This window comes from Mustela putorius, unplaced genomic scaffold, assembly GCF_011764305.1.
Source record: "Mustela putorius furo isolate JIRA1106 unplaced genomic scaffold, ASM1176430v1.1 tig00537227_pilon_pilon_pilon, whole genome shotgun sequence".
NCBI lineage: Eukaryota > Metazoa > Chordata > Mammalia > Carnivora > Mustelidae > Mustela > Mustela putorius.
The window spans coordinates 8,681,250-8,753,338 of NW_025422368.1; the positions used below are offsets into that span (position 1 = coordinate 8,681,250).

At 40.0% G+C, this 72,089-nt stretch overlaps 2 long non-coding RNA genes across 2 annotated transcripts; both read left to right on the plus strand.

Annotated features, from left to right (window-relative positions):
* The first annotated feature begins 29,982 nt into the window (after window positions 1–29,982).
* LOC123389981 lies at window positions 29,983–56,020 on the plus strand. The gene is made up of 3 exons (XR_006604662.1): window positions 29,983–30,364; window positions 41,735–41,953; window positions 55,409–56,020. It is a non-coding gene; the product is annotated as an uncharacterized LOC123389981 (long non-coding RNA).
* An 11,841-nt stretch (window positions 56,021–67,861) lies between these two features.
* Window positions 67,862–69,202, plus strand: LOC123390059. Its single transcript, XR_006604714.1, has 3 exons — window positions 67,862–67,990; window positions 68,172–68,354; window positions 69,021–69,202. It is a non-coding gene; the product is annotated as an uncharacterized LOC123390059 (long non-coding RNA).
* Window positions 69,203–72,089: the final 2,887 nt, after the last annotated feature.

Below are 72,089 nucleotides of genomic sequence, written 5' to 3' on the forward strand. Positions count from 1 at the left end.
CTAAGTTTCTACCACAGAAAACTAGAAAAAGTGGAACACATTAAGTCCAAAATTAGCAAAAGAAAAGAAACAATAATAGAGAAGAAATAAATGAAATTGTAAAGGAAATCAAAAGAAAGTCAATGAAATGAAAACTGATTATTGAAAAGATCCGTTAAATCCATATGCCTCTAGACAGGCTAATTAAGATTAAAAAGACACAAATCACTAATATCAGAAATGAAAAAAGAAACATAATTATCAATCCCATGATTACAAAGATAAACTCAAAATGGTTGAAAGACTTCAACATGAGACAGGAATCCATCAAAATCCTAGAGGAGAACATAGGCAGTAACCTCTTTGACCTCGGCCACAGCAACTTCTTTCAAGACATGTTTCCAAAAGCAAGGGAAACAAAAGCAAAAATAAACTGTTGGGCTTCATCAAGATAAAAAGCTTCTGTACATCAAAGGAAGCAATCAACAAAACTATCAGAGGCAACCCACAGAATGGGAGAAGATATTTGCAAATGACATTACAGATAAAAGGCCAATATCCAAAATATATAAAGAACTTCTCAAACCCAACACTCATAAAACAAATAACCCAGTCAAAAAATGGGCAGAAGACATGATCAGACACTTCTCCAAAGGAGACTTACAAATGGTTAACAGACACATGAAAAAATGTTCAAAATCACTAGCCATCAGGGAAATACAAATAAAAACTACAATGAGATACCTACTTATACCATTAGAATGGCAAAAATTAACAAAACAAGAAACAAAAAATGTTGGCGAGGATGTGGAGAAAGTGGTACTCTCTTACACTGTTGGTGGGAATGCAAGCTGCTGCCGCCACTCTAGAAAACATCCTCAAGATGTTAAAAATAGAACTACCCTATGACCCAGCAATTGCACTACTAGGTATTTATTCAGCCATCAGAAAGGATGAATACCCATTTGCATCAATATGGATGGAACTGGAGTGGATTATGTTAAGTGAAGTAAGTCAAGCAGAGAAAGACAATTATCACATGGTTTCACTCATGTGGAACATAAGTAATAGCACAGAAGACCATAGGGGAAGGGAGGGAAAACTGAAGGGGGAGAAATCAGAGAGGGAGACAACCATGAGAGACTATGGTATCTGGGAAACAAACTGAGGGTTTCAGAGGGGAGAGGATAGGGTAACAAGTGGGAGAATAGGTAACAGTAGGGTGATGGGTATTAGGAGGGCATGGGTCATGATGAGCACTGGGTGTTACAAGGAACTAATGAATCATTGAAAACTACATCAAAAACTAATGATGTACTATACAGCAGTTAACTGAACATAAATATATATATTTATATATGTGTACACACACACACATAGTGTGTGTTATTAAGTAAAAAAAGGGAAAAAATAGACAAATCAATAGAACATAACAGAAAGCCCAGAAATAGACCCAACATGAATATGGTCAAGTGATCTTTAACAATGGAACAAAGGCAATACAAAGGTACTCTTTTCAACATACCATGCTACAACAACTGGACAGCCACATGCAAACAAAACAAAACAAATTAATCTAGACCTAGATCTTAGTCCTTTAAAAAAATAAACTCAGGGGGCGCCTGGGTGGCTCAGTGGGTTAAGCCGCTGCCTTCGGCTCAGGTCATGATCTCAGGGTCCTGGGATCGAGCCCCACATCGGGCTCTCTGCTCAGCAGGGAGCCTGCTTCCTTCTCTCTCTCTCTCTGCCTGCCTCTCAGTGTACTTGTAATTTCTCTCTGTCAAATAAATAAATAAAATCTTTAATAAAAAAAAAAAAACTCAGAATGGGTTACAGATCTAAATGTAAAACACAAGACTGTAAAACTTCTAGACTATCACACAAGGAAAAATCTAGATGACCTTAAGCAAGGTGATGACTTTTTAGATAAAACACCAAATGCGCAATCCATGAAAGAAATTATTGATAATCCAGAGCTCAGTAAGATTAAAAAGTTTTGGGGCACTTGGGTGGCTTGGTCTGTTAAGCATCTGCCTTCAGCTCAGGTCATGATCCCAGAGTCCTGGGATGAGCCCCATATCAGGCTCCCTGCTCAGTGAGGAGCCTGCTTTTCCCTCTCCCTCTACCACTCTCACTGCTTGTGCTCTATCTCTCTCCCTCCTTCAAATCAGTAAATTAAATCTTTTTAAAAAATTTTTAAACTCTTGCACTTGGAAAGACACTCCCACAGACTGGGAGAAAATATTTGCAAAAGATGTAACTGATAAAGGACTGTTACCCAAAATATATAAAGAATTCTGAAAGCTCAACAACAAGACAAATAGCCCAATGAAAAAATGAGCAGAACACTTGAACAGACACCTCACCAAAGAAGATATATAGATGGCAAATAAACATGAGAACATGTTCGGCAACATATGCCATTAGGGAATTGCAAACTAAAACAACAATGAGATACCTGTACACATTTGTTGGAATGGCCTAAACTCCAAGTACTGACAACACTAAATGCTGACAAGGATATGGAACAACAAAAACCCGCATTCATTGTGGTATGAATGCAAAATGGTCCCTCCATTTTGGAAGATGGTTTAGCAATTTCTTACAAAAATAAACATACTTTTACCATGCAGTCCAGCAATGGTACTCCTTGGTATTTACCCCAAAGAGCAGAAGAATTATGTCCACACAAACACCTGCACACAGATGTTTATAGAAGCTTTATTTATAATTGCCAAAACTTTGAAACAACCCAGATGTCCTTCAGTCGATGACTACATGAATGGATAAACAAACTAGGGTATACAAAAACAATGGAATATTCAACACTAAAAAGAAATAAAATATAGAGTCATGAAAAGATGTGCAATAAACTTACATGAATATTATTAAGTAAAAGAAGCCTTAGCAAAGCCGTGGAGACAGTAAAATGATCAGCAGTTGCCAGGGGGTAGGGAGGACGAAAGGATGAATAGTGGAGCATAGAGGATTTCTTAATGCAGTGACACCACTGTCTGATACTGTAAGAGTGGGAACATGTGATCATACATTTGTTAGAACCCATCAAATGTGCAACACCCAGATGAAACCCTAATGTAAACAATGACCTTTGGTAGATAATGATGTGTCAATATAGGTTCATTGATGGTGATAAATTTGCCATTGTAATGACAGATGTTGATGGTGAGAGAGGCTGAGCAAGTGTGTTGTCAGGCAATATATGGGAACTCTGGACTTCCCCTAATTCTGCTGTAATCTGAAACAGCTCTAAAAACAGTCTATTTTAAAAAACTGTATACCTAAAAATATAATTATTCTTCTCTCAGACACATTCTGTGTCCTGTTTCCTGTCATTTTTCTTTCTGTCATTCGCACTAGTTAGATATTAGATGTCTTAGTTTATCTTTCTAATTTTGTTCCCTTTCCTTTCCATGGCTCTTGTTTTTTGTCTTTTTTTCTGCTTTCTGGGAAATTTCTTCATTATACTCCAGACTCCTTACTGATTTTTTTCTGCTGTTGTATTTTTAAATTTCCATGATCTCTTTCTTGTTTTTATTCCTCCTATCTTCTACCTCCCAGCCCCAGATTCTGCTTATCTCATAGACGTAGAACCTTTTCTTATGTCTACGTCATGCATACAGTTTGGAATTTGTGTTTTATCCTCTTTCCTAAAATGTCTTGGATCCATTAAATGTCTATGTGTTTTTCATATTGGCAGTCTTCCTCCTATGTCTGAAGATTATATCTCTCCATTCATATTCAAGAGTGAGGTAGTACAAAATTGATTGTGAACTAGGTACATGGCATTACTGTAGCATGATAGGGCTGAGAGTTAGCTGTTCTGTTAGGTGACCCACAAATATGGTACCTGTGGCTTTTTAAGCATCTGGGTTCATGTTTAGTTTTGTTTCTCTGTAATATTTCCCAATTTGTTGTCTTGCTTGTATCAGCCTAGCTGCCAAGGTTCTAGAGGGATCTCATCTTTTCACTTGTAGACTTTCACTCAAATCCCCATTTTTAGTCTCTTGTGTCACCTCTAGCTTCTCTCCTGACCTCAGACTGGTCACAAGCCTAGAAGGTTCTCTGGCTCATTTTCTCCAGAGAATGATTCTCTTTGTCTTTGGGTAGGAAGGGACAGTCTTGTGGCTATACTATGTTTTTGGTCAAATCCTCCCATGTGATCATTGCTACGATCACTGTTATTATCATCACTTAATTTTAAATGTCCAAAATTTGACTTATTTCAAATCATAATCGTGTTTTTTAGGCAGAGAGGTTATTGGGCCACACTTATTTTTGTGGCCTAGTGGAGTCAAATCATTCAATTTATTTGATCACAGAGTAAAGTAAAATGAACTAAGTTGTATATACCTTGCATCACTTTGGTGGTGTTGGGGATATTTTACCATTTTGTTGAGGGGTGGAATAATTTTCATGTTTTGTTTGTTTTGATATCAAGCTCAGGAGGTCACAGTTCCCAGCTGTTTTCCAGCAGCTACGTATTTTGTATAGCTTAGACCATCTTGTGGGAGTAAATATACTAAAATATGTCTGTAGGTGCTGGTTATTATTAAATTATACATCTGGAGTCTTGAGATATAAAGGTATATTATCTAATTTTCAAGGAAATACAATTTTAATGAAAGTAATCATTCAGGGATTTTCTTCACCACATTCGCTTTTTATGTCTGGGTTGCTTTTATGAAAGGAAATGGGAAAAACAATTTGAGAATCCAAAATAAAGCAAACATTACCCACTGATATTCTTAAACTGGACTACCTGAACTTATAAATGATGGAATTTACAATAAATTGCATAGAAATAATCAGTTCTTCTTAAACAATTTTTTAAGGCCTTCCATATTGAGAGTGGAGATGTGTTCTATTCCCAGTCCCGCCACTAAAAAGCTCCAAGATGTTGGTATTAGTACTATTAATGGCAACTTTTACTGAAGGCTTAAGACATGCTAGTTATTGTGCCACAAGCTCTGAATGCACAAGCTCTTTTAATCTTCACTACACCCCATCAAAGCATTGGCCTAAGTACTTCTTCATCCCTTTTCCAAACTTAAATGATTCCAGGAGCTATCTCTGAAGTCAGACTGTAGTTCCACTAGGGGAGATAGGGAGGAGAATCAGGAAGTGAAAAAATCTTATCCTCACTAAAAAAGATAGGTAGACAAGCTTTTTGGAGCCTGAGATGAAAAAAATCAGATCCATTTTCTATTCTAAACCAATATATAATCTAGTATAACATATATTACAATCAGATGCTTTAAATGGGTTTTTGTGGTGGCCCAAGCACCTGATTCCCAAAAATAGCATTGCTTTCTTAGGTCCCTTGGGCAGGGGAAAGGCGGCTTGTAACGAGTTGCTCATCAACATGGGGTCTTGTGTTAGACAACTTAGCTATCAACTCTATCAGTCAAGTGGCATAATGTTTCCCATCACAGTAATTCTACCACCACCTGATATTCATAAAGCATCTTGTAGGGGTTTTGTTTGTTTGTTTGTTTGTTTTTAAAGATTTTATTTATTTGATAGACAGAGATCACAGGTAGGCAGAGAGAGGAAGGGAAGCAGGCTCCCTGCTGAACAGAGAGCCTGATGCGGGGCTCGATCCCAGGACCCTGGGATCATGACCTGAGCCAAAGGCAGAGGCTTTAACCCACTGAGCCACCCAGGGACCCCACATCTTGTAGTTTTAAATGCATCTCCTCACCCATGATCTCATTTGATATCTACTCCTCAACACTGTATCATTATATCACAGGTCTGAAAGACAAGAACTTCTAGAATAACACTGTTACTGTCTGAGTGCAAGATTGTGTCACTCTTCAGTGGATTTAGGGAGGGAAGGTAAAATCTGAAGACATTCTCAGTTCTGATTCAACAGATGAAAGCTTTCACTGCCTATTGATTGATTGACTGTTCTTAGTTTTACTTTTTTTTTCTTTCTTGTTTTCTTTTTTTAGATTCTTACTTAAACAAAAACAAAAGCAGCTCTTCTGCTTCTCCTACCTTCCAGCTTCCACACCCTGCCTCTTGCAGCTATCTGTTCCCTGCATCTATGAGCTTGGTTTTTTGTTTGTTTTTTAGATTCTACATATAAGAGAGATCATATATTTGCTTTTCCCTGACTTATTTCACTTATTTCACTTAGCAAAATGCCCTCAAGATCCACCAAGCTTGTCCCAAATGGCAAGACTTCATTCTTTTTATGGCTGAGTAGTATTTCATTGTAAATGCATACTGCCTCTTTTTTATCTACTCATCTATGGTTATTTCCAAGTCTTGACTGTTGTAAATAATGCTGCAATGAACATGAGGGTGCATATACCTTTTTGAAACAGTGCTTTCATTTTCTTTGCCTAAATATCCAGAAGTAGAATTGCTGGATCATATGGTAGTTCTATTTTTAATTTTTTGAGGAACCTCTATAGTTTCCCATAATGGTTGTACTAATTTACATTCCTACCAACACTGTACAAGGCTTCCCTTTTCTCCACATTTTTACTAATGCTTATTATTTCTTGTCTTTTTTGTCATCTTTTTGATAATAACCATTCCAATGGATGCATAGTGATATATCATTGTGCTTTTGATTTGCATTTCCCTGATGATTAATGATGTTAAGCATCTTTTCAAATACCTGCTGTCCACATGTATGCCTTCTTTGGGAAAATCTCTGTACAGATCTTCTGCCCCATGTTCATTTTTTGCTCTTGAGTTGTATGAGTTCTTTAGGTATTTTGGATATTAGCCCCTTATTGGATACATGATTTGCAATTTCCTTCTGCCATTGTCTTTTAATTTTGTTGATCATTTCCTTTGCTGTGTAGAAGCTTTTTAGTTTGATGTAGATCTCACCTATTTAATATTTTGCTTTTGTTTTCTATTTTAAAAAATCATCACTAAGACCAATGTCAAGGAGCTTACTGCCCATGTTCTCTTCTAGTCTTATGGTTTCAGGTCTTATATCTATCTTTAATCTATTTTGAGTTAATTTTTGTATATGGGGTAAAACAGTTTCATTCTTTTGCATGTAGCTGTCCAATTTTCCCAACACCATTTATTGAAGATACAGTTCTTTCTCTCATTGCATGCTCTTGACTTCTTTGTCATAAATTAATTGACCATATATGCATGGGTTTATTTCTAAGCTCTCTATTCTGTTCCATTGATCTATGGTTTAGCTTTTATGCAAATACTATATTGTTTTAATTACTACAGCTTTGTAATATAGTTTGAAATCATCATGGTGAAACCACCATGAGGCATGGTGCCTTTATCTTTCTTCTTTCTCAAGATTACTTTGGCTATTTGGAGTCTTTTGTGGCTTCAAACAAATTTTAGGATTGTTCAACTTCCATGAAAAATACATTAGAATTTTGATAGGGATCTCACTGAATCTGTATATTTCTTTGAGTAGTATGGACATTCTAACAATATTAATTCTTTCAATCCAAGAGCATGGAATGTATTTCCATTTATTTGTTTCTTCTTTAACTTCTTTCATTAATGTCTTATAGTTTTCATTATAAATGAAATTTATAATGGGATTATTTTCTTTATTTCTCTTTCTGATAATTTCCTATTAGTATAAACACAACAGATTTTTGTGTATGATTTTGTATCCTACAACTTTACTGAATTCATTTCTTAGTTCTGACCAGTCTTCTGGTGGAATTGTTAGAGTTTTCTATATACAATATCATGCCATCTGCAAAGAGTGACAGTTTTACTTCTTCCTTTCCAATTTAGATTCCTCTTTTTTTCTTGCTTAATTGCACTGGCTACGACATCCAATACCATGTTGGGTAAAAGTGGCAAGGGTAAACCTCCTTGTCTTGTTCCTGATCTTGGAGGAAAAGTTTTTGCTTTATACTACTGAGTATGATGTGATCCATGGGCTTGTCATCTGTGGCCTTTATTTGTTGGGGTAAATTCCCTCTATGTATGCTCTGGTGAAAGTTCTTATCATAAGTAGAAGTTGAATTTTGTCAAACACTTTTTCTTCATCTTTTGAAATGATCATATGTTTTAAAAAATTTTTTATTGAAGTATAATTAATATAGAGTAATACATCAGTCTCAGGTATACACATAATGATTCAACAATTTGATATGTTACTTGGTTCTCAATATAAGTTTAGTTACCATCTATTATGAAACAATGTTACTAAGTTTTATTGACTATATTCCCTAGACTGCACTTTTCATCTCCATAACTTACTTATTTTGTAACTGGAAGTTTGTACCTATTAATTCTCTTTATCTATTTCAACCATCCCCCCATCCACCCCCCCTTCTGGCAACTATTAGTTTGTTCTCTGTATTTAAGAGTCTGATTTTTCTGTCTCTTTTTCTTTGTTTGTTCATTTGTTTCTCTCTTAAATCCCTGTATGAGTGAAATCATATGGTATTTGCCTTTTTCTGTGTGACTTATTTCATTTAGCCTTATACTTTCTAGGTCCATCCATATTACAAATGGTAAGATCTCATTCTTTATTATGGCTGAGTAATATTCTGATATTCTGGAGTGTGTGTGTGTGTGTGTGTGTGTGTGTGTGTGTGATTTGGATTGCAGTTTATCCTTCATTTTCTTAAGGTGGTATATCCCACTGATTTGTCCTTGCATCTCTGAAGTAAAGTCCATTTGATCATGGTGAACGATCTTTTTAATGTATTGCTGAATTTGGTTTGCTAATGTTTTGTCAAGGATTTTCACATCTATGCTGATCACTGATATTGGCCTGTAATTTTCTTCATGTGTGTGTGACAGCTTTGTCTGGTTTTGGTGCCAGGATAGTGTTGGCCTTGTAAAATGTGCTTGGAATATTTCTCCCTCTTTTCTATTTTTTTTTTTTTTGGAAGAATTCCAGAAGGATTGGTCTTAATTCTTCTTTGAATATTTGGTAGAATTCATCAGTTATGCCATCTGGTCCTGGGCTTTTGTTTATTGGAGGTTTTTGATAACTGATTCATTCTCCTTGCTAGTAATTGATTTTGTTTAATAACGTTGAGATTTTCTATTTAATAATGAATCAGACTTAGTAGACTGCACGTTTCTAGGAACGTATCTATTTCTTCTAGGTTGTCCAATTTGTTTGCATATAATTAATTATTCATAATAGTCTCATGATCTTTTGTGCTTCTGTGGTATCGGTTGTTACATCTCCTTTTTCATTTATCATTTTATTTATTTGAGTCCTATCTTTTTTCTTGGTGATTCTAGCTGAAAATTCATCAATTTTTTTATCTTTCCAAAGAACAATCTCTTCCTTTCATTGATCTTTTCAGTCATCTTTTTAGTCTGTTTCATGTATTTCTGCTCTAATCTTTATCATTTCCTTCCTTCTACTAACTTTGGGCTTCATTTGTTCTTTTTCTAATTCCTTGAGGTGTAAAGTTAGGTGTTTATTTAAGACTGTTCTTGTTTCTTGAGGTAAACATTTATCATTATGAACTCCCCTCTTAGAACTGCTTTTGCTGCATCCCATAAATTTTGGTATGTTACATTTCCACTTTGGTTTGTCTCAATATATCTTTTTAATTCTCCAGTTTTCCTTAAGTAATTATTTCTAGTTTCATATCGCTGTGGTTAGAAAAGATGCTTGATATGATTTCAACCCTCTTTAAATATATCAAGACTTTTTTTGTGCTTTAACATATGATTTATCTTGGAAAATGTTCCAGGTATAGTTGAGAAGTCTGTGTATTGTGTTTCTTTTGCATGGAATGTTCTATACATATCCAGTCCATTTGGTCTAATATGCCATTTAAAGTTAGTATTCTCTCACGAATTTTTCTGTCTAGATAATCTATCCATTGATGTAAGTGAGGGATTAAAGTCCCCTATTATTACTATATTGCTATTTATTTCTCTCTTTAAGTCTTTTAATATCTGCTTTATATATTCAGATGCTCCTATGTTGAGGGCATAAATATTTACAAATGTTTTATCCTCTTGTTGGATGGATCCCTTTATTACTCTATAATCTATTCTTTGTATCTTACTATAGTTTTTGTTTTAAAGTCTATTTGGTCTGGTATACATTTAGCTACTCCAGCTTTCTTTTGGTTTCTATTTGCATGAAATATCTTTTCCCATATCTTTACTTTTAGTCTGTGTGTCCTTACATCTGAAGTGTGTCTGTTATAGGCAGCATTTAGATGGATATTATGCTTATATCTATTCAGCCACTCTATATCTTTTGATTAGAGAATTCAGCCTTTTAAAACAGACTCTTTGGAGAACAGAGTGGATATTCCTTAAGAAATTAAAAATAGAGCTACCCTATGAACCTGCAATTGCATTCCTCGGTATTTACTCCAAAGATACAGATGTAGTGAAAAGAAGGGCCATTTGTACCCCAATGTTTATAGCAGCAATGGCCACGGTCACCAAACTGTGGAAAGAACCAAGATGCCCTTCAACAGACGAATGAATAAGGAAGATGTGGTCCATATACACTATGGAGTATTATGCCTCCATCAGAGAGGAATACCCAGCTTTTGTAGCAACATGGATGGGACTGGAAGAGATTATGCTGAGTGAAATCAGTCAAGCAGAGAGAGTCAATTATCATATGGTTTCACTTATTTGTGGAGCATAACAAATAGCATGGAGGACATGGAGAGTTAGAGAGGAGAAGGGAGTTGGGGGAAATTGGAAGGGGAGATGAACCATGAGAGAATATGGACTCTAAAAAACAATCTGAGGGGTTTGAATTGGCGGGTGGGTGGGAGATTGGGGTACCAGGTGGTGGGTATTATAGAGGGCACAGATTGCATGGAGCACTGGGTGTGGTGAAAAAATAATGAATACTGTTATGCCAAAAATAAATATAATAAAAAATAAATTTTAAAAAAATTAGCATTAATAGGTATGTGCTTATTGTCATTTAGTTAATTGTTTTCTATATGTTTTTGTAGTTCTCTGTTTCTTTCTTCTTTTCTTTTCTTTTTTTTTTTTTTTAAGACTTTATTTATTTATTTGAGAGAGAGAGCGAGAGCATGAGAGGAGAGAGGTCAGTCCCAATGTGGGACTTGATCCTGGGACTCCAGGATCATGACCTGAGCCAAAGGCAGTCGCTTAACCAACTGAGCCACCCAGGTGCCCCTCTTTCTTCTTTTCTTGCTCTCTTCCTTTATGGTTGGGTGATTTTCATTAGTGGTATCCCTGTATTCCATTCTCTTTATCTTTTGTATATTTGCTATAGGTTTTTTCTTTGTAATTACCACAAGGATTCCACATAACAATTTATATCTCTAACAGTCTGTCTTAACTTGAAAATAACTTATGTTTGAGCCCATTCTAAAGCTCAACATTTTTACTCTCTCTCCATGCTTTATGTTTTTGATGACACATTTTACCTATTTTTAGCCATGTATCCCTTAATATTTGAAGTCAATTATTTTTACTATTTTTGTCTTTTAACCTTCATACTGGCTTTATAATTAACCCACTACCTTTGCTACTACCTTTACTGTTCCAGTGAGATTTATCCTTTCATATATACTCTTGTTACTAATTAGTGCTCCTTCTTTTCAGCTTAAAGATGTCCCTTTAATATTTCTTGTACATATGGCTAAGTGGTGATCCACACCTTTAACTTTTGCTTGTCTGGAATAATTTTTATCCCTCCTTCAGTTCTGAATGATTACTTGACTAGGTAGAATATTCTTGGTTGGCTTTTTTTTCTTTCAGTACTTGAATATATTGTGCCACCATCTTCTTGACTCCAAAGTGTGCACTGAAAAATCTGCTAGTTGTCTTACAGGTGTTCCTCTTGTATGTAAAAAACAAGTTGTTTTTCTCTTGCTGCCTTTAATATTTTTGTATTTAACTTTTGACACTTCAGTGTGTCTTGGCATGGTTATCTTTAAATTCATCCTATTTGGTTTTCAGACTTCCAAATGACTACTTCCTTCCCCAAGTTTGGGATATTTTCAGCCATTATTTCTTCAAATAAGAATTCTGCCCCTTTCTCTCTCTCTCTCTCTCTCTCTCCTCCATCTGGGAGCCCCAAGTTGCAAATATTAATCCATTTGATGTTGACCCATAATTCCTTTATACTATCTCCACTTTTTAAAAGTCCTTTGTTGTTGTTGTTGTTGCTCTAAATGGGTGAGTTCCACTGCCTTGTCTTCAAATTGATTATCTTTTCTTCTGCTTCATCAAGTCTGCTATTGAATCCCATAGTGTATTTTTCAGACTCTTATTATATTCTTCAGCTCTGAAACTTATAACTGGTACTTTCTTATATTTTCCACCTCTTTGTTGAAGTTCTCACTCTGTTCATCCATTCTTCTCCCCAGTTCAGTATCTTTATGACCATTACTTGAACTCTTTATAAGGTATTTTACTTATCTCCATTCATTAAGGCTTTTTTTTCTAAGACTTTATCTTGTTTTTTCATTTGGAACATATTTCTGTTCTTCATTTTTTTTTTAAAGATTTTATTTATTTATTCGACAGAGAGAGATCACAAGTAGGCAGAGAGGCAGGCAGAGAGAGAGAGGAGGAAGCAGGCTCCCCACTGAGCAGAGAGCCCGATGCGGGACTCAATCCCAGGACCCTGAGATCATGACCTGAGCCGAAGGCAGCGGCTTAACCCACTGAGCCACCCAGGCGCCCTCTGTTCTTCATTTTGCTTGACTCTCTGTGTGTCAAGACACAAGAGCACAAACCATAAAATAGAAGACAGATAACATGAATGCATTCAAACAGAAAAGATCGAAGCAAAAAAGATAGTATGAACAGTAAATATGCTAGTATTATATTTATATAATATAGTATTATATTTATGCTAGTAAATAAATAAATAAACCCCAACTGGGAGAAAATATTTACAAAGCATAAAGCTGGCACTTGATTTGTATCCTGAATAAAGCATTTTTATATATCAAAGAAAAAGAAAAAATTTTTAAAAATAACTAGATTTAAAAATGAACAAAGAGGGGTGCCTGGCGGGCTCAGTGGGTTAAAACCCCTGCCTTCCGCTCAGGTCATGGTGCCAGGGTCCTGGGATTGAGCTCCAAATCGGACTCTGCTCAGCAGGGAGCCTGCTTCCCCCCCCCCCCCTGCCTGCCTCTCTCCCTACCTGTGATATCTCTCTGTCAAATAAATAAATAAAATCTTTTTTTAAAAAAATGAACAAAGAGTATGAGCAGACAGTTTTATAAGATCTGTGAACTAGCCATCAAGGAAATCCAAATTAAAACCTGACACCTTACAGATTAGAAGAAGTTTAAAAGTCTGACAATTCCAATTTCCATTGGCAATGATGTAGAAAGCTGAGTCTTATACTGTGTTGAAAAGGAGCATAAATTGGTATAACCACTTTGGAAAGTATACCATAGATAACAAAATTACACTTCTAAATATAATCTCTCTAAAGCAGTGATTTTGAAATGGTAGGTCTGAATCCATGTGAAGTCAAGTTAGTAAACCACAACCAACTTTTTTTTTTTTGTAATGAGGTAAGGCAAAATAAAAAGAATAATATATGTCACAGTGTGTTGGAAATAGTAAAAGTTTAGTTTTGTGAAACTTTTGTTTCAGTTACAAATATTCAGGTGGATGTATACTTATATATGTATGGATATTCTGGGCATGGTGTACAAAATTTATTTCTTATTAGAAGTCACAGTCAAAAATGTTTGAAAGCCATTGGCTCAGAACAGTGGTTTTCAAAATGTAGTCCAGAAATTCCTGAGGGTCCCTAAGATTCTTTCAGTAGAGCCACAAAGTCAAAACTATTTTTATAACAATACTACAATGTTATTTGCCCTTTTGACTTTCACAAGTATACGATGGAATTTTCTAGAGGCTGCATGACCAATGATATCAGACTTGAGTAAAGCAGGAGTAGATATGAACATCCAGCTGCCTTCTATTATGAAGATTTATAAAAATATAAAGTAATGTTACTCTTCACATTAATTTTTTCTTACTTTTGTAAAATGTAGTTATTCCATAATATACTTTATACTATTTTATTTTTATTAAAATAATTGTTATTTATGCTAACATATAATGTGTTTATCACATTATTTTAAGTGGACTAATAAAGGGTATTTAAATTTATCAGGTTTAATTTACAACATAATAAATACTAATAGACATAACTCACATAAAGAAAGATCTTTGGGGTCCTTAATAACTTTTAGGAGTGTAACGGACCCTGAAACCAAAAAGTTTAGGAAATGCTAGCTTCGAGAAATTCTCCCACATGATCCCCAGATGACAATTATGGGAATGTTCATTGGCACACTGTAATAGAAAATAAAAATAAAAAAGAGAAAGGAATCGGGAGGGAGACAAACCATAAGTGACTCACAAAACAAACTGAGGGTTGCTGGGGGGAGGGGGTTTGGGAGAAGGGGGTGGGATTATGGACATTGGGGAGGGTATGTGCTTTGGTGAGTGCTGTGAAGTGTGTAAACCTGGCGATTCACAGACCTGTACCCCTGGGGATAAAAATATATGTTTATAAAAAATAAAAAATTAATTTAAAAAAAAGAGAAAGGAAAGGTGGAAAAAAAGAGGAGGGAGGGATAAATGGATGAAAAGGGAAAAAGACAAATGAAACGGAAAAAAGAGAGAAGAAACAATTTAGATACCATTTATAGGGAAGTGGGTAATTTTATTAATTTTGATACAGTCATAGAGTGGAAGATGATACAAAATTAAAAGTGAACTAGAGCTCCATAATTACCCAAATATAATGTTGAAAAGAAGAAAGCAAATTTTAGAAGGACATACACAAGGATACCACCATTTACATAAAGTTTGAAGATACTCAAAATAGTACTATATGTTTTTCATATGTATATAAAAATGGAAATTATAAGTAAGTATAAAGTCATGCAGGAGAAGATAAACATTTTATTCAAGATGGTGATTCCTGGAGTGGTGGTGATCTCAGGGGAGTAGTTGAAAGTGATAAGAGATTGGTGAGCCTTCACCATATTTATAAAGTTTTGTTTCTTAAGCTGAACGGTATGTCCTGGATGCTTATTATTTCATTCTCTATACATTATAGATTTCTTAAGCATTTCAAAAAGGACTGAATTTGTATTAGCTTTGTGCTATATGACTACACTCCCCCCAGTTTCTTGGGTTCTAGTAACTATTTAGCTTTATACTATGCCACCTATGAAAACTGAAGAACTGTAGAGCCAGTGGCAAAAAGAAAAGGAAATTGTCTGTCTACCTATGTACCATCACTGCACTGGGTAGTTTTTTCCTTATTTAATTTTCACCAGAATCATAAGGTACTGTACTGATTTTAATAATGGTAGAAAGAGGAATACCTGGAGTGGGGGGTTCTCAATCAGTTAAGTGTCTGAGTATTGGTTTCAGTTCATGTCATGATCTCAGGGTGGTGGAATCAAGGCCAGCACTGCACTTCAGCTCCTGCGCTCAGCAGGAGCCCTGTTGGTGCTTCTCTCTGCCTCCCTCTGCCCCTCTCTCCATCTCTCTTGCTCTCTAAAAATAAATAAATAAATCTTTTTTTCAAAAGAATCTTAAGAAAAAAAAAAAAAAAGAATGGGTAGAAAGACTTTCAAGTTGAATCAACCCCTCAAAGTTGTATGCAATCATAACGCAACTGAAATGTTCAGGTCATACAAGGTGTTAATGGTAGGTCTTCATGAAATTGATTTTTTAAAGTTGCCCCAGCATACACAGACCTGTGGCTTATTTTTCCACAATCTATGGGACTGATTTCAGGTATTTTGACACTTCAGAAAATGCGTTTATTTTCTTTCTGCTAAGTTGGGACAACTTGCTCCTCTCCATCTCTATGATATAATTATAAAAGAAATGTTGAGGCATGTATTACACCACTATAAACAAAAGGGCCACATCCAGAATGGGGGATAAAGAATTTAATCCCCCAAACTGGTAATTGTCAAAATTGGAGATGTGACATTTTTCCCAAGGCAAAATCTCTTAAAAATAAGAAGGAGCAGACAAACCATGAGAGACTATGGACTCTGAGAAACAGAGGGCTTTGTGCGGGTGGGGGGTAGGTGAACCTTATGGTGGGTATTAAGGAGGGCACGTATTGCATGGAACACTGGGTGTGGTGCATAAACAATGAATCTTAGAACACTGAAAAAATACAATTTAAAAAAAAAGTAAGAAGGAGCACCAAAAAAAAAAAAAAAAAAAGCAAGTGATAGTCATATGTATTCATATTTCCTATGCTAAACAAAAAAAACGCACACCAAAATCATGAGATATTTTGTTTTGTCTATCAAATTAGCAAAGACTGTTTTACAGGAAATATTCCATGCAATAATAATGAAACAATACCTACAGTGTAAATTAATACATTCTTTAAAAGGAACAGAAATACATATTACATACCATTGCATACAATATATATATACAAGATATACATGTATACATCCATGTATACAATTATACATCTATATGAATTATGTTATATAATATATGCAATATTTCCCAGCGGTTCTTTACAAAGCCAAGGGTAGGCACACGGTCCACTGCCAGGTAGAACACTAGCACTGCAGAGCGTGATAAGCATTTGGTGACAGATATTTTCCTAGTCTAATGTGATTGGAAAATGCTGGGTTAAACAAACTTAAACAGATTTTCTTTAATAAGCTAATGTACATAATGAACCTCTAAAAGATGACCTTTTACATGCAGCAGTACCCAAACTTCTTTAGTTATAATAGCCTCCTTTCAAGGAAATTCCCTTGTGAATAATTTCTCCAGAACACTGTCTGGGAAATGATCCATTTCACCTTCCTACTGTGTTCCACATCTCAATAATCTCATCTCTGGAATCATACAGGGAATTGGCACATTGTGTAGCATACAATTGACAGGGTTCTGGTCATATACTGATGCTCTCTTATTACAAATAATTAAAAGAATTTAGGATTTTGTTGATATTCTCTGAAATAAGACATCACTCTTTACAATGAAAACTTCTGTCCTCAAGCTCTCCTCACTTACTGTGTCTCTTAATAGGGAGACTTCTCTGCTGTGGAAACCATCGCAGAGAAGATACACAAGTAGGAAAGTTAGAGCTTTTCCCACTTTATCAGCAAAACACAGAAATGTCTCTAGAAATTTTTTTGAGGGGTGCCCGGGTGGCTCAGTGGGTTAAGCCTCTGCCTTCAGCTAAGGTCCTGATCTCAGGGTCCTGGGATCGAGCCCCGCATCGAGCTCTCTGCTCAGCAGGGAGCCTGCTTTCCCTCTCTCTCTGCCTGCCTCTCTGCCTACTTGTGATCTCTGTCTGTCAAATAAATAAAATCTTTAAAAAAAGAAACTTTTTTGACACAATTCCTATAATTCTTCATTGAAAATATTAAGTGCCCAAAAGAGAAGAATTGACTTTTCGAAAATCCACTCATGGATTAGCTCCTGGCCTACGCCATTAGAGTTGCCTGTCTCAGTAGATTAGCTGTTAGCATTGTTGCTCAAGGGAGTAGAGCAGGGGAGCTGGGAGGGTTGTGAATGGTGGCTGTGTCAGCTGTTGTATATGGCACTGAGCTTGTGCACCTACCCAGAGCTTTTTGAAGAAACATAGTCCCATCCAGAATATTTCTAGTCACTTGAATATTGGTGAAGACCTATACATTGCTCTTTAGCTTTGGCAAAAATGCCCAAGCGATACTAGGTCATCTTTCTTTTGCACTGTTACAGAATGCTCATTTCCACTCTTCTGGAATTGAAGCAATCTTGGAAAGAGTAGAAAGAATTTTTTATTCCTCTTCTTCTCTGTACCCTCCAGCCAAGCTTTCTATCTCCCCCGCTCCACCCCCAGCAGAGGAGTCCCCAACCTCCTCTATCCTTGATGCTTTCTACCCTGCCAGCCCAGATGACTTGAACTTTCCATTTGGAAAACTATTATGTCCAAGCCCTTCACTGTGGCGACCCATTCTTTGCCTTCTTCTTCTTTTCTAGCCAACTTAATTACTTGTCTTCCTTCCCTCTCTCCATCTAGATCTCAAAGTAAAATCCCATTCTTGGCTTATGATTTGTGCCCTTTATCATGGTCAGGGTGAAATTCCCACCAGTCCTCCTTGACCTCCTGGTCTCAATTTCTGAGCCCAGACAGACCTGGGCTCAGACTCCAATTCAGCTGCTGTATGGACTTGGCCTCTGAATCCCTCATCTGTACAACAGACATTTCTCTAGATACTTTCCAGGGCCTGGGGAGAAATAAATGTAGGCAGAGTGCCTGATACTTAATTGGAGCTAACGAAATGGAATCTATTATTATTGTTGATACTTTAATGATCATCACTTCCATCTGCCAGTGACTCCTTCTCCTGGACTTCCCCTCATTGTGCTCTGATCACCACCCTCTCCCTTCTCTGTGAGGGGTATCGGGGCACTGATCCGTACCCGAACTGCTGTTGCTTTTGGCCAAAGGCAATCAGTTACTAAAGAGACCTTCTCTTCTTCCCATCCGCTTGACCTGTGGGTCACATTATTTTGCCGAAAAGCAACTACAACTAAATGAGAGTGGGAGACCTATGCATAATCCAACCAACCACTACCTCTCCGGACCAAAGTGAAAATGTGGAGACTTTGGCCACAACCAGGAGTGAGGACTACTAGCTGTGTCAGTTAGTTCAAGAGCGAAGCCCCAAACCAGCTCTCTCCACAGCAAGAGACTTCCCGTGTATTTTGCCGTAGCCGCTGGCTCCAGACCACCCCTCCAGAGAATGTGGAGAACTAGCTGTTTGGCCCAGAATTTGCTAAGCGGAGGAACCTCACCCCCACTAACATGAGGCCCTGGTCCAGTTCTCTAGAGAGAGCTCAGCGGCAGCCTGCAGTCCACGGCTCCTCCAATAAACAGCCACCTCGCTTGCCAGCACTGAGAGAAAAACCAGGCCCCTGGGGCTCTGGGCCAGAGGAATTTAGAAAAAGCCTTCTCTCTGTTGGGTCAGCCATTTCCCTGAGCCCTGAGGACCTCCCCCACCCGCTTTCTCTGCCCTCCCCAGGGGTCACAGCTCTGAACAAGCCCACCCTCTCTGACTCAGCCCCCCTGCCCACCCCAACCTGACTCCCATCGGTACTCCTGGGCTTTTACTTGCTCTTCCTTGCTCATGGAAAAAGCCAGAACAGCCCCCACCCCCACTCCCATTCTGACCTACTACCTTGGAAGGCACAGATGCAGAGAGTTTTTTTTCACTGAGCAACTCTCTTGACCCCAGCCACATTTAGGGAGAGAGGAGGAGGGACCCCCAGGTTTCAGGTCTTTCCAATTTCTCCGTGGTCGAGCTCAATGAGCAAAACTGCTAGTAGTAGGGTCTGCACCTCTCAGACAAGCTGTTCCAACTCTTTTCTAGAAAACCTATTCTGCTTGCTGCCTGACAGAGACAGCTCTCACCTTCCCCGTGATCTTAACCACAGAGGCCACCACTGATTGGATCATGGGTGAATAGCTGAGCCAAAAAGGAGCCAACAGATTGGGTGGGCAATGGCCCAGGACTCAGGTGGTCCTCCTCAAACGAATGAAGTGGGCCGGTCCGATTTCTCTCCTAGATGGCGCATTCGAATACACAAGCCAGTCACAATCCATGGTGACGGGGAAGCCACAGGAGCCACAGAAAAGATGAGTAAGCAAAGGAATCTGGCCAAGACAGAAGAAGAGGGAGCCGAAGTGTGGGCAAAAGCCCTGACCAGAAGGCCACGTCTACACCCTGTCGTGTGCCCCAGCCCCAGCAACACCTGTGAGCTGGCCTTCACCTTTCATATGTGTCCTGTGAGATTCTTCTATAAACTCTCGTTCACGCCCTTTCTGACTGGAACCAGCTCGAACAGGCTTTGTTTCTTTGCAACCAAAAGAATCTTGACAGAAACAGTCTCCTCCAAATAGACGCCGCGGTCTAAAACGATCTCTCCAGACATGCTGCATTACCATGGGAGTCTCCTGTTAGCTTGTCTGTAACAGTAGAGAACATAGCCATTATGTCCTGAACACTCTCTTTCATGCCAGGCCGTGTGCTAAGAGCTTCACGCCCATTGTCTCGCTTCTTCTCATTTCAGCCCTATGATGTAATATTATTATCCCTGTTTCACATGTAGGAAAACCGACACCTTGAGAGGTGAAGTAAATTACCCAAGGTCATGCACTTTTCCAGGGGCCCACCCAGCATCTAAGTCTAGTGGAGGTGATTCCAAGTCTGTACTACGCATCCCCAGGATTTGTCTCTGGTATGATCTGACAAGGCAGGATGAAGCCATGTCACTGCTACCTGCCGGCGTGCGTTCTCAGGCCTCCAGAGGCTCTCCTGAGAGTGATCGGTATCCCAGCACCATGAACCGACAGGGATGTCCAAAGTGCCATTGAGAATTGTGGAAGCAACCACAGATACTGCTCTCCACTCCCAGTACCCCATGGGTGGGTCCCCAAGGACATCAGACAGGTCCAGGCCCCATCCCCTGCTCGCTGCGGGCTTTTGAAAGGGAATGTGGGGGTGCCTGGGTGGCTTGTTCTGGTTAAGTTTGGGGGGACTCTTGATTTTGGCTCAGGTCACAAATCTCACGATTCTGTCCCCTTGCCCCTCCCTCCCTTGATACTATCCGCCCCACCCCCCGCCGCCACTCCTACTGGCGCTCTCAAATAAATAAATAAAATTTTTAAAAGAAAAAAAAAGGAAGGAAGGAACTGTGGAATTAAAAGCGTGTTAGGAAAGGCAGCTACACCTGCAAAATCACCTACAGCAGGGATGACCCTCTGAAGAACAATTTCAAATACACTGAACAATAGATCCATCTGATTTCTTTTTAATCCTCCCTCAACATATCCCCTTGTTGACCCTAAACATTGTTTAAAATTAACATTTTCTCAGATAATTTCCCAGGGATGGTTTTTATTGTTAGGCTCCTTTCATCAGTATACAACCCAGGAAGCTTGTCCATTTGGGCAGGAAAAGACAAAAATGAAGACAGGTTGATGCTTTCATGAAGTATGGACGGCAGCTTAATATTCACTAAGGGGCTCAAGCCCCAGTTCTGACCAACCACTCTTGATTATCCTCCAGACTACCTTCAAGAGTCATAGAAATCATACTAGATGAAAAAGTTTTATTCAAAAACACATTTACCTTCTCAGGGCAGAGAAGTGAACGCTCCTATGGGAAGGAAGGAGATGATAAAGGCAGATAGTCATTAAATGTGCCCTCGAACTTGCTGGGGGGGTTTTAAACTAGATCTGTAATTACAAGGCTACTAAAGATGTGAGGAATATAGTTAAGGTTTCGTCAGCACTTTTATTGTAATACTTAGTGAGATTAGTCATTTTAGTGTTGCCTCTCTATGCCAAAAATGGAAGTCAGCTGTGTGTGCTCCAAAAACTGTTTTTTAAAGGATAGTTGTGTGTATCGAGTGTATTTTGCCACTGAGGAAACATATCTGAAAGCTTTTGCATTTCAGCCGGTCATGTCAAAATGAAGTAAGGAGGAATGATGGCTTTAGCTATTGCTCCTAGATAACGACAAGAAGCCTCTAGGATGCAGACAAGCCACGAAGGGATAATAGGGAGTATCAGGTCCACAGATACCCCAATCCCCATCTCCTGCAAAGAGGTCCTCCTGATGGCACCAATCGGTCTCGAAGTTCATTCCCTGAGCTAGAGAGCCCTTCAGAAGTGTTGAGAGGCAGCTGTGTGAGGGCTTCATGACCTAGATCAAGACCAGCCTGTCACCCAAGGACAGAAAGCCAGATTCTTTTGTAAGACTGCGCCTCTTAGTGAATCAGATCTAAATCCAGGAGTTGTGACTGGCCTGGACGTATTCATCTTCCCAAGTATAAACCTCGAGAATTTGTTTCCACTAGTACATTAAATATTTATAATCTCACACACCAACAAGTTTGAAAACTTACATTTTAAACAAAGCTCATGTTTATTATTTATTCTTCGTTCCATCTTGTCAAGTTTCTCCAAGAGAGGTAATATTTCTTTATCTCTCTTCTGTGAATGCTTTGAAGATGGTCATATTCTTTATTCCAGAGGCCCCCAGGTATTTTGTTACTCAATTCAGTTGGTGACCTAATGGGAAATCCAATGTGTGGCTTTATAGAAGGGGTTTAAAAAATCCATAAAACACCCAGACTCTTTTTTTTTTTTCCTTCTTAGCATATATTACTTTGTTTGGGATTTTGTTGTTGTCGTAAGGCCTTGACTTTTTTTTTTTTTTTTTTAGGCCCTGACTTTTAATAATGTTACACTCTAGTTAGTGAGGTAAGAACTAAAGACATAAAACTATTAAATTATGAACATAAATCAGCATGCTAAAGCAGCTGTTGGCACAGACAGGGATGTGCAGCTCAGATCCCCCCTTCCAGATCCTTCTCTTCCAGAGAGTCCAGAAAGGACTCTCCGCCCAGCTGCAAGGACTGGGTGAGCTGGCAGCCTCCAAGGTAGCTCACTCCATTTTCAAGCCAAGGTCATACTCCTCTTAGGAGGCACCCCAGACAACTGAGCAGCCCAGTAGTACAGGGCCTGGCCATTTCCATCCAATGTGTAGCCTACCAGCTGGTCTTCTTTGTTCCCAGAGGCACCTTTAGGCTGGCCGGCTCTTTGTCAGGTGAGCGCGCTGGGTGATGGCTCCCTGTGCCTGATCCCACCTCCCCTTCTTTTCCTTTCACAGAGACCCCTCCTCAATAAACTTTTGCCATGCTAACTATGTCTCAGAGACATAACCTAGCCTGCAACAATGTCGAAGTGTTAACAGAAATCAAGAAAGGATTGGGACTAGGACCCTGTGTGTGTGTGTGTGTGTGAGAGTGTGTGTGGAAGCGTTAGAAGGGATATTAAAGTTCTCTTAGGGGACTGTGATGAGTCATGAACTTTGAGCTTCACTGCCTTGAAAGGTACCTGCACTTGGAAAGCCTGGGAAGATTGGGAACCAGTGATGAGAGACCTGGGCAGACCAATCCAGTGTAGGCCAAGGCAGAAGGGCACCCAGAAGTCAGCCCTCCCCCACTCCACTATTGAGGAGACCCGTTGCAGAGATGCAGTGGGGGAACATGCCTGTCTTGCTTTTAGAAAAGCTCAACTGCAGTCCTAGCGCAATGTTTGATGGACCGTGTGACACTGGGTGGAACACTTCACTTCCCTAGATCTCCCTTGTCCCCTGGGGATGATACTGATTCTCCTGGCCAATCCTACAGAGCAGTTATGCAGGATCAAGAGAGATAGTGAAAGCATTTTGTTGACTGAATGGCCCTAGGAAAACACAAGGTATTATTACTGTGTCACTTCTGAAAGGTTAGAAGCAAGCCTGTGTAATGGAGGCATGACGATCTGTACCACCCTGGAGGGGTGGTCAGCTCCCCCACTTCCTAGCACTACTCCAAGTCTCAATGTATATTTCGCTTATCTGAACTTAACTTACACTGAACTTATTTAGCACATCCCTACTTTGTCAAATGTATATCCATTGATCATTTTATTATTTTCTTCCTGGTATGTTTATAATTTAATCTGGTGATCCTGGCACAAAATATATACTCCATAAATATTTGTTGAGTTGAATTGAACTGACCCTTTCATTTTTTTCTCTTGGTCTCTAAATGCTCTGTGACAGCTTTCACAAACTGATTTTTTATGATACTATACCATCCTGTTCTTTATATCAGAGTGAATGATTTAGACCCTAGCTGTTAAATAACATGTTATCTACTCCCTTCACTAGGAGATAATGATGAATTCAGTGTCAATTTATCAGGGCTGCGTGAAAATAAATGTTCCCGGGCTTTAGCTTATCTTCCATGAATTTTATCCTGAAAAAGTGCCTCTGCTGTCCAGAATCTTCAAGTTCAGTGGGGAAGAAAGCCACAGAGACAAGTGGTATGGTAGTAAAATTGCAAGGTACTGTAATGGCATCGGGGAAGGAAAATTAGCTGCCTTGGGGGGGGGGTGCATATTGGCTGTAATTAAGAGTAGAGACTCTGGAGCCAAGCAAGTACTGGGGTTTGAATCCTAATTCCTCCTTTGAGAGTTTGTGTTCCTTAATTTTTCCACATCTCTTGTTCCTCATCAGCAAAATGGGAATAACTGTAGCACCTATAATGTAGGTCTGATGTGAGGTTTTAAGTAGGACAGTGTTAGGAATATAGGCAGTGTTTAAACTGGTGAGTAACTTTATTTCAGGAAACAAACTGAGAGTTGCTGGGAAGGAGGGGGATGGGACGGATAGGGTGGTTGGGTTATGGGCATTGGGGACGGTATGTGCTATGGTGAGTGCTGTGAACTGTGTAAGACTGATGATTCACTGTACTCCTGGGGCAAATAATACATTATATGTTAATTTAAAAAAATAAACAAACTGAAAAAAAAGTTGCTTAGAATTTAAAGGAATTTCTTTTGATATATAGCCTTAAAAATAAGTGTCTGCTAGACACGGTAGATATTGCCATTTACTCTGGTTTGCTTTAGTTTTGCTTTTTCTTACTCAGAATCCCTTCCCTCAATTTCTTCTGATAATAACTCCCACATCGTTGGGGGAAGCACTCTCCTCACCTCCACTTAGCCTTGGTGGAACTGCCAAACCCAGTGACTATGGCCCCAGCCGCAGAGTAAGGCGACAGTCCAGATGGGTTACATCATGGTATTCATCCTCTTGGCCTGGGAGACTGACCCTGGAATATGGACACACCCCAAGCGGGGTAAACTGAGATAACTTATAGATGGATACTGCAGGAGTGGAGATGCCTTCTTCCTCAGTAGGGTCAGGGCCTGAGTTGGTGTAAACATAGAGCTACCTGCTGTCAAATTCCTCCTTTTCCTCACCACAGGGGGGTAATGAGATTGAATTACAAAAGAAGCAAAGCTGAGGGAGGGAGAAAGGAGAAGAGATAGAAGGAGAGGGAGAGACAGGGGAGGGCAGGAAGGAGAGAGAAGAAGAGAAAGAAGGAGGAAGAGGAGGAGGAACAGAGAAGAAAGTAGGATTAAAGAGGGAAAGAGAAGAGGTTTTATATATATATATATAGAGAGAGAGAGAGAAAGAGAGAGACAGACAGACAGAGGGAGAGTTGAGAGAAGGAAGAAGAGAAAGAAGATAACACAGAGGAGAAGGGGGAGAAAAGAGGATGGGGCTTGGAGAGAGATGGGCAGAAGAGGAAAGAGAGGGAAAGAGAAGTAGAGATTCATAAGGACAACGGTACAAATACACTATAGACAAAGTGAAATGCCTTCACATTACCATATTGGCTTACTTGTTAAGCTACCAAAGAATTTTTGAGAAAGTACATTTTGTGACTGAGAAAATAACATACTTTTCTAGACTAGAGAGTACAAATAATCATAGAGTAACTTTAGGATCATAACCTTGAAAACTTTTGAAACACTATGTCAGACAATGCAACATTACTATTTTTCCATCTTATACAACTAGGTTATTAAGATTCCTTAGTCAGAAATTACATCCGTATTCCCTTCAGTGCCTTGAACGTAGCACTCAATAAATGTCTGTTAAATTAATGTGGGATGGACAGAATGAACACACTGAAATTTAGAGACTCTCAGATTGCATCCTCAAGGCTACAGCTAAGACCCCATAATAAAGTGAGAAGTAACATTTGTCTGTGGCTTACTCAGCCTCCTCTTTATGGATACTTTTATCCCTTTTTGGCACCTGCCCCACCCCCCAATGCTCTTCCCACTTCCCATATCATAAAACCTGCCTTCAAAGGACAATCCAACATTCGCGCTATAAGAGTTGTAAATAGCCAGTAGAACTTAATGGTCTCTTCTTCACGGGCCCTCCTAAGGGCACTTGAAGAAGACACAAAGAAAGAAAAGCTTTAAAATTCACAAAAATTAAATGTTTCGTTCTGGAAGTTCTAGCCTGAGTGAGCCAGTGCTAGAAGCATTTGGGATGATGGCACAGGAAGACATGGACCTCCTGGGACTCCATGGTCATACGAGTTGCCTGGATAACAGTGGCACGGAATCAGGGTTCAGACTCAGAATTCCTGAAATCCTGACCACTGGGCCCCAGAGGGAAACCCATCTGTTTGAGTCTGATTTCATTTGTTTATGCTTTGCATTTTTCCTTGTAGGAAAATACATAATTATTTTGGCCACGCTGTGCCCACTGAAATCACAGAATGTTTTCCAATGCTTTTAATGTCCACCCTGAAAACAACACACTCATTACTATTCCACAACTCCGGAGTGTTTCTCAGAATCTATAAACAAAAACTTTCCTATTAATAAATGAACACATACAGAGAGAAACAAAAAGGAGGGGGCAACTAAAAATGCTCAATATTGATCAATTTACACCTCACTATAGAATGCTTTTACTCTGCTTCTTCCCCAATTTACTGATGAAGAAAAGCACAGCTTTCTCAAGGAATTATCAGGCATTTTCTGCATTAAATCCAATGTTCATCTGATGAGGTTGCCAAAACCATGCCCAGTACAGTTGGAAAAAAGTACCATGATTGATTATCATCTGCCATGGATGCAAAAAGAGAAAATGGTAGATCACATGCCCTCAACTGTATTTGTCCCTGGACATTCATTCACTCTTCTCCAAGGAACTGAACCCAGATTTCTCCTGGATAAACAACTCCTCCTTCCAAGCTAGCCCATATACTTCATATAAGATCAGGTCTAAGATAATCAGCATTTCCTATTCTCTGCATCATAATTATAGGTTTAGGGTGGTTTAATGATTCAGTTAGAGCCAATGAGACTTTCAGCAGAGGTTATCACAACAGTGACTTTTTTCCTGCAGCATTTCAGCTCGGAAAGCTTTTATATTTCATAGTAACTTACAATCATGAAAGAAGGATGGAATCAACCCGGAGGAAGTAGGACCCAAATCCACTGCCTGAGAAAGGAATCAACTGAGATGAAGTGGTACCAAAATTGACAGGAGCAACTCTCTTTGGCCTCATCTTGGCCCCTATAAAAATCCAGGCCTGAAGCTATAGTTTTGCTTTGCTTAAGCTAGTTTGAGTTAAATGTGCCATTATTTGCAACAGAAGAATCTTAATTGACATAGCTGTCAAGGCTACTACCTCCCTCAGCTATAACCTTTGACTCACAATTAGTTAGTTTAAAATTAATTTACCATAAAGAAGATATCGAATAAAAATTGAGGGTTAAGATTTGGGAGTACAGTTTCAGAGGGCTTTTTCATAATTCTGGGGTCTCACATGCCAGAGAACTTCCAAACACTCCATACCAAAGAAATACAAGCTTCAAGAAGAAATCAGACTTTATCTCCAATCTATCCTACTGGTCGTCCTCACTCCACTCTGAGAATTAAGAAGTGACTAGACAGCATGAGAAGGAATTCCTAGAATTTGAGCACATTCTTCTGCCAAAGACCATGATATAATCAATGAATACTTACTGAGCACCTGCCACTTGTAGGCCCTAGTCAAGGAACTGAATCTAAGAGATGAAGATAAAATATAATCTCGGACATCAGGAAGTCTGTGAGGTAGCACAGGACACTAACCCTACCTGATCAGCATTCCAGCCATACCTGATCCAGCTCTGTGAGATCTCATGTGTCTAGATAATTAATGAACTTTCCACACACAAAGAGATGGAGAGCATGCACAAGAGGTTTTTTGTTTGTTTGTTTGTTTTTCTCATAATACCTCATTTGAGCACGCAGGGCACTCTGTAAAGAAAGAGAAGTCTCCTTGATTAGCAGCACCAGGAATTTGCCTTGCAAAAGAACCATTTCCCTGGCTGGTTTAGGTTTTCTTCAGTCTCCCAATGCAGGACCTGAACTCATGACCCCGAGATCAAGATCGGAGCTGAGATCAAGAGTCTGTTGCTTAACCGACTGAGCCACTTGGGTACCCCAATAAATATGCTTCTAAGTGCAGTTCTCCAAGTGGAAAATGCCCTCTGTTGCCTCTGGGATTTTGCACCCTCTGGCTGAAATGATCTTTCATTGCCTTCTGTCTATCTTTTCTACCAACTCCACATTCCTTCAGCTTCCTACTTTTTTCCTGCATTTTAGCTTGCGTGTTTATTCACTACATATATGTTATTTACTATTTCCTGATCATCACATCACTATGTCAATGACCTTGTGGTAAGCATATGACAAGAGTGTTGAGATGCGAAGATAACGTTCCTTGAACTTAATTACCTGGCATTGCAACAATTTCTCCTACAACTATGTTAACTGCAGCTCTGGAGCATGCAAGAAACCACCTGAATTTTGATTACCTCTGTGTGTGTGTGTGTGTGTGTGTGTGTGTGTGTCACATAAAACTTAGAGGCTGTAATTTCTAAATTCAGCACCTCTCATGGTGTGGTAAGTCCCACGCACACTTGCTCTCAGGAACCTGCCCACTGTGGTCCATGGGCCAGGTCTGTGCCATGATCCTGCCTCTCACACCCCAGCTCTTACATCTGAGGTGGACTGATCCACACTGACCCAACAAGCCTCCTTCTCTCAAGAATTAGGAATCCAGTGCTACTCTAGTGTCCCAAGAAATGAGTCCATTTGAGATGATCTGTAAGTTCCACAGCACCTCACTGGGAGCTCGCCAAGGCCACCTGTTCAATTCCTCCTCAGGGCCTATGGGAATCCTCAGAATCAATTACACGAATTCTCTCTTCTTAAAATCACTGTCTGTGACTTTTCATGAGAAGTACCTTTCTAATTCATGCAGCAACAATGTTACTAAAAACTATCAGTATATTTTCCTTATTGGTTTGGGCTTCTCAATGGCTACATTCACTCTTATTGAAGGCACTTCATTCCATGAGCTATAGAATGCCTTATTAGATAAAAGGGAAATCTTTGATTGAGTTTTGTTAGAAGTCTAAACTTCAAGAAGATACATCTTCTAAGAAAATCTTTCTTAACCATTATTAAAATCTTATATCCTGAACCCTCACTTTAGTGGTCTCCTCAGAGCCCACGCAATGGGATCCAATGTAAGCCTAAAAGAAGACAGTGCCCTGAAAGTTCTAGAGAATCTCCCATGTCAGTGACTCAATCCTTCCTATATGCTCCTTATCCTGTCCTAAGTGAAAAGACTATGGTGTAGTTCATCAGTTTCTTTCAGCAATGACCAGGCATATTTTGAATACTGACCCTTTTCTCAGAGTCCTTTCTATATTGAAACCATTAAAGAAAACTCAATTTTATAATTTGAAGCTGGCATTGAAATGCACAATTATCAGCTAGTAAGTAATATCTGTAAGTTCTGAAGGAGTAATGGGTCTCTATTAAGTCATAATTCTACTGTATGTGTTGCTATTTGTATAATTTTATGCATTTTATGTTAAATGATCTTTTAAGTGTCCTTGAAGCTGACCTTTTTGCCTCATACACAAAAGCTATAATTAGTTGAAGAAGAGAAATTCAAATTCCAGATGTCTGAGTATTTTATTTTTAAAACAGACACCCTCCCCCCCAACACACAATCTCCTATTTCTTTTTAGTGAATATGCACATAAGAAGGTGTTAAGTTTATTAGATGGTTTCTTTGATAATTTAGGTTTGGGTTCAAAAATGCCTCCGACTCTTAGAAAATTATCAAATTATAGGGCAGCGAAAAGCAGAAAAGTAACTTTAACTCAAAGGTTTTGCCTGTTAGCAGTGGTGCCCAACGTATTGGAGACACTGTTCTGCACATGGTGAAGGACGTGAGGAACGTCTTACCACTAGTGCCCAGTACTTGTCCAGCCCCTACTGAGCCCACCTGGCAGCAGTCTCCATGACTTCTAGAGCAAATGAACTCTGCACACTACCCCCACAGGATTAGCAGTAGAATCTACAAGTGGCCAAATTTCATCAAAATCTTGGTAGATAAAAATGGATCTCTTTCCGGGTTCTCTGTCGGAAGACCATGGAGAAGAAATTTGCCATAAACTTCCCCAAAATGAGGCTGCTCTTTCCACTAGGAGAGATCTTTAATGCCCCGAACTTTTGAAACATTAACTATTCGCTCAAGTTTTGGGAAACCGATGTCACCAAAAAGTCCCAGCAAATCTGGGTCTCCTTCAGAGAATTGTGATCCTGGCTGAACACCATGATTTACATTCCATCTTCAAAGTGAGATAATGCAAGAATGCCAAAAATTCAACAGAGCCTTCTCAAGTAACAATCTCGTCCTTGAGGGAGCATTGGGATTTTGAGTTGTGGAATTTTCCACTCATTTATCCGTTCATTTTCCAAGTTCTTTGCCTTCAAGTGTCCACTGGCTCCTCTCAGTCACAGCTGTACAAATCACAGGACTCTCACCAGCATGAGACATATATATTATTCATCTATCTAGTTTCATCTAAAGGAAATCCAATAAAGACAAAATTTTACTTTCCAGTGAAATATCCAAAGCTGCTTTTTCCCCACAAGAAACTGGGCCGAAAACTCCATCCATGATCTATGTGAGTACAAAACTTTTTGCCTATCAGAGCATGTATGAATTTGATTTTATTAAAATATATGCCTGCTTTCCTCTTGTTGTGCTTCATAGTACTTTCTGTATAAATATGTAACAAATTCAATGTTTTTACTAATTTTTGAAGCCTTCTGTAACATAATAATACCAAGAACACACTGTGCTTTTCCTTGCAAATATTGACTTAAAAGGACACCTTGTTTACATTTGTGTTACATCCTTGATAGAATGTGGGTACATATTGCCGGATTTGTTTTCCTCAAACTGTAAATACAGGGGACAGAAAATTCAAATAGAGATTATACATCAAGTAATACCCTTTGCCTCTGGGTTGTTGGTCGAACTAGAACCCAGGTTAAGGTCATCATGATCCTCATTTAATAGGCCTTTCAGTTGCTAAAGGAAGTTGTCTGTGCCAGACTCAACACACACACACATACACACACATACCTTCCTCCTTGACAGAAGCCAGTTCTGAGTCACAAAGATTCCATATGAAAGGAAGGAATAAAATGAGGTAAATACCAGCATGGAGGTATCATGGGCTAATTATATGCTGTGAAGAGAGACCTTTCTCTCCTTCAGGAGACAGTTCACCACCCCATTCTGTGAAAGGGTTGCGTAGGACACTTACAGAGTAGGAGGGAGAAATGTTCACCTTTCCCCCGAGCCCCACGTCCTCACGTTCAACCCAGTTCTCCATGACTGAAAAATTACACCCTTGAATAATAACCAAAAGCCCCTGAGCAAAACAACAACAAACAAACAAACAAACAAAAACCACTGAGCGAAAACACAGAGCAAAAAAAAGATGCGAGATCCATGCTCTTTGTCAGAAGATAAAATTCACATTATAAAAGAGACAGTCATGTCTTTATAAGCAAAGCAGAACTTTCTCAACATCTCACAGCCATCTCATTAGCCAAGGCTCTCTCATCATGAGTGATCATGGTTATTTAGAGTCAGAAGCAAAATATGGAGAGATCGGTCTGCAGGCAAGTGGAGACAAGGCATAAGAAAGGAAGAGCTAGGTGTGTGAGGAAAATGATGAAGTGGACATACTTCAGGGCTTAATTCATAAGGGAGAAAATGTATCAACTCAAGCAGGGATTTAACCCCTTCTGGTTGGAAAGTCAAATACACATGTAAACAATTATTCCTATTTCTTTCAGCATTCATCTACTCTGTATGGTTTGAACTTGACTTGGGTTTATTGCCAGCCTTGGTAAAGACATCTCATAAAACCTGAACATGTGAAATGGTATAAATTTCAACATCTATAATTGTTTTTCAAAACTCATTGATTCTGAGTCAAGAAAGTTATAATTTGTGATGATTCACTTCCGAGCTGCACCAGGATGTACCATTGAACTCACAGCTGGGCGCCTCAAATGACAGATAGAGGGAATTTCTGGGACCTCATACTTCAGGGATAGCAAGGAAGATGGCCATACAGTAGCTGATGCTGAAAAAGACCTTAATGTCAAATAAGACCGTGCCCTAGAACACACTCCAACAGCATCACCTCAGCGGTGAGCTTTATCTATTCTACAAAGGCTTGTACACAAGCCTTGATCTTTATTGGTGACGTCACCTTGCTATTTCCCCATTTCAGGTTGTCCTTCTACTCATTTGCACCTAATTTTGCTTGTATAAACATGTTGTGGCAAGGGAAGGAACTGTGAGATTTTAGACTTTCTATTCCTTGGTAAAGCATTTTGTATTACCTCTGAATAAAGGGTTCAAAAATGAGTATTTTAAGAAATTAGTGGGAGGGAGGAGAGAAGCAATGGTTATTTCCTTTCCTTGCTTTCCCTAAGTTAAAATGTTTTGAAAGGTTAGCCACCTGATGTTTATATATAAATAAAAATGATAACGATATGTGGCTTGTGTCTATCCCTGGAATGTGGTGAAGGCGGAGCCGGAAAGGGTAGAATAAAGTATGACAGGACAGCCTGGGTCCATGGAGTTGAAGGTAGGACATAAAAGGGGGTGATGGGTTGCTGACAGAACTAGCGTAAAGCCCTCAAGATCAATTGGTTCAAAGAAACCAGCAAAGAAACTGGTTCAAAAAGAGGGCCACATCTTTACCTAAAGACAAAGAATTGAATAGCGAGGGTTATTCTATAAAAATTATGAGCAAGAGCATGTAACTCTTGAACTCAGGGTCATGAGCTTAAGTACCATATGGGGTGTAGAGCTTACTTTTAAAAAAAAGTTTTAAAACAATTGTGAACATTTTTAATAAGGAAAATAAAAATGTGAATTTTATATATTAGCCATTTGTTAGCTGTGTCACCTGGAGCAAGTTACTTGACCTCTCTGTGCCTCAGTCTCATCATCTATAAAACTGAGATAATAACAGTGCCTGCTTCTTAGGCTTACTGGGAAAAATCAAATCAGCTACTATTGATAAACTACCTAGAACAGGAAACAATAAATATCTGGAAACAATAAATATTTGATCAATGTCAAGTCATTTAATTTTTCCTCTTCTTATTATTATTATCACCACTATTTTTGATAAATCAGGCAGGTCCTTCTCAAGTAAATGAAGTTTGTTGATGAACTGGAAAACTCAATCCACTGTGGGTTGGCACATCACAGTGACAGAGATGTCAACATTTTGGGATACATTTGGGTGGAACCTCGCTTTGGCTTAGATCCAAACACAGATGGGGAGGCAGAAGAAATCTCATCTCCATGACGAATAGCCACTCATACTTAAAAACACGTAGATAGCAACTTCCACGTAGCATTAAACAAACAAACAAAAAAAAAAACCCTCCAGGAATAGAATTGAAAACCCCAGCTTTCGGGGTAACTGGGTGGTTCAGTGGGTTAAAGCCTCTGCCTTCAGCTCAGGTCATGATCCCAGGACCCTGGGATCAAACCCGCATAGCATCAGGCTCTCTGCTCAGCAGGGGCCTGCTTCCTCCTCTCTCTCTGCCCACTTGTTATCTCTGTCTATCCAATAAATAAATAAAATCTTTTTTTAAAAATCTTAAAAAAAAAAAAAAAACAGCTTTCTTGAATCCCAGTTTTGATTTTTTAGAAACCTTGACCAACCCACTTCCTCCTGCTTGGTGGTTTCCATATCTGAGGTTAATAACAATCTTTACCTGAACTGTTGTAAAGACTAAATGTTTTGAAAAAGCACTTTATAAGCTATAAATTTTACAGAGAACTGTACATCCTTAAAAGCATAATTTATCATAAAATGTTTTTCTTATTTTGAATCCATAGGAAAAAATCTTTCTTACTTTCTTTCAAGGATTTAGCATTGACTATGAAAATAGAATATATCATGAAAATATGCATGGAAAATGTATTCAAAAGAGAAAACACTAAGCTGGCAAGCTTGAAGTCTTGGGTTTTAACCCCAGCTTTCCCATGGAGACATCCTATAGCTCCAGGCAAGTCATTTAGACTTGCTGGCACCCCACTTCCTTTCCTGAGGATAAATTAGATGATCTCTCCCCCTCTAATTCCATAATTCTGAATGTCATATATATGTTAGCATGAACCCATGAGTCACTAAAGCCTGGTCAATTTAAAAAAAAAATTACTTAATAAACAAAATGTTTCATAAGCAATTCGAGAAATCTTGAAACGAACTCTCAAAACATTGCATAATCATGTTTAGGCAAAGACTTCAAACCCAGGAAGAGAGTCTTGGAATTGGTCCTCTCTTCACCACCATTGCAATTTACAGAAGACAGGCTGTCAATTCACGTGTCCACACGCGCTCTGGCCTGAGGGTTCAGAGCGTTTGAAGGTCTCAATAATTTTGGGGGGCGCTTAATAAATAGAAAACGGTATTGCCTCTTTCAAAATGAAAGGGGAGCCTAAGAGCATGTTTTGTTTCTAGAACATTCTCAGATCTCAAAATGCTTCGATAACAGCTTTAGCTTCCTTCCCACCCCACCCCCCGCCCCCATTTCTGTCTGGATCAATGTAACAACTTCCTGAAGTAGGCCGGCCCAGGAATGATTGTGGCCATTTTATAAATGAATATCCTGAGACCAAAGAAATAAAATGATTTGCTTTTCACTGAGAGTTGGTGGTCCTCATTCTTGGATCTCCTGACTCACAAGTCAACCCCAACTCAGTCTAGGAGTGACCCACTCGCCGCTACACACCTGCCGGGAGTCCAGCGGCCCTGCCCCATGCCTGATTCCGCCCCCTCCAAGAACAAAATGCTTTCCTCTCATTTACTGCCCCAACTTCTCTCTGGGACCCCCTGTGGAACCGAAGTGGTTCTCTGAATGTTTTAGCCTTTTCAGGATTTCCATGGAAAAATAAAATTCCCAGATAGAAACAATGGACTTACTGATGAGTGAATTAGACCCTGCTTCCCCTGCCTTGTGGTTTCTCCCCATAAATGTTTTTCCAGTAATTCAGTGGCTGCTTTGGGAGAGATGTCCAGAACACTTTCATCGGGGCTATTTTTTCATCCTACAATTTTGGCCATCTCTCAGTTTATTTTTCAAAAGGGGGAGGGGGTGGATCATGTCCTGGAGAAAGGTCCTACGGGGTCCTAAACATTGTAAGTCCCTGGGATAATTAAGAGGATTTGAGAATTATACCCCTCTCTGTTAACTGACTGAGGAAGTGGATCAATGTCAAATCACAAATACAGGATTCTGAAAACAGAGTATAATTTTATGAAACTCCCTTCCCAGCCCCTGTGGTAGAAATAAGGCTGTGATATGTTTGATGTGCTTGCCCCTGGCTTGGTTGGCAACTGGAATCCAGCAGAGCCAGCGGGTTGGGAACGAAAGATCACATAGAGATTAGCTCCATAAGAAACATGCCTCTGTTTGCATAATATTCAGGTTTCCACCTTTATAATGCCTTAATTTTATTTATTCCCAAGCTGAGTGGCAGAGACAGCTACCCGTTGTGGTCCATCTGGTTACATTGCTTCTTTGGATGGTTCTATGGGAGAAGCATGATTGCTTTCCCTCTGGCTATGGAAGCAAAATCAACACAGCTCTCAATCTTTGACTCGTTTTTCACTTATGATGGAAGACATTGGCAATCATACACACCACTTCACCTAAGTCGAGTCCACAGATATTAAAAACCAGCTCTGGGAAAGACATCATTTTAGATGCTTCTGGAGACATTTTAAATCAGAGCAAGACAGAGCCCCATTTTCCAAAAAGGTATTTTGAAGTTGCCGCAAGTGGATGGTTCTTAAATCAAAGGGCTAAGAAATGGTTTCATGAAGGAAGTGGCATTGAAAATGAGTCCTGAAGGTTGGGGAGAGTTTTACTACATGGATCAAATAATAACAAATATATATATATTGTTATTATCTTTATATATTATATTATATTATCTTTAAATGGCATTATTACATATATCATGCCACTGCTTAAGACAAAAAGAAGGAGTCCTGCCAGGGAGAAAGCACACCACTGTGCCAAGACAAGGATGGGGAAGGAGCAGACATTTGTAGGAATTAGCAAATCTGTTTTCAAGCACCCAACAAAACTTTAGTGAGCACCTACTACATCCCAGGTGTGAAGTGACGGTGATACAGAGATTCTGAGGCAGGGATGTCTGTCTTCAACAGTCACACAGCCTGGAGGAGAGGCTGACATACTTGGGTCAGAAGTTGGGTGTCAGGAGGTAGTAGAAGATGACAATGATAGGCTATACCAGGACCATGTTGAAAGGGTCCTTAAAATAAAGTTAAGTGTCAGTACATAATTCTACGACAACAAGATTATTAAAGATTTGGGGCTGAGGCATGATAATGGTGGGTTAAATACGTGATTCACTTAACGCCAATGCAGTGGATTCATTCAGACCAAGAAGTAAGGAAGAAGGCAATAGCAAAGGCCCATCAGGCTGCAGGTGACAAGGCTCTGAAAAGAGGAGCACAGCAAAGTGTTAAAGAGAATGAAAAGAAAAGGGACTCAACCAAAATAGATGGTGCAGACACTGACTTGTCTGAAAAGAGAACATTTTGTCTGGGCCATGCAGAGTTAGGGACACTGGCAGGATATGGAGGGGAGGTGTTCAGGCAGCAGCTGGACGTTCAGGTGTAGCTGGCAATCAAGATATATTTTGGTTAAACAAAAAAAAGATACATTTTGGTGCTATCCACAAGGGAGGGGCTGTTAAGTCCACAGAATTGAATGAGATATCTGAGGTAGCAAGGGTAGGTGTAGAAGGAGGAAGATGAACACACTCCTGGAGGATATTTACATTTATAGGGTAGATGCATAAAGAGAAGCCCATGAAGAAGACAAGAGAAGTGAGAAAGAAGTGGAGGGTCAAGAGCTCAGCACCAGGAAACCCAGAGAAGGGGAATGTTTAAAGGAGGAAGTGTCAATAGTCAGATGCTAAGGAAAAGATGAGATGAGATGGGCCATTGGATCTAGTGCTTAGGAGGTCACCAGCTACATTTGAAAGAAAAACTTCAGTGGGGCCAAGGACAGAAAATCAGCATTCAAGACAGGCAAGGGTGAGCGGTGGACAGCAAGGAAGTAGACTTTAGGAGGTTTCATGGAGGGATATAAAATGAAGATGCAAATGAAGGAAGCAGGACTGATGGGGGAGGGACAAAGGACTGAAGTTTGCAGAGAGAGTTAGCATGGCAAGGAGGTGGGCACATACACCTCCAGAGCAAGTTCAAGAGAAGAAAGCTTAGGAGGGGGTGAGGATACAAGGGCTCTCCCCCTAGACCATCCAGCCCACAACTATGGACACTATCACCAGCTCTCCTTGGGACGACTCACAGATTTCTACCACCTAGCCTAACCTCTTCCTGAGCTCTTGATCGCTACATAAAATGATCTACTAGACAAGTCCACTTGAGTGTCTGAAAGGCACCTCAAACTCAACCTTCCCACAACAAATTCATGAACTCTTCCTTCAAAAAAGGTCATCACCCACTGTTCCTTCTCAACAAACAGTATCATTTTCTACCAAATTGCCCAAGTCAGAAAGTTAGGACTTACCTCAGTACTTCCCTTGCTCCCAGACCCCAACATTCCAAAGTTTTCATTCATCTCCTGAAATCTGTCTTTGCCATCCTACATCTAAACTGATCTTTTCAAAACTCAAGTCTGATCGTGTCCACCTAAGGTGGTTTCCTCCTGCGCAGGGCTGGAGTCTGACATGACTGTCCACACCCTGCCCCACTCCCAGCCTCACCTCCCAAACTCCCTGCACCCACATATCCAGCTCCCCTGTTCTCCACTCACTTCTTCTTCCTTCCTGTTCTCTTCCAGGTCTGTGCTTTGTACATGGTCTTACCTCTGCCCAGTACTCCCTTCCCACCATTCTTTTTGCCTGGTTAACTTCTATTTCAGGCAGGATGGGAGATAGTCTAACAGAGTGGTTAGAACCAGTTTTGCCATCACACTGAGTTCCAAGCACACTCCTCTGCTCACCAGCTCCCCAGCAGGGGTTATCCTCGATCAGGTGCTTAGTGTCTCTACACTGAACTTTCTCACCTGGGTGTGAGGGAGTCCATATCTCACGCAAAATTCATATAAAGCACTGATATCTGGGCCTGGCACATGATAACCACTTAGCAAATGTCAGCTATTTTGTATTCTTCTTCTTTCCCACCTTGGGTCAATCACCACTTCCCAGAGAAACCTTCCCTGACCAGGTCACCGCCCTCTGTCTGCACTCTGGACCTCCTTCTATCCATCACAGATTTTTGCATTCATTGGGGAGCCTGGGTAGCTCGGTCAGTTAAGCGACTGACTCTTGATTTGGGTTCAGGCCTTGATCTCAGGGTCTTGAGATCAAGTCCCTCATCAGACTCTGAACTCAGCAGGGAGTCTGCTTGGGATCCTCTCTCTCCCTCTCCCTATGCCCCTCCCTGCTCATGCTCTCTCTTTCTAAAATAAATAAATAAATCTGTTAATAATTTTGCATTTATTACAAGATTTTTAAATTACATCTCTCTCCTCCACCAGGCTGAAGGCCCCTTGAGAAAAGGACTTTATTTCCTTTGCCCATACATATAGCCCAGTCCCCCTGCTATAGTGCCTGCACGGAGTAGACACTCAACCAGTATTTGTCCAATGAATGAATGAATGAACGAGCAAACAGGGGCAGCCCAGCTGTGGTTAGAGTATGCAAGGGTTGGTATATCCAGTTTTCCTTCTATGGAACAACCCAGTATTTTGCCATTTAGCCATTTCATACCTGTTTTAGCCAGGTCCAGATTAGCAGTGTGCCATCCTTCTATGAATACCAGCAAATTGCCATTAGCGATATGTACTTTTTAAAATAAATCAGATGGGTCTGGGATAAAATTCATACTTGTGCAGCCCTCACAGACCCAGGACATTTGGTCATCCATGCTTGAGGCTGATGAAGATGATGACGACGATGATAATAATCTCATAATAGTTAACAAGGTTTATGAATATTATTAGCATATTAAGTCCTAGAACACATTGGGCCTGTCAGGGGCAAGTACAGAACAGAAGCTCTTGAAGGTTATCTCATGTGCCAAATGAGAAACACTGAGAGAGAGCCAACCCCCTTGCTTCCTCCCACCATGTCACCTTTCCTCCAGGTTTTTTCCAAGGAGGACCACTAGCTTGGCTCACGTTTTATTCTAGGGAATAGTTTTTGAATAATTCTCTTGGTGTCTGCTAATGGGAGAACACTAAATCCCTGGGAAGCCCCTACACAACCCTGGACAAATATGAGAAAAACAAATGAAAGACCCCTGTAACTCTCAATAGATTGCCTTTACTATAGCATGCAAACCCTTTAATGTCTCCCTTTGCTTCTACTATCAAATCGTTCTCTCCCTTGACAGAATAGCTTGGGAACTTTGGAATGACAGAGTGAACAACAGATTCTATATTGTCACTAGAATGTTTACTATTATCAGTGGCCTTTCTTTTATTGAGTCCCTGGAAAGGTGGCAAGCCACAAAGACCTAGGTGCCACAAAGACCTAGGTGCATTCCCTTCCACGAAACTGAGCAGTAGTTTCAATGCCTTGAGGGTAAACTCTAAGAGCAGAGCCTTGTGCTCTTTCTAGAACAAGAGAGAAAAATCAAAGTCTTAGCATTCACAGATTGTGATATGTCCCTTGGTCTCCTAGAGTTGTTTATCCAAGGAGCTCAGTTTGGCTCTTAGCAGACTGTTGTCTTCGTTGTAACCGTAAAAGTACAATTAACCACAATATGGTGATGTGGAAAATAGCAGTGAAAACCCTTCAATTCCAGAACTCAGTGAACCTTTTTGGAGAAATCCATTATTGCCCTGCAATTCTATTATAAAAGCACATTAGAGTTTCAAAATGCAAAGTGGCTGGGAAAAAAGGCTTATGTAACATTAGAAGCAAAAAACTGATTGTAAAGTTGTGTCTAGCTAAGATTGTAACTATATGAAAATGAGATAACATATTGACAGTAACTGGAAGGAAACACATTAAAACAGCTGGTTTTTAGAATGGCAAGATTACAGATTTTTTTTTCTCTCTTTTTTGCTTGCTTGATTTCTGTTATTGTCATAATAGCATTGTTTGTACAGTACAAGGTTGTCAGCTAAACATATATTTTGCTTAAAATACTGTAGAAAATCATAACTCACTCGTAGCAGAGACATTAAAAATTATACTCTACCTTAAAATGGAAAACATGGAACTATTGTACCTTATCTATAAAAAGTACTCCTTATTTTGCAAAATGAGACAGAGAACAATTTCTAGCATTGTCCTCAAAATAGGCAGAAATGAATTTCATTTACCTCCTTTGGCATCACTGACAACAGCTTCAAAATTTTTATTTTCTCCAATAAGACACAATAGAACAAAATAATTTTTTGTTAAATTTTCTTTCTATTCTCTAACAGGCCAGGAAATCTCTCTGGAGGGATACCTGGCGGGCTCAGTTGGGAGAGCATATGACTCTTGATCTCTGGGTCCTAGGTTTAAGCTCCAAAGTGGGTGTAGAGTTCACTTAAAAAAAAAAAAAATTAAGAAAGCCAGTCTAGAAAAACTGTTATATATTTGGGGAATCTTTAGCAGAACTGGGTCAGAAAATACTTCAGCATGTATTTGCCTCATGACAACAAATGCTTAAAGACAGAATGTTGGCTGGGTGCTGACCACTAAATTTGAATCACTGAATTACAGGTGTATAGGTTCCACGCCAAAACTAACCATCAAATTCCACCATTTCTTAGCCTTCTGGTTATTCAGTGTTTCACCCCACAGGGAGCTATTGCCTGTAAACAACACTGAATGAATACAAGGTTAAAATAAACCTCACACTGAATGGGTGTTTCCTTCTGTCCAGAAATTTCCATTTACTTTTTAATTAAGTGATGCCTATCCATAAGTATGGACTGCCATTTCCCCTTCACATGCCATGAAGAGGTTAAGGTAGTCTGTGGCTAGTTTGGATGTTACATATCTTAGAGCTCAGACCTCTCCTTCTGTCCCTTCCATGCAAATGAATCCAACAAAAATGTATCCAGCCAAGCAACTTCCCAGAGTTTTGGGTCAACAAGCTCTACCAGGAGGCTATGGAAACACCTTATTGGCCCTTGAATGCTGCATCCCACACCCATTAGTAGTTAGCATGGCTCATGCTGGACTTCTAAACAGTTCCATCAGGAATCAGCCAGCCTGCATGCTCTTAGCCTTCTTCACATGACTGGTTATAGGTGCTAAGAGTTATCAGCTGCAAAAACAAATAAGACCAGTGCTACAATAACACGCGATCTGCTAAGCAAGAAATGAGCTCTCCAACACAGGTAAACTACCACAGTGAAGAGAATGAACTTGAGCCTGGGGGTAACGGGGGTCACAGAATGATTTTTGAGGAGAACCAGGATGATGTAACCTAGGTTTAGGATAAGAACTAAACTGAGAAGCTGGATGGATGTAAACTGGAAAAGGTAGAGACTGGCCAGAATCAGAGAATTAGAAGGAAGCTATGGGAATGGCTGAACTGGCTGGAACACATACAGTGACCCAGGCATGGAAATCAAGGAGATAAGAGTTTACATGGGGGGCAACTGGGTGGCTCAGTGGGTTAAGCCTCTGCCTTCTGCTCAGGGCATGGTCTCAGGGTCCTGGGATCGAGCCCCACATTGCGTTCTCTGCTCAGCAGGGAGCCTGTTTCCCCCCCTGCCCTCTCTCTGCCTACTTGTGATCTATCTGTCAAATAAATAAATAAAATCTTTAAAAAAAATAAAAGTTTATATGGCTAAAGTAAAGCAACAGATCTGAAGCCTAGTAATGAAGGAAAGCACAGTGTAAAGACAGAGTTAAAGAGTTAACATTTCTAGAAACTTTTAAATGAAAATTTCATGCATATGTTTACATTTTTTATCTGTTCTCCCTCTTCAACTAGAATACCACTTTCTTGGCAACATGTCTCATTCCCCACTATATCTTCATGCACAGCACTTAGTAAAATCTCCGTAAATAACTGTGGAATGAATGAATGAATCTACGTGGAAATCTATGGATCCTTAAGTATGAAGCATGCTGTTCTAGTAAGATGGAACACTCTGACTTGGAAACATAATTCCATGCAGTTGAGTTGTCCTAACCTGGATGTTTCACTGAGGTAAGCCAATTAACCTCTCTGGCCCCCATTGTCCTTCTCACTAGAACAGAGCCAACATTTGCCACTCTGTTGCTGAAGACGGAAGCAGCAAAGAATAAGCAAGATGAGATCTGATGAGTGCCTGAAGTTTTATAAGAGGAAGACACTCTACTTAACTGTTCAACCCACTGTAAAGATGACGGACATAGGCCAAACGGCTTAATGAGAATCTCCAAAGTCTCATCAAATCACTGGGCTACAAATCCCCAAATAGTTCTGAAACAATAGTCTATCTAAATTTCCATTAAGCTACGGTATTAATGTAAACCCCAGGATGACAGCACGATGTGGCAGTTCCTGAAATGTTGAAAAACAAGGCCACTCCCCAGATGGATTAATGATCACAAAAAGAAATCAGATGCCCTTGGCCAGAGTTGGTCAACATTTCAGATCCTGGCTCCTGGCTTCTGTCTCTCATGGAGACAACCAATCAATGCCCCTCTGAGACATGGGAGCCCACTGCTGAAGCATTCCCCTAGAAGGTTACTTCCAGATCTTTTTGTGTTATAGCCAACCAAATTGAAGAAAATAACTAGTCATAAGCCTTTCTTTAGGTCCCAGAAATGGAGGCCAGGTTTCTAAGCCTAGGATAATGGCTCAATTCAGGACAACCCTGACTTAAGCAAAGTCACTGTGAACCACCCTCCACTCCATAGTATCTTCACTGCCCTTATCAATAGGAGAAATTACCTTATTCTTTTATTCATTATTTTTCTTGTTGCTCGCACTCTAGAACTCTGTTGTCCAGTACCATAGCCACTAGCCATATGTGACTTTGTAAATTTAAAACTTTTTAATCATATAAGATTGTAAAATTCAGTTCCTCACTTACACTAGCCACATTTTACTGGCCTAAAAACCACACATGGCTAGTTGCTAACATATTAGACAGCAAAGATCTAGAACATTATTGCATTATTGAAAATCCTAATGGACAGCCCAATTCTAGAAGAAAAGTTAAACCCTAGGCCATGTTTCAATCATGAATTGAGAGGTTCAGTAGATTATAACCAGTGTAAGTGTCAGTGAAATGGAAAATAGCAAAACATATCATATTAAACAAAGAATAAGAATTCCTTAGGAAAATTTGTTTATATGTATGTATGTCCCAGGTTGTATTATAAATTATATTTATTATTTATCACAGTTTTAAAAAATTAAAAAGCTTATGCAGAGTACCTATAATATAGTATGGGCTCAAAATGCTTGTTGAATCTATCAATAAATGAAATGTTTTAAAGAGTTTATCTGTTTTAATTTACTCCCACTACACCCCTGTGAGGTAGGAATCACTATACCTATTTTAAAGAAGAGAAAACTAAGTTTACGGGAGTTAAGTGACCCATCCAGATGATACAACTTAAAAGGGTTGGAATTAAGAGTGAAATCTGAGTCTTGTGGACTGGAGATAGTAGGATCTAAAGCACGGATGCCTTGCTCTCAAAGCGCTGGACATGGCTGGTTCTCCTAAGGTGGGATGCAATGAAGAACTTAGAGAGAACCGAGGGAAAATCTGGCACTGGGAAATGGGTGAAGGAGAAAGACTCTCGAAGACAGCAGGGCAGCCAGGGAGAACCTCAAGAAGGAAGAGGAGATGTCAGGAAGGAGGAGTGGTGAATGACACAGTGGTCCAAACGTCAGCAGGGGAGAAGACTGGAAATTCCAGTAAATTCAGCATTTAGGAGGTCATCGAAGATTTTAGCAAGAATCATTTCAATGAAGCAATAGGTTCAGAACCTACCATTGAAGGCTGAAGAGCAAATGGCAGGTAACTGTAGGCAACCTGCAGAAACTTCAGCTGCACATGGGAAGGGATAAGGTGCAGTCAACGCAGAGATTCTATTTCTTCATTTACTTTCATAATAGGACCTGCTGAGCACAGTTCCCTACGGATGTGAACAGAGAGGCTGATACAAAGAGAGGGGGTGATGAAAGGAACAGATTTCCTGAGTAGGTGGACGGTGATGGATTCCAAGTGAGAGATGGACCAAAAGCCACTCCCGTTTGACAAGGAGGGAAGGAGGAAAGGGAACGCAGGCAGAGACTAACCCAAAGCAGGAGAGTCATTTAACCCGAAGGAAGACAGTCATTGCAGGAGCTCCTCTCCCATGGTCTCTTCTTTCTCGGGGAAGCAGAAGGAGAGGCCTCGTGCTAGGAATGGACAGCAAAAACAGGTGTGTGTGGAAACAGTATTTTTTTTTTAAAGCCTTTATCTACATTCAGATGTGCACAAACCCTCAAAAACCTATTCCTAGTTGCCCTAAATCAGAGATCCAAAACTTTCCCCCATCACAGCACCCTCAAGAGTGGAAAAACAAAATGCTGAGAGAAGCACACTCCAACCCGCTGAAAACAAAAGACAGAGCTGCCAGGCGAAAGCCGGACTGGAGGGCAGCACGGAGAAACCCCAGGGGAAGCTGGAGCCTGTGAACATTTAGTGACACCGGTCAGCGAACTTCCTGGAAAGGCCTGGACAATCTCTTAATCTAATCGAACCATTTAAGACATCAGACCTTCAACAGTTAGAACCTGACCTCATCCCTCCCATGAACACGAAAAGCTGAAAGAAATGAACCTCTAGCCAAGAGCAGCAGAAAAAGAGAATAAATGTAGTCATTTTTGAGGGCTGTATCATCTCCTTGGGTACATCAAAGTCGAAACTAAAGTTGTACCTTTTGTGTACCCAACTAAGAGTACCTGTGCACAGACAGTTAACAATCGTGCACTTACAGGTGCATATAGAGGAATAGAGGACAATGCTACTATTACAAATTTTATTTGAAATTAGGTAAATGGGAGCCCTTCATATTCCAAAAGTTCAATGCAGTCTACCTCCTGAGTAGGAAACAACCCAGTTCTTCCACACCAGCTGTTTCTTTCCCATCTACCTCCTCGACGACCCACACAACACACTTTACTTCTGGGAACCCAGTGTGTGGGAGGTTTTATCCACATAAGGTTGTTCTCCAGCCCCAGCTGGGTGCCCTCCAATTTCACTCCATTCTGATAGTCTCTACCTGGAGGTAGCATCAGATCCCACAGGGTCAGGACCCAGTCCCACCAAACTGTCCCCTCTTCAGATGCCAGTCATGAGTCCAGGCCATCACCCATGCTTGTGACCTATTGGCCCTACAGCTGAGGTTCCCAGAACCCCTGCCTTGGGTTCAATTCATTCACTAGAGCAGCTCACGGAACTCAGGAGAACATTTTACTTACATTTACAGGTTTATCATAAAAGGGTATGATAAAGGATGTAGATGAACATTCAGATGGAAGAGATGCCTAAGACAAGCTATGTGGGGAAGGCTCTGAGCTCCCATGTCCTCTCTGGGCACACTGTTCTCCCGGCACCTCCACCTGTTCACCAACCCAAAAGCTATCTGAACCCCATACAACTAGGTTTTATGGAGGCCTCCTCAAGTAGGCATGACCAAATGTTCATTCTACTTCCAGCTCCTCCCCTCTCCTAAAATTCCACGCTCTAATCACGGTCTGGTCTTTCTGATGACAGCTCCCATCTGAAAAGCCATGTAGGACCCATCCAGTATCCCCTCATTGGAACAAAAGATGCTCACAGTACTCTTACCACTTAGGAATTTACACGGGTTTTAGGAGTCCTATGGCAGGAACAGGTCAAAGACTAAATATTAGAACAAAAGAGGCTCCTCATACTCTTACTACTTAGGAAATAACAAAGGTTTTAAGAGCTCTGTGCCAGGAATGGGGGCAGAGATATATATATATATACACATATGTATATACATATATATGAACTCCTGGCACAGAGCTCTTAAAACCTTTGTTATTTCTATATATTTCCTATATATAATATTATATGATAAATAAATTATATATAATAAATAAATTATATATAATAAATAAATTATATATATATAATTTATTTATTTAACAGAGAGAGAGATCACAAGTAGGCAGAGAGAGGGGATAGCAGGCTCCCTGCTGAGCAGAGAGCCCAACACAGGGCTCGATCCAAGGACCCTGAGATCATGACCTGAGCCGAAGGCAGAGGCTTTTACACACTGAGCCACCTAGGTGCCCCCAATACATTTATTTTCTCTATTATTTTATACCTTCACAAACCTGTTCAGTTGTCCTAAATAAAACTTCTAAAACTTCCTCCATTGCAGGTAGGCATATAATAGAAATACAAAATATTGAAAAGAAAACCATACCTAATGGCAAAAACAGCCCTTGTTGTTTCTCTTTATCTAAAATGTTTGTCTTCTCCACTAATACCACCATGCTCATAGTCTCTCACTCCAGCTCTCTCTCTCCCAGTAAGTCAATATTCTCCTCTTCCCATGAGACTCTTAACATTCCCTCCAGAGCCCTCCTGTGTCTTGATTGCAAACACAATGGCAATGGGGGGACACACTACCTTGTGCAGCCACACCCTGCATAGGTCAGGGATGCCCAGAACATAAAACTCAGGAAGTATGCAAAAGGGCCCCACATCTCTCTTGGAGAGAAAGTTGGATCCCTCTCTCACACTCCCACAAAAATTCCAGATAGATCAAGATTTAAACGAAAAGGGAAACCCTGAAAGAATGAGGAGGGTATAGGATGGAGAATATTTTAATAACCTCAAGATGAAGAAGGCTTTTTAAAATTTTGCCATAAAACCAAGAAGCCATAAAAACAATGATCGATGGATTCAACTACATAAAAAATGTTTAAATTTCTGTATATCTCAGAATACCATGAGCAAGGAGGTAGGAGCAAGGTGGCAGAGAAGTAGGAGACCTAAATATCATCAGGGACCAGAAGTTCAGCTACATAGTTATCAAACTATTCTGAACAGCTACAAACTCAACAGGAGAGAGAAGAGAAAAAGAACAACAATTCTAGGAACAGAAAATCAACCACTTTCCGGAAGGCAGCACTGTGGAGAAGTGAACCTGAGGCAACATTTGGGAAGAGAGACCATGGAGGGAGGGGCCAGCTCCCAGCAAGTGGTAGAGCAGCAGAGCACAAAATTAGAACGTTTAGAAGTCTGCTTCACTGAGGGACGTCACTCCAGAGGCTAAGCAGGGGTTGGGGAGATGGAGCCCTCATGGGGACAGTGTGGTCTCAGGACCTGTGGGGCCACAAAGAGACCAGGGGTGTCTGAATGTGGCAGAGCTCCCAGGTATTGGAGGGGGAAAGCTGGCTGCAGAGACAGAGCCGAGGAGTGGGCTCTCAGCTCAGGATTACCTTAAACCATGATCCTAGGCACAGTTGGGCCACTGCTCTTTGGGCAGGGACCCCCACAAAGGGCAGATCCAGGGAGACTTACCTTCCTCATCCCAGAGGAGTGGCACAGGAGCACACTGCAGGAATTGACTAGGTTTGGAGACTCCAAATGGGGCCATGCGCTTGTGATAGAAACATTCAGTCACAGGCTGGGTGCGCACGGAGTGCGGCTGGAGACCAGAAAGATGGGAGGCATTGACTGCTTTTCTCCAAGGGTGCATTGAGGAGTGAGGCCCTGAGCTCTCGGCTCCTCCAGGCTGGAGACTGGGAGGCCACCATTTTCATTCCCATCCTCCAGAACTCTACAGGAAGCATTCAGGGAACAAAAGCCTTTGAGAGCGAACCCGAGCAGATTACTTAGCCTGGCCCCTGGCAAGGGCAGCTCAATTCCACCTCCGGCAAAGACATTTGAGAATCACTACAATGGGTTGCTCCCCGAGAAGATCATCAAGAACATTCAGCCAAGACCAAGTTCACTGATCAATGAGAACAGTGGAACTCCAGAACTTAGAGGAAAGCAACACATAGAACTCATGGTTTTTTTCTCATGATCCTTTGGTCTTTCAAAGTTAATTTTTTTTTTATTATTCTATTTTTTAAAAAATTTCCTTTTTCTTATTTTAACATTTTTCAACTATGTTATCCTATCAATACCTTTTTTGGAATCTTCTTTAATTTTCATTGTTATAGTCATATTTTATACCTTCAGTGTATTAAACCTTATTTTTTGTATATATATAGCTTTTTTCTTTAAAAAAGAAAATATACCCTAAATATAGCACATGGCTTTGTTTCAGTCTCCAACCTGATCATATTCTTTCCTCTTTTTTTTTCTTTTTTCAACCAACGTCTTATCTTATTAATTTCTTTCATCTCTACAGTAATATTCCATCCCTTCATCATGTTTGCCCCTCTGTGTGTGTATGTGTTTTATTCCTTAAAATTTTGGAAGATAGTTTCTACTAACAGACCAAAATATATCCAAAATCAAATATTTGGCTCTGTTCTATTAACCAGTCATATGTGTGTGTGTGTGTGTGTGTGTGTGTGTCTATATATATATATATAATTTTTCCCCCTTTCTTCTCCCCACCCTGGTTTTGGGTCTCTTCTGATTTGGTTAGTCTATATTTTTCTGAGGGCATTGTTATCCTTTTAGTATTTTGTTCTCTCATTCACCTATTTTTATCTGCATAAAATTATAAGGCAGAAAAGCACACCAAAAAAAAAAAAAAAAAAAGAACAAGAGTCAGTACCAATGGCTAGGGACCTAATCAATAATGGACATTAGTAATATGTCAGAACTAGAGTTCAGAATGAGAATTAACAAGGTGCTAGCTGGGCTTGAAAAAGCATGGAAGACATAAGAGAATCCCTTTCTGGAGAAATAAAAGAATTAAAATCTAACCAAGTTGAAATTTTAAAATGCTACTAATGAGGTACAATCAAAAATGGAGGCTCTTACTGCTAGGATAAATGAGACAGAAGAGAGAATTCGTGATATGGAAGACCAAATGATAGAGAATAAAGAAACTGAGAGCAATAGAGAGACAAACAACTCCTGGACCACAAGGGGAGAACTTGAGATATAAGTGCTACCATAAGACTAAACAATATCAGAATAATTGGGATTCCTGAAGAAGAAAGAGAGAGGGGGGCAGAAGGTATATTGGAGCAAATTATAGGAGAGAATTTCTCTAATTTGGCTAAGGGAACAAGCATCAAAATCCAGGAGGCACAGAGAACACCCCTCAAAATCAATAAAAATAGGCCCACATCTCGTCATCTAATAGTAAAACTTACAAGTCTTATTGATAAAGAGAAAATCCTGAAAGCAGCTCAGGACAAGAGGTCTGTAACATTCAACAGAAGAAACATTAGGTTGACAGAAGATCTATCCACAGTCTCTGGCAGGCCAGAAAGGAACTGGCATGACATTCAGAGCATTAAATGAGAAAAATATGCAACAAAGAATACTATATCCAGCTAGGCTGTCATTGAAAATAGAAGGAGAGATTAAAAAGCTTCCAGGGCAAACAAAAACTAAAAGAATTTTCAAACACCAAACCAGCCCTATAGGAAATATTGAAAGAGGTCCTCTACGCAAAGAGAGAGCCTAAAAGTAACAGACCAGAAAGGAACAGAGACAATACATAGTAGTAGTCATCTTATAGGTAATACAATGGCACTAAATTCATATCTTTTAACAGTTATCCTGAATGTAAATGGGCTAAATGCCCCAATCAAAAGACACACAGTATCAGAATGGATAAAAAACACAAGACACATTGATATGCCATCTGCAAGAAACTCATTTTCGACCCAAAGACACCTCCAGATTTAAAGTGAGGGGGTGGAAAACAATTTACCATGCTAATGACCATTAAAAGAAAGCTGGGGTGTGGATCCTTATACCAGATAAATTAGATTTTAAGCCAAAGACCATAATAAGAGATGAGGAAGGAGACTATATCATATTTAAAGGGTCTGTCCAACAAGAAGATCTAACAATTTTAAATATCTACACCTCTAACATAGAGCAACCTATTATATAAACCAATTAATAACAAAATCAAAGAAACACATCAACAATAATATAATAATTGTAGGGGACTTTAACACTCCCACACTGAAAATGGACAGATCATCTAAGCAAAAGATCAACAAGGAAATAAAGGCTTTACATGACACACTGGACCAGAAGGACATCACAGATATATTCAGAGCATTCCATCCAAAACAACAGAATACACATTCTTCTCAAGTGCACGTGGAACAGTCTCCAGAATAGATCACATCCTGGGTCACAAATCAGGTCTCAACCAGTACCAAAAGATTGGGATCATTCCCTGCATATTTTCAGATGCAGTGCCCTGAAACTAGAACTCAATCACAAGAGGAAAGTTGGAAAGAATTCAAATACATAGAGACTAAAGAGCATCCTACAAATGAATGAATGGGTCAACCAAGAAGTTAAAGAAGGATTAAAAAAAAATTCATGGATGGGGCGCCTGGGTGGCTCAGTGGGTTAAATCCTCTGCCTTCGGCTCAGGTTATGATCTCAGCATCCTGGGATTCAGCCTGCTTCCTCCTCTCTCTCTCTGCCTGCCTCTCTGCCTACTTGTGATCTCTGTCTGTCACATAAATAAATAAAATCTTAAAAAAATTTATGGAAACAAATGAAAATGAAAATACAACTGTTCAAAATCTTTGTGATACAACAAAGTTGGTCCTGAGTGGAAAGTATATCGCAATACAATCCTTTCTCAAGAAACAAGAAAGGTCTCAAGTACACATCCTAACCCTACACATAAAGAAGCTGGAGAAAGAACGCAAAGAAAGCCTAAACCCAGCAGGAGAAGAGAAATAATAAAAATCAGAACAGAAATCAATGAAAATAGAAACCAAAAGAACAGTAGAACAAATCAATGAAACTAGGAGCTGGTTCTTTAAAAGAATTAATGAGGTTGATAACACTCCTGGACAGACTTATCAAAAAGAAAAGAGAAAGGACCCAAATTAATAAAATCATGAATGAAAGAGGAGAGATCACAACCAACACCAAGGAAACACAATTATAAGGACATACTATGAGCAAATATACACCAGCGAATTTGACAATCTGGAAGAAATGGATGCATTCCTAGAGACATATAAACTACCAAAACTGAATCAGGAAGAAATAGAAAACCTGGACAGACCCATAACCAGTAAGGAGATTGAAGCAGTCATCAAAAATCTCCCAACAGGGGCGCCTGGGTAGCTCAGTGGGTTAAGCCTCTGTCTTCAGTTCAGGTCATGATCTCAGGGTTCTGGGATCAAGCCCCACAAATGGCTCTCTGCTCAGCAGGGAGCCTGCTCCCCCCCTTTCTTGACCTGCCTCTCTGCCTGCCTGCGATCTCTATCAAATAAATAAATAAAAATCTTTAAAAGAAAAAAAAACTCCCAACAAACAAGAGCCCAAGGCCAGATGGCTTCCCAGGGGAGTCTACCAAATATTTAAAGAATTAATACCTATTCTCCTGAAACTGTACCAAAAAATAGAAATAGAAGGAAAACTTCCAAACTCTTTTATGGCCAGAATGACCTTGATCCCAAATCTAGGCAAAGACCATATTTAGAAGGAGAATTACAGAACAATATCCTTAATGAACACAGATGCAAAAATTCTCACCAAAATACTAGGCCAGAAGGATCCAACAGTACATTAAAAAGGATTATTCACCACAACGAAGTGGGATTTATTCCTGAGCTGTAAGGTTGGTTCAACATCTTCAAATAAATCAATATGATATAATACATTAATTAAAAAAAAGAACAAGAACCATATGATATTCTCAATAGATGCTACAAAAGCATTTGGCAATGTACAGCATCCTTTCTTGATCAAAACTCTTCACAGTGTAAGTATTGAGGATACATACCTCAGTATCATCAAAGCCATCTATGAAAAACCCACAGCAAATATCATTCTCAATGGGGAAAGACCTGGAGCTTTTCCCCTAAGGTCAGGAACAAGCAGGGATGTCCACTATCACCACTGCTATTCAACATAGTACTAGAAGTACCAGCCTCAGCAATCAGACAACAAAAAGAAATAAAAGGCATCCAAATTGGCAAAGTAGAAGTCAAACTCTCACTCTTTGCAGATGATAATGATACTTTATGTGGAAAACCCAAAGACTCCACTCCAAAACTGCTAAAACTCATACAGGAATTCGGTAAAGTGTCAGGATATAAAATCAATGCACAGAAATCAGTTGCACTTCTATACACCAACAGCAAAACAGAAGAAAGAGAAACTGAGGAGTTGATCCCATTTACAATTGCACCCCAAACCATAAGATACCTCGGAATAAACCTAACCAAAGAGGCAAAGAATCTGTACTCAGAAAACTATAAAATACTCATGAAAAAAATTGAAGACGATACAAAGAAATGGAAAAATGTTCCATGCCCATGAATTGGAAGAACAAATATGAAAATATCTATGCTACCGAAAGCAATCTACACATTTAATGCAATCTTTATCAAAATATCAAATTTTTTCAAAGAAATGGAACAAATAATACTAAAATTTATATGGAACCAGAAGAAAACTTGAATAGCCAGAGGAATGTTGAAAAAGAAAACCAAAGTTGGTGGCATCCCAATTCTAGACTTCAAGCTCTATTACAAAGTTGTCATCATCAAAACAGTATGATACTGCCACAAAAAACAGACGCATAGATCAATGGAACAGAATAGAGAGCCCAGAAATGGACCCTCAAGTCTATGGTCAACTAATCTTTGACAAAGCAGGAAAGAATGTCCAATGGAAAAAAGATAGTCTCTTCAACAAACGATGTTGGGAAAATTGGACAGCACATGCAGAAGAATGAAACTGGACCATTTCCTCAAACCACACACAAAAATAGACTCAAAGTGGATGAAGACCTCAGTGTGAGACAGGAATCCATCAAAATCCTTTGCAGAGAACACAGGCAGCAACCTCTTCGACCTACACTAACTCTTTCCTAGAAACATCACCAAAGGCAAGGGAAGCAAGGGCAAAAATGAACTCTTGGGACTTCATCAAAATCAAAAGCTTTTGCACACCAAAGGAAACAGTCAACAAAACCAAAAGACAATGAACAGAATGGGAGAAGATATTCACAAATGACATATGTCCAAAATCTATAGAGAACATATCAAACTCAACACCCAAAGAACAAAAACCCAAACAGGAAATGGGCAGAAGACATGAACAGACATTTCTGTAAAGAAGACATCCAAATGGCCAACAGACACATGAAAACGTGCTCCACATCACTCGGCATCAGGGAAATACAAATCAAAACCACAGTGAGATACCACCTCACATTAGTCAGAATGGCTAAAATTAACAAGTCAAAAAATGACAGATGCTGGCAAGGATATGGAGAAAGGGGAACCCTCCTACACTGTTGTTGGGAGTGTAAGCTGGTGCAGTCACTCTGTAAAACAGCATGGAGGTTCCTCAAAAAGTTGAAAATAGAGCTACCCTATGACTCAGCAACCTCACTATTGGTATTTACCCTAAAGATACAAATGTAGTGATCCGAAGGGGCACATGTACCCAAATATTTATAGCAGCAATGTCCACAATAGCCAAACTATGGAAAGAAACTAGATGTCCATCAGCAGAATAATGGATAAAGAAGACATGATGTTGTGTGTGTGTGTGTGTGTGTGTGTGTGTGTGTGTGTGTGTGATATAATACCATGTGGCCATCAAAAAAATGAAATCTTGCCATTTGCAATGACGTGGATGGAACTAGAGGGTATTATGCTAAGTGAAATAAGTCAATCAGAGAAAGACAATTATCATATGACCTCTCTGATATAAGAAATTTGAGGGGCATGGCAGGGGTTCATGGGGGATAGGGAGGGAAAAAATGAAACAGCATGAGATCAGGAGAGACAGATCATAAGAGACTCTTAATCTCATGAAACAAACAGGGCTGCTGGGGGATCAGAGGGGATAGGGTGGCTGGGTGATGGACACTGGGGAGGGTATGTGCTATGGTGAATGCTGTGAAATGTGTAAGCCTGATGGTTCACAGACCTGTACCCCTGGGGCAAATAATACATTATATGTTAGTTAAAAAGAATAAAATAAAATAAAATACCATAAACAAAATCTAAAGAAATTTTAGTTTGTATCATAAACTAAGAACAAGTTTTATCCATAAATAAAGACCTCTTACAAATCAATTGGAAGAAAAAATTTTAAAATCCACTACATCACTCAAAATGAAAGAGATACAAACTTAAGCTACAGTGAGAGACCAGTATTCAACTATCAGATTGGCAAAGATCAAAATATTTTAGAAGACTATTTTGGCAATAATTTATAGAAACAGGTACATTGCTGCATTGCTGGTGGAAATACAAATTATCGTAAACTCTTAGAAGGCAATTTGACGATCAACACTAAAATTGAAAGTACATGCGTCATTCGAACCAGCCCGTGACTCATGGATATTTATCCATAAATATGTTCCCATGGGTTAATTTTCACTTTTTTATGTAATAACAAAAAATTAGAAACCTAAATGCCCTTCCACAGAAGACTAAAATAATCAGTCTTAACAGATTGAATTGTCATGGAGATGGGTTGATCTCTAAGATAGAGTTAAGAGGAAAATGATATGGTTCAGAAGACTGTATACAATATGCTACTATCTGTAGGAAAAGAAATAATATATATACTTATACCTATCATTTGTATGAAAATATACATATTACAAATGTATGTATAAATATCTAACAGACCTCTAGAAATATATGAGAAACTTGGGAATGATTATTGGGAATTGGATGGCTGGAAAATAGAGGAGGAAGGAGATTTTTCTATTCCACATACTTTATGTGGCTATTTTGAATCTTTAAGACACGGTAATCAACATCCAGCAAACTAGCAAAGATACCACTAACTTATATAAACATAAAGCTCACTTAACACTCCATAAAACTTAAGAAGTCTGATCAGGGGTCAGCTGATATCATCTCTGAAAGAATAGAGCCCAAAATAGGGAACCCTGCAGTTCTCTACATAGGAATTCTGCCCAAACATTACAGCTTAACATTCTTGTGGGCACAGAAAATACACATGTGTGGCAGTCAGTAGCCTCACTGGCGAGCAGAAGAGAACAATTCAAGTAGTTGCTGTATGAGTCAAGGAAGCTTCCTTGCTAGCCACCATTATGTGACTCTGGCTTAGTTCCAATCTTAACTGAAGGTTAATTTTTAAATAATTTAGATTGATATAATCACAAAAATGAAAAACAATCAGAGAAAAAAAAATCACCAAATTGTCCTGACTTCATCTGAAGGAGCATTTCTTCTGGCTCCCCTCCAGGAAAAGCCAAGATGGCCTCTAGGTTAAGTTTGAGTCTGATTAAAACCTCCTCCCCAAGACTGCACTTAAGCCCCTTTGTGGACTGCTTGTCATCAAAGAAATCTGGCACGTTATGTAGAAAAGAAAGATTAATGTGATTCCCAAGTAAACCTAACAGTGCAATTCAACCACAGTTAACTCGAGTTGATAAATGATTCAGAGTACTGGTACACTATTGTAAAACACAATTGACTTTTTATAAAACAGGGAAGCAATTTCTTTTCTTCCATTTTCTCCTCCAGCATTTCTGAGCAGTTACATGAGGAAGTGGCTGTTTCCCCCGGCAGCTGGGCTCTGAATCTCCATCACTGGAGAAGCAATTTCCAGTGCTACAAACATCTGGAGAGCTGGCTGATTACAACACACACACACACACAACCTTGAACTTCCATTTGGTAAGAGAGTTTAAAGAACATACCTCAGACTGTGCATTAAACACTAGTGTTAATCATTGCCAGAAAGCCAAGGGTGGAATGCACGTAAATTGAACTTAAACCCAAACTTACTTTGCAGTACCTTGGACTCTAGGTCTTGCAAACAATAAGCCCACGAACCCGGCACCCAGCACACATGTGAGTGTCAGGAATTTTCCAGTTCCATTATAATTCTAATAATTTACCTTACTGTGCTACCGAGGTATGACACTTCTGTTTCCTTATCTACAATAAATGAATTTGTCCACCTATGTTTGGGTCGTGGTGAAATCCAGTGTACTATGCCTAGTGCCGTATCATCTCTGGGAGGAAGAGCTCACCAACTCAATATCTTTTTAAATTGTACGCAAAAATGAGAAAGTAAAAACAAGTTCTGCCTACCACAAGACTTTTATAGCATTAAAGATACCTATTTGACTATACTCACAAATACATGTGTGGTCATTTTTTCTTAATTTGCTTACACATTTCTATTCTTTTCTAACATAAACAGAAGAAAAAATTATCTCTGGATACTTCCCAAAGTGGATGAATTTTTTTTCCTTTCCTGGGCGTGCAGCCAATAAAGATTAAACTGGGGAGGGAATTGATATGACCTTGGGGAAGCATGTCAACCCCTCAGGATGTCAGCCTCCTCTGTAAAATAAGAAAACTGGACAAATCAGTACTTCTCAAGCCATGGTGTATTTTTGAATCGCCTGGGAAGCACCTTGGCCATTGGGGTAGGGTCTCTGAATCTGTTTTGTTTGTTTGTTTGTTTTTTAATGAACTCCCCAAGAGATTCTTCTGATACACACCGAAGTTAGAGAATCCCTCTATCCAATAATCTCTGAAGTCATTTCCTGCTCTAACAATCATTAATCTTTCTTTAAACATACCTTCCCTATGTATATAGATAATCTCATAGAAATGCACAAACACAATCATAGACTGCTTGAGGAACATTTTCTTCTCTATTCCTTTTTTGTGTGGCTTCCCCTCCTGCTGTTCATCCCTTTCTGCCCACAGCAGTCACCTTCCTTCCGTAGGACACTAAATGAACACTCCATGAGTGATCTTAAAATGGGCAGAGTCCTGCTGGCCCCTTTTTATGGACCCAGATGCCGAATCCCAAACCTCAAATGTATCTTTCTTAATCTAACTGAAAGTATCAATTATGTGCAAATTCTCTGTCTCCTCTCATTCTGTGTCCCCTACTACCATCCAAATGACCTCATCTAAACAATAATCACTCTTGTGCAATCACAACTGTTTCTGCCTCTGTCTCCAGGGCCAACCTCAGTGCTTGGCAGGAACTTGGTGTTGTTTGTTGACTGACTAACCGGCTTTGAAAAGGGGAAAATTTCAGTCTTTGCCCTGATTGTTTTGTGACTCTTCATGAGCCATTGCCTTTACTCAATAGACAAGTGGAAGAATGCTGAAGATGAATGAAGGTTGCAATGCAGCCCAAAAGCCAGAAGCTCCCTACCAGTCTCCCATGAGCCCCATCTCTCTCTACTCACAAGCAAAAGAGACTCTGAAAACGAACACTGTGTGTATAAAAATAAGAAAAAATAACGGCTTTCTTCAAAGTAGAGTCCTTCAAATGATCGTACCCAAATCTAAATACATACAGGTGAAATGTCATAAAAGTTTTTAACATTCAGTTTTGTTCTATTCTACTTTGTCAAGTGTTTACATTCGGCAAGAAATTAATAAATATTTTACCGATGGATGGAAGCCTTCATGAGACTGAAATTCAATTAGTTTACCTGGGACCAGAACACTTCCTTTGGCAAATCTCTGTGCATAAGAAGTTGAGATGGGATTTGCCCCCCATGTTCCACACAGCGCACTGGTGGTCCCTTTCCATGTTTTACCCAAACCGCCTTGATTTATGACCAGGAAAGAGAGTGGACATGACATTGCACTGCCCATCTCTGAGATGTCAGGAAGGACTGCATCAAAACCATGGGTTGCCTACCTTGGCAACCCAAACCCGTGGATAATAGCCCTCCTTCTCAGGTCACTCTTCTGGGGCTGTTAATGCTTACAACAAGTTTAATTAAGAATTCAGCGAAAGAGACAACGGTCAAAAGAATATGGTTCATGACACTCCCTCAAATCCCTAAAAAAATCAATATGGAGCCCAAACATTGACTTGTTTTTGAGGACACTTTGCATTGCAGTCATGCGTGCAGGAGAGCTCTCACAGAAAACACTTTGGTCTTCAGGGCTTTCAAGCAGACCTTCCAGTCCAGCATTGCAATAAACGTCAATCACCATGGCACTATGGAGGCAAGACTGGGACATAATCCAGAGCCCACCAGAACCACACTTTCAGAATACAACCCTTCCATATCTCTGAGCCACAGTGATCATGCACAAGCATGGGATGAGAAAAACCAGAGGAAGTGCCTCAGGAAGAGGACTCTTCCTCAACCCTTTCTGAGGCTCCTCTGGTAGCTTACGTCCATCTCTGGTCCTGTTCTTGAGATTCCTCATATAAATTAGCAAACAGAGTTCATTCTCTTTTCCAGGTGTACGTGAACCACGTAATTCTCAGAACCTGATGTAAATGGGTGTTTGTATTCACTCACTTCCTTAAGAGGGACAGATTGTAGCGAGAAGTGCAAATCTTGGAATGTAAATATGTCTGAAATGTTTAATGTGGCTAATCCACACTGTTTAGACAAATTTTCCATGGAGTAGTTCAGTTAATGTAGAAGTATGAACCTGGTCTGAGGTGAAGCAAGGAAATCAGGCAGTTACTCTCTGTGAGATGTAAACATAAAGAACTAGCCAGATTCTATTTTCACTGGCCTCTGTATCTGGAGAAATGTATCTAACGTAAACTAATGTCCACTAGTTTTTTTAAGTTCCATAAGTGACGCCAATATCTGGACCTACAACAAATATGAAATTCTTATTTTATTAACATAAATGTTATCTATAATATACTATATAACATACATTTTTATGCACAATCTCTAACCCTTCCATAGATCACCCTTCATCCTGTTGCTCAAACCCAAAATTTAGTCTCTGTGGTTCTTTGCTTTCCCTCAATCTCACACCCAGCCATTAGCTCTAACACAAAATATATCTTATATTTTTCTACCTCTCCCCGGTTCTCCGAGCACCACTCTAGTCTGAGCCAAAACTCATCTCTCTCCCGGACCACTGCAATAGCTACCAAAATGAGTTTCTCTGCTTTCTTTCCTAACTTCCTCAAAGCTATTCTCCAATAGCAGTCAGAGAGACATCCAGTACCTCAAAGTCTCCACAGCTTTCCTTCACACTTAGGATAAATCCCAACTTCCTTCACAATCGAGCCCACGTCTGTACCTCCAACTCCATCCCCTATCACTTTCCCCACCCTCAGTACCTTCCAGCCAGCTGCTCTGGTTTTCAATCTGACTCTTCTACCCACCAAGCTCATATTCTCACCTTACTCTTTTTCACCCACCTCTTGGAGGGGTTGGATCTGGTCTATCACTCAGTTTTCCAGGTCTCAAGTCAATGTCAGCATCCTTAAAAGAGCATCTCGTAACCATTCATTCTTAAGGGGCCTCCCAATCCCAACTATCACATCACTCTGATTATTTCCTCCATAATAATCATTCCTTTGACTGTCCTTCGTTGGAAGAAAGCTGCCTCACCCAGGATTATACCCCCTTCCTGTGATTAGTCTGTATCCACTGATTGGTCTACACAAAGTAGAAATGAGAGCCATTCTCCACAATGAGGGTATCTCTGAAAGTCAACCCAGTCTCCGACCTCCCTGCGTAATTGATTGAAACCTTCCTGGAGTTTTAGCACAACTTGTCCCTTTCCAGTCCTGGTCACAGCTCCGCCCATTCATAGATGGGCAACCCCAAGAGCACTCCCTAATAACTTCCTACATGCTAGTGGTTTTCTGTAGCAGCTTCCCAGGATCCCAGTGTACAAGAGAACTGGTCATATTCTGGACATGTCTTGAAGGTAAAACTGATAAAATTTGCTGATGAATGTGATGTAGGATATGCAAGAAAGAAAAGAGGCAATGATAACACCAAGACTGATATCTTAAGCAACTGGAAGAACCAAGTTGCCATTTACTGTCATGGGTAACTCTGCAGAAAGAATATGTTGGGGATGATGCTGGGACTCACAGTTTGGTACTGTTCCTACTATGATGTCCATGAAACCCCCAAGAGGAGTTTCAATAAGTACTTGGACTTCAAGCCTGGATCTCAAGGTAGAGGTCAGGGCAGAAATAGAAATGTGGGAATTGTTAGCATGTGGATGGTGAAGGCTTACAACTGGTAGAAAATACCTTTAAATAAAAAAAATATATACATTATAATTTTGGCTAGCCTTGCCAAAGTAGACTTTCTCCATTATTATCACAGCATTTTAATTTTGAAATTTGAGATTTACTTTGTCACTAGTTAGCTATTCTACCTTAAATGAGTCATTTAATTAACTTATTGGCCTCTTGGTTTCTCCATCTGACATGTGGAGATAAATAATGATTATAAACTCCAACTTCAGGGGTTGATCTGAGGATCAAATGAGAAGATAGACAGGAAGGCATTTAAAATAATTGAAACATTATCTTAATTGAGACATTTTATTTCTGTTAGTTTTTTTTTTTTTTTTTTGCAAAAGTATCATTTCTTTGTTATTAGGAATAAAAGGGAGACAAGAATTAAATTAAACATCCATTAAATTTCCTGTAACAGAAATAACAAAGAATCATCCAAAGGAAAATAAAAGTAAGTGAAATAACATTAACAAAAATGGAAATAAACACATTGGAAAACATTAATTCTAGAACAGGTAAAACTCAGCTTTTGGGTAAGTTAAAAATACAAAAACATTTTGCAAATTAATAAAAAACAAAAGATGAGCTTACATATAATGACAAAAGAATAAAACATAAAAGATTTTTGAATAAAGCAAATATCAAAAGTATGTTAATTTACTTAAAAGCTCCATTCAGATGATAATTTTTCATCTTGAAAAAGAACATAAAAACAAACTTACTTCTCCTGGAAATTAATTGGTGTTCCCTTGTGCCTGAGCAAGATATCATTATGTGTTGTCATCTTTGTTTCGTATCACTTTTTAAACTGAAAAATGGAATTTCAATCATCTATAAAGGTATTTTAAATTTTTTTTAATGGGAAGATCTCAAAAGACTAACTTAAAATATAAGGCAGTCCCATTCTTCTGGTAACCTATTCTAATTATGCTGTGTAGGCGCATCTCACCCTGCTCTACCTGCCAGAGCGTTGCTGGGGTAGGGCTCTCCACAGAGAGTGGCTGCCATGGTAGACGTCCAAGTTCTTTTCCCATGAAGAGCAAGGCTCTGGAGATTGAGCAAGCAGAGGGCTTGGGTACAGGTATTTTATGTTCTTAACTTTAAGATATTATTAGAGATGACTGGAGCCATTTCATTCTGGAATAATCACCATCTTAGCCATGACAGGTCAAGAAGGAGGGGAATTCTGATCATCTTGACAACAGCTCTTCAGAGAGGGGGAAGTCTCTTTGGGAAATCTTCAGGGGCCTCTTTCCTATTTCTCCTGAACTTGCCTCTTAGTCCAAGAGACCTGGTATCCTTGAGTCTAGGAGCCTCCTAGTCAAGGAGCATCTGGTCTCCTTCCCTTGGGACTGTACTCAGCTCCCGTGTGTCACTTTCTTGTGCTACCTGGGCTATGCATTAGTCAACCCCAGCTACCATAAAATACTACAGACTGGTGGTTTAAACAACAGACCAAGACCAGGTGCCAGCACAGTCAGTTTCTAGTGAGACCTCTCTTCCTGGCTCACCGGCAGCCACCACCTCGCCACGTGCTCACATGATCTGTCCTTTGTGCTTGTGCAGGGAACGGCAGAGCATTCCACTGTCTCTTCTCATGAGGACCCTAGTCCTACCCTCTCAGAGTCTATATGACCTCATTTCATCTTAATTACCTCCTTACAGGCCCTTCTCCAAATGCAGTCTCACTTTGGGAGTTAGGGTTGCAGCATATGAACAGGACCAGCGGTGGCAGGAGCTGGAGGGCTGGGGGAGGGGAAGGAGGGGCACAATCAGAGTCCGTAACAGAGTAAGAGAAAACTCTAAAGCTAATCTCAAAAACAGCGTTCCAAGATTTCATTTAATCCGGTAAGAATTTCCTTTTACTGTTCTGTTCTTTCATCCATCTGCACAGTCTCGCTCACAAACACAGGATGGGAATACACAGGATTCTATTCTCAGAATGCAGTAGTATTTTAGAAATAGAATTGCTTTTGAATTCAGAGAAAGATACCAAACTATGAACAGCAATTACTTCCCAGGTGGAATTGGTGGAAAGAGGTGTGTTTGAGGGGTGGGAGCATAATCTGCTGTTTCCTGGTCTGTATAATTGATGAGGTTTTTTTAAGATTATGATAAGAGATACATATTCCTTTACATTTGAAAAGAAAAATAAAATATAAAGGTGGAAAAAAATTCACTGAGTTAGAAAGCCATAGAAAGGATATGTGCCAAGACTATAGGAAAAAAAAAATTACCTGCTTTTTGGCTTTTTAAGCAACTCTGACTCAGACTCCTGACTTTTCCTACTTGTCTACCTCTTCTATCTTCTTTGTATGATTTTAAAGCTGGAAATAGATTCCTTAAGAATTTTAATAAACTGTTAACTGTTAATAAAAACTGAAAATTTTTGTAACTTGCTTGCCTGATTTTTTTCATTGGAACTCCTGTTTCCTTCTGCATTCTTTTAAAGAATCTAATCTAAATCTGTATCCTTAGGGGCACTTGGCTGGCAGTGAGTAGAGCATATGACTCTTAATCTTGGGATTGTTAAATTTGAGCCCCTTATTGGATGTAGAATTTACTTAAAAAATAAAATCTTAAAAAATAAATAAAAATAAACCTGTACCTTTTTTAGAGACTGGAAAACATAAGATTACCATGTTTTTTGATAATACTTTTTTAAAATAATATTTTTAGATCTTGTAGCTACTTTACATTATTCTAAGTCATGTTAGCATGACACGAAAAGGATCAATGGGGGGGAGAAGAAAATGACCTAAGAAAGATGGTGGGTTGGTGTAAAGAGATCATCTGGCCCATCCATGGGACACCAGTCAAGTGACCCTATGTGTCACCACGTGGTAACTCATTTTTTCTAGCTGGGCAGCAGACAGTTTCCATATGTGTGACATGGGGACCCTGAAGGCTCAGGAAAGTTTATCGTCAGGGAAGTATATACGGGAAAAAATTTGACTGGTCAAGAGAGTCCAACACATAAGGAGCATTCGATAAGTCTTCAGTACATAAATCAAATTGGTAAAATTAGTGATCAACCTCACATATGTATGGTATCTATAGAAATTAAACTTCTAAAAATTGCAACAGTTCAAAGACACTAATTCAGGAAGCTAGAGTTATTCTGAATTATACTTTTTTCACTGGATTCAAGAAGGATCAGGAGGGGCACCTGGGTGGCTCAGTGGGTTAAGCCTCTGCCTTCAGCTCAGGTCAGGGTCTCAGGGTCCTGGGATCAAGCCCTGCATCAGGCTTCCTGCTCAGTGGGGAGCCTGCTTTCCCCCCTTCTCTGCCTGCCTCTCTGCCTACTTGTGATCTCTCTCTCTGTCAAATAAGTAAATAAAATATTAAAAAAGAAGAAGAAGAAGTATCAGGAGGATGGAAATTAACGCAGATGATCTGAGTGGAAGAAAAATAAGTAGGAACATCTTACAAGGCAGCAAATTCTATGGCTACTTTTTTAGTTGAATCAAACAGTTTGGAGATTGTTTAAATGACTTAATTTCTTTGAGTAGTCCACGGTTGGTGAATGAACAAAGCATGCCTTCTCCTTGGAATGAAAGAGATTGCTCCTACCCCATGAACTGAGCCTATTTTCTCCCTCTGTATATTGAGACTGCAACAGGAAACACTCCAGAGTAAGGAAACTGGAATGTGACTGACCTTTTACCTGGAATGATACCGACAACATTGTCATTTGCCACCAGTGATGTGACAACAGAGCTGACGGGAACTCTTCGCTAGACACCTGAACAACTTCTTTTTATTTGACCGATGTCTATCCTTCAGTTTTGCAGTTTTGCAATGTCCTATAACTATATCAGACATTGCTGATTTTAAAACCAGGCATACTACACTTTATAATCTACTCCTTTTTAAACAAATCATAAGGATCTATCAGCTTCATTATTTTTGATTGAGGATCCAAACAGATTAATGAGATGGCAGTCTAGCAAGATTCTCCTCAGCACAGACAGCTAGACCTTTCTCTGTACGTCCATCCAAGGCCTCCCTGGCTAAGGGATCTTGTTACTATCTTGTAAAATGTCTAAATTATTCCAATGTCTGATCACATAACGTAAAGCAATTGCCAGCATTTCAGTCACTGATACATAATACAGCGGCATAATTCCGCTTTGAACATCTTCACACTCAGCCATGAAATAACTCTTGGATAACTTTGGGCCCAAGTCACAGAAGATCTTATGATACTTTGTTCCTTCATAGTTGTAAACCAAAGAAGATGCTAGCATCTTCCTTTCCTCTTATTTAAGTGTATGAATCAGAATCAGGTTTTTAATTCACACCAGGTAATAAGTATACAATAGCACCTACATTCATTTTGCATATGCTAACTGAAAAGCATAAAATTTATTCTATGACCCTAAGATTCCCCTGGCAGGATTCTAAGGGAGTAATTCACCAGGTCCTGCTGAGGACACTCCCAAGCTGCTCATCTCCCTCACCACTGACACCACTCAAGTAGCCTGACCTGCTACCATCACTTGCCCACGTTATCGCAACTGTGCACTAACTGCCCTTTGTCTTGTGTCTTCTAATGCATTCTCTGTGCCACCAGAGAGAGCTTCCAGAACTGGGAGTCTGCTAATGCCTCTCTCAACCTAAAACCCTTCGATAGATTCTCACTGCTCTGAAATAGAATGCTGGATCATGAAGACGGTCTAAAAATGATCAGACCCCTACTCTCTGCCCCGCCTTATTCCTCACCCTCTTGTCAAACCACGGAGCCTTCACTAAAGAAAATGTAGTTGGGAAAGCAGCTAGCTTTCAGAATAGAGGTAGCTACTTTTATATTATTATACAGAAAAAATCATCCTTAGCAATCCCTGGCCAATAGAATAGCTATAGTTTGTTGAGTTTTCAATTATGTGCTTTACATACATAAATCTCATCTAATTCTCCTAATAAACCTTTGAGGTATGTAATACACCGTCTCCATTTTACAGGAGAGATACCTAAGCGGTAGGACTGGATTTGTTTGCTCAGTTTTCCTTCATTCTCCTCAGAGTTTGCAAAGACAAAAACTACATTTCCCAGATTCCCTTGCAGCAAGGGTTCTGAGCGTAAACTGGGTCCCAAAAGGGGATGACACACAAGTGAGACAGGGAGATATAGAGGGCAGAAGTGAAGCAGACACACCCTTCCCATCTCTTTTTGACTATTTCTGTGGGAAAGGAAATGATGGCTCCTTGACACCATGCTGTAGGGTCCATCCCATAGCCACCTTGGTGTTCAGAAACTGTGGTGGCAGCAGCAAGTTCTTGATCCTGGAAGAGTTCTAGGGCTGTCCTCAGAGGTAGGAGCTCCCCTGATGGGCTAGTTAGCTGGAGTTTTGTAGACATTCCTGGAAAACTTTGGAACAATCTAGAACTTGCTTCTTCAACCCTTCTAATGCTTCAGTAAGCACCTAGTTCTCTGTGTTAAATCCTTCCCTGATTAGAATACTTAAAGTTGTTTCTGGTTTTTTTTGTATTGAACCCAACAGTGCACAAAAGCCTCCACATTAAGTTGCTGAAATGAAGACACCCCCCCCCACCAAAATACAGTGGCTTAAGTAAAACCAAAGTTTCCTTTTCTTCCACATCACAGTCCACAAGTGGGTGATATCACACAAGCTGGGTGGCTCTGTTGTCATCAGTATGAAGCTTCTCTCTGTGGCCCAGGGAAGCTATCATTTTCTGACTATTTCTCTGCCAATAGGAGAGCCAGGAGGTGAAGAGAAAGTCAATACTCAATGATTTTCCACCAGGTACAAAACTCCTTTTCTCATGTCATTAGCTAGAAATGAGTCACCAGCAACACCTAATCCCAAAGAAGGGTGAAGGAATATAGTCACAGGTAGGCAACCATGTACCCTGCTAATACATGGGGTGGGGAATGGGGTGGGGGGTGGTGAAGATATTTTGTTAGAAAAAGAGAGAAAGAAAAATGGTTGTCAGGGTAACTTTCCAGTGTCTGCCATGGTTACCACTCTGCGCAGTATCCATGAACACGTTCTTCTTTCTGTGGAGACACCACATTCACCCCGCCCTGAAGTAAGATCCTCATCTATCGGCTCCCATAGGAAAGTAACAAAATCCAAAGATCTCTCTGGTCACAGCCGTTAAGCTAAGTCTCTCTTTTTTTTTTTTTTTTTATGCTCAGCCTTTTCCTCTCTCCTTCAACTTAATGTTGGCTACCTTTGGTGAGAGCCATCTGAAACAGTTGAGAAGGCATGTCTTTGCTCTGGGCTGACTTCCATTGTCTGGACAAGCAGAACACTTAACAGAGAGCTGATGAGAAAGACCTTCATCATCAAATTTACCTGCAGCTACTTGGGGATGCAGACAGATTTTCAGGCTTGCACAGCCTGAAAAAAGTTCTGAGTCATATTAGATTGCAAACCATAAGTGAGAAAACTTCTATTATCAGAGCTATATTGCTTACTGATTAATAATTACCCAACTTCCTTTTCCTCTTATAATACACTATTAGCAGTAGTGAGGGCTAGGCAACATATACTGATATTCTAAGCTATTCTCCTTGAGCTAAAGGTCATTAGGTACAAGGCTCATCATCCAAGTTATGGTAGGTAACTATTTTAGTAAATGATATGCCACTGAATAACAAATGTTACCAATTTTCCTAGCTAAAATATTGTGCCAACTTTGAATTATATAATAAATTTAGTATCTGTGAAAAAATAAAATATTGTATCAATGTCGCCTACTGCCTGTTGCTACCTGAATCCACAAACTTACTTTAGGTTTTGTTACCATAACACCAATTTTTGGTACCAATTTCTATATTAATTAGGGTACATGCTAAGGTCTTAAAAAAAAAAAAAAAAGATCCTCTAAGATATAATGTCTTCATAACACAGAAGCTTGTGTCTCTCTCACCCAACAGAACAGGGACAAGCAGGGAAACTCTGCTACCAATGAGTGTCTTTCCTCTCTGGGTTCCCTTTAACTATCCTATTACCATTTCCCCACCAGAAGAAATGTTTCTTAAAAAAAAAAAAAAAACTTCCAAAAGCTGCCACATCACTTCTGATGACACCCCATTGGCAAGAACTTCATTTTGTCGCTACAAGGAATACGGTGAAATACTGTGTCTAGCTGAGTATCTGTGTGCCTTGCTAATACTCAGGAATCCCATTACTCAGACAAGCAGAGGAAAAGGGACTCCAGGAGAGTCTTAGCAGTCTCTCCCACTGTGGGGACTAGAGAATAACAGCTGCTTGTCTCCAGATACCAAAGGCAAAATGACTTCCACAACAGCCTTCCAGTATTTACAAGGAATGTTAAGGCTCTTACTGCCACTCTTTCCTTTGATGACACATACTCTCCAGAATCAGAAAGTTATGTTGCTTTGTTTCACTGACCTAACCATTCGTTTATAGATTTGTTCCAGCAGCCATCATTAATTGCATCCCTACCACGCACCCGTCATTTAGTTAGACCATAAGAATATGATAACTAAGACAGAGTCATCTGGGATCCTTAAGAGTTTCTATTTACTTGGATTACTTACTTAGAAAATTCATTAGTCTCTTCTGAACATACGACAGAACCAAAAATTTGCTTAAAAGTAACAAATTCAAGGGAAACACACAAGAGAAAGAGTTTTATTTTTCACTTTCCTCAATTTTGTACTACTTACATCCATTGGCCTAACTAAAATGATAATTTAGTGTAAAATGAATCATGTAAGGTACAAAAATCTTGGCAACGAGGATAAGTTTCAACTCCATTACACCTACACACTCTTACTAATCAACCGCTATGTTGACACTAGCTTTCCATCATGACAATGAGGCTGTAGTACACAGAAGACGTTTTCTGTCCACGGACGGCCCCCCAGTTTGGAATCCTACTTCTCGTGGAACTAAGCCAACACCAAAATATTCCCCCAAGGAAGCCAGACACAAATGAATATGTACTGTTTTATTCCATTTATACTTCAAGTATAAAAACAGGGGGAAAAAACACGAATGCATGCTCTTAGAAGTGAGGAGAGAGGTAGTACATGGTGGGGGCATACGGGATGCTTCTGGAATGCGGATTATGTTCTATTTCTGGATCAGGGTGCTGATTACACAGGTGTGTTTGGTTTATAAATCCCATTTGACAACACGCTGAAAATTCTGGTAGCAGTTTGTCACTGTTCCTATTATTTAGAAGGATGTAGAAAAATTTATGTTTAGATGTTAACTTATGTTGTCCCAGAAGTTTCTTTTTAAATCTTTTTTTTTTTTTTACATTTTATTTATTTATTTGACAGGCAGAGATCACAAGTAGGCAGAGAGGCAAGCAAAGAGAAGAGGAAGCAGGTTCCCCACTGAGCAGAGAGCCTGATGCGGAGCTCCATCCCAGGACCCTGAGATCACGACCTGAGCCAAAGGCAGAGGCTTAACACACCGAGACACCCAGGTGCCCCCACTGTGAAGGTTTTCAACAACAAGAGGTAAGTGTGCCTTTCCGATTCCCACCAGATTGAGGCAGGGGTCATGGGAAGGAACTGATGGGGAATCAGGAGCTCTAGCACTGGGAGTCCGTGTCTAAGTCCTTCTGATATTTATCCCTCTCCGCCTGTTTTCTGACTACACCTGAGTCCTAAGGCTCTCCAGTCTGTAATTCTCTCTTGATCACTCATTATTGCCGTTTTCCTGTTTTGATCTAGAGTAGCTTTTTTGGCACTCTAGTTATCAAATTAGGTAGACACCAGGAAAAATTGATGATATCATGACAAATCAGCATAGCTCTTTACCAAAGGCAGGAACCCTGGGACAGGGTACCCCCTGACTCCTGATTTATGGCCAGTACATGGCCTGAAGCAAAGCCTGGCATTTTTCTGGACCTCAGTTTGGTCATTTGTAAGTCAAAGGAGCCAGACTGGATGATCCTTCAAAATCCTTCCAGGTCATGGTTCTGCTTCTGAGTTAACTTGTTCAGATCTAAGAAGTAGCTGAACCAAAACTCTAGGGTTCTGGCTCAAACCCAGTTTTCTTTCTACAGAGATGTATGTAAAAAAGCAAGTTGTAGTCAGATTTTAAAATTCTTGTTGACCAGTTTGTGCTGAATGCAGATGTCATGAGGTAAATGAGGTAAATACATTCTCCTTGCCTTTCAGGTGGGGAAACTGCCCATCATGTGGACAGGGGATTCACCCCAGTATGTGTGCCTGACTGGTGCCAGAGGCAGGATGAAAAGCCTCGTCCTACAGATTTCAGCGCTTTCCTCTCTCCTAACAGGCTCGTAACATGCCCCCAAATCAACAAATAAGCCAAAAATAAATCCTATCCCAAAGCAAAAGCAGTCCTTCTTTTTCTGTTTTCCTCCAGTTGAGGAAGAAAAACAAGAATGGGAAAGTTTCATTTATCTCCCCCTATGGGGGAGTTCACATTTTATCGGGAAGTTATCAATACTTTGGGGGTATAAAAGGCATTATAAGTACAGGATCAAAGATCAACAAGGATTTCCTTCTCTTCTCTCTCTCTCCCCCCCCCCCGCCTTTTTTTTTTTAATATTCTTGTGGAAGTTAGAAAGGCATACAGGTAGCCCACTCAACCTGATATGACGCCTTTAGGGGGTGTCAAGGGTGATATGAGCCTACACTCTATGGAAACAATTCTAGGATGTGTAGCAAGCATTGTGGACAACACTCTGAGCAGACTTAGGAATATTTTTAATTACTGTTTCAAGCAGGCTGATGATTGTTTCAGAACAAGTCTCCCGTCACACCCCTGCACTTGATCTGCAGAATTCCTTAGAAGACACTGGACCCAGCAGGCAGTAATATATCACATGCCCAACAAAGACAAAAAAATGTCCTGGACATTGCCGTAACTCTCAAGGAGTTGTTAGAGTTCACTCAAGTACTTCTAAAAATACGATGGGTTAAACTTTCCGAGCCTGCTTCCTTTAGATGGACCATCAATAACTAGGCAAAGAATAGCTATTACAAGAAAATATGTACAATATTTAGTCAGTCCTTATTCTGTGGTTTATCTGTGCTGAATCCCCCCATTCAATTTGTATCTCCAAAGTCTACTCTAAGCTGAACACTGAGGTTTTGAGTTAGTTCTACATATAATCAGACTATTTTCTAAATCGGGTGTTACGAGTCTGCCTACTTGTTACTTTCCGTAGTTGTAAAATGCATGGGTATGTTCCCATGAAAGCTATGTTCTCCTGAACCCACCCCCACCACACCCCCAGCATGGTGACCTTACTGAGTGCAAGGATAATGTCTCTTAGAAACTGCTTACGTCCAATAGCACTTTCTAGTGTTCCATGTATCATTTGTGAAACATATTTTTAGACTCTATTATGCCAGAGGCCAAGAGTTACAAATATAGCACAGCAAGTTGGACACAGTCCTGTCCCCACAGAACTGACTGCCAAAAAGTATACGGCCAGGAACCCTGGGGTACCCAGTGAGAGGGAAATAGAGGGTCCTGCAGAAGCTTGCTGGAGGCCAGCAAAGGCTTCCTAAAAGGATTCTCAGCTGGGCTGAGACTTGAAGGGCAAGTAGGAATTCACCAAGTGAAGGAGCATGGCGGGGGGAAAGGTGCCCTGTGTGGGGAGGGCCGGGAACTGGAGAAATGGGATAGCTCTCCCAGAGACCTGAATGCCCCATTGGAGGCCAGGCTGCAATCATTTGCAGGTGACAGTCCAAAATATTGCTGAAGGGAACAGTGAATGCTCTGAGGCACACTTGATGAGCTGGACTCTGCCTGTAGGGTCCCAGTCACCGTCCCGCCTCCCAAGAATGCTCCCCCATGAACAGGAGCCTATGTTCCACTCAATACTCCTTATCTCTTATCAGCATGTGCAGTTCGCACTTTGAGTTAGGGCCCCTGTAGAGCACAGGGACAGAGGGAGCCTCAACCGCCCACTCATCTACAGTTTGCATTTAGGGAACAGTCACCATGAGGCAGGCAGTCTGATGTGAGTTGTGACTAGTAACAGCAAACCTCAAGCCAGGCACTCTCCTAAGCCTCTGTCCTATACTAGTGAACTTTTTTTCTTTTAATTCTTACAAACTCTCTGAGGTAGTATACGTTATTATCCCTATTCTACGGGTGAGGAAACTGAAGCACAGAGAGGCAGAGCAACTTGTCCAAGGTCACACAGCTAGCAGTCAAGGAGTCGCACTGGAACCCAGCCAGCCCAGCTCCGGCCTGAACTCTTAGGCCCTGCACCCTGTGCTTCTCTACCTCCACAGAACAAGGGGGACACCAAACCTCTCTTCTGCCAGGGATTTTTCCTTCTGCTGGGGAAGGTGGACACAAACACCTACCCAGAGTACAAGGCTATGTTAGAATTGTGAATCATACAGGGAGCCTGGGTGGTTCAGTGGGTTAAGCCTGTCTTCAGCTCAGGTCATGATCTCAGGGTCCTAGGATCGAGCCCCGCATCGGGCTCTCTGCTCAGCAGGGAGCCTGCTTCCCTGTCTTTCTCTGCCTGCCTCTCTGCGTACTTGTGATTTCTCACTCTGTCAAATAAATAACTAAATCTTAAAAAGAAAGAAAGAAAGAAATATGAATCATACAAATGCAGCTCAAAAAATAAACTTCAGGAGGCATAGTCTACAACATGGATACAAAACAACATATATTTTCCACAAGAGAAATGGCTACCGCTTACTGAGTGTGCCTCCCAAGCACCTGGCATTTCATTTAAATTACCTCATTGCCTTCTCACAGCAACTATGCAAGGAAGATACTATCTGTTCAGAAGCAGCTCAGGCTACAGTAAGTCGTGTAGCCAGATTCAGAGGGTGAAGCTGAGGTTCTTGCCTTGCTCCTTGGGGCCTCCTTAAAATACAGTGCTTTAACCTTACTCCAAAGAATCTGCATCAATTTCATGTAACTTCTCTTTGTTGTAGACAGTAAGGGGAAGTGTTTCACTTCAGGCAGTTACCAGATTCACTTCCCAAATTCTGCAACAGGAAGCGGCGAACATACCAAAACATCGTGCTCATGGCAGCCTGACTGCTTGGGGAGAAAGCTCTAGCTGCAGACCACTCCACCTGGGGCGGACAGGAACACTGCCCAGAGCACTGTAAGGCAGAAGGACGCCATCTTGGAGTTCTAGATCCTACTGGGCCAGGGGAGAAGTGGTATGAAGAGCATCGCAAAGCAACAAGGTGAGGAAGAGGAAAAAGGGGGAGGCAGAGGAGGGAAAGAAGGAGGGT